The 69,224-nt window shown below is 42.3% G+C and overlaps 8 protein-coding genes and 1 non-coding gene across 16 annotated transcripts in view; 5 read left to right on the top strand and 4 right to left on the bottom strand.

The window, feature by feature from the left end:
• The window catches only part of LOC8073693 (sn1-specific diacylglycerol lipase beta), a 10,086-nt gene extending 3,839 nt beyond the window's left edge, over nt 1–6,247 (bottom strand). The window contains exons 1-10 of the mRNA XM_002446656.2: nt 5,632–6,247; nt 4,565–4,703; nt 3,960–4,179; nt 3,774–3,874; nt 3,057–3,178; nt 2,885–2,976; nt 2,460–2,565; nt 1,605–1,759; nt 372–493; nt 110–240 (exon numbers count right to left, since the gene is read on the bottom strand). Of these exons, the coding sequence (XP_002446701.2) occupies nt 110–240; nt 372–493; nt 1,605–1,759; nt 2,460–2,565; nt 2,885–2,976; nt 3,057–3,178; nt 3,774–3,874; nt 3,960–4,179; nt 4,565–4,703; nt 5,632–6,096 (1,653 nt within the window). The 5' untranslated portion in view covers nt 6,097–6,247. The remainder of the gene's footprint in view (nt 1–109; nt 241–371; nt 494–1,604; nt 1,760–2,459; nt 2,566–2,884; nt 2,977–3,056; nt 3,179–3,773; nt 3,875–3,959; nt 4,180–4,564; nt 4,704–5,631) is intronic.
• LOC8060174 (transcription factor bHLH129) lies at nt 19,031–29,169 on the top strand. 4 transcript variants are annotated; one of them, XM_002448043.2, is made up of 6 exons: nt 19,031–19,837; nt 26,436–26,776; nt 27,542–27,655; nt 27,948–28,013; nt 28,202–28,270; nt 28,675–29,169. In XM_002448043.2, the coding sequence occupies exons 1-6, from the start codon at nt 19,408–19,410 to the stop codon at nt 28,732–28,734; spliced, it is 1,080 nt and encodes a 359-aa protein (XP_002448088.2). In that variant the 5' UTR covers nt 19,031–19,407; the 3' UTR covers nt 28,735–29,169. The 4 variants fall into 4 exon arrangements, with proteins under 4 accessions (XP_002448088.2, XP_021317936.1, XP_021317937.1 ...); XM_021462261.1 differs by having other exon boundaries at nt 28,202–28,276; XM_021462262.1 differs by lacking the exon at nt 28,675–29,169 and having other exon boundaries at nt 28,123–28,264.
• Nucleotides 32,065–32,147, bottom strand: TRNAL-UAA. The gene has a single exon. It is a non-coding gene; the product is annotated as a tRNA-Leu (tRNA).
• Nucleotides 32,359–37,629, top strand: LOC8060173 (U-box domain-containing protein 6). 2 transcript variants are annotated; one of them, XM_021462777.1, is made up of 7 exons: nt 32,359–32,498; nt 32,595–32,654; nt 34,113–34,187; nt 34,464–34,649; nt 34,830–34,937; nt 35,137–36,458; nt 36,564–37,629. In XM_021462777.1, the coding sequence occupies exons 3-7, from the start codon at nt 34,137–34,139 to the stop codon at nt 37,462–37,464; spliced, it is 2,568 nt and encodes an 855-aa protein (XP_021318452.1). In that variant the 5' UTR covers nt 32,359–32,498; nt 32,595–32,654; nt 34,113–34,136; the 3' UTR covers nt 37,465–37,629. The 2 variants fall into 2 exon arrangements, with proteins under 2 accessions (XP_021318452.1, XP_002448087.1); XM_002448042.2 differs by lacking the exon at nt 32,595–32,654.
• Nucleotides 40,877–41,951, top strand: LOC8060172 (probable E3 ubiquitin-protein ligase plr-1). Its single transcript, XM_002448041.2, has one exon. The coding sequence runs from the start codon at nt 40,882–40,884 to the stop codon at nt 41,524–41,526; it is 645 nt and encodes a 214-aa protein (XP_002448086.2). The 5' UTR covers nt 40,877–40,881; the 3' UTR covers nt 41,527–41,951.
• Nucleotides 44,152–45,557, top strand: LOC8073692. The gene has a single exon (XM_002448040.2). It carries the CDS (start codon nt 44,485–44,487, stop codon nt 45,076–45,078), a length of 594 nt encoding a protein of 197 aa, XP_002448085.2. The 5' UTR covers nt 44,152–44,484; the 3' UTR covers nt 45,079–45,557.
• LOC8073691 (signal peptide peptidase-like 2) lies at nt 48,107–58,873 on the bottom strand. 4 transcript variants are annotated; one of them, XR_002454171.1, is made up of 14 exons: nt 58,612–58,873; nt 57,832–57,990; nt 57,583–57,694; nt 57,355–57,474; nt 56,397–56,554; nt 54,783–54,959; nt 54,640–54,674; nt 54,398–54,554; nt 52,730–52,783; nt 52,537–52,629; nt 50,541–50,680; nt 50,001–50,262; nt 48,556–48,639; nt 48,107–48,472 (listed from the first exon to the last, which is right to left on the bottom strand). XR_002454171.1 is itself a non-coding variant. In XM_002446654.2 (14 exons), the coding sequence occupies exons 1-14, from the start codon at nt 58,759–58,761 to the stop codon at nt 48,378–48,380; spliced, it is 1,605 nt and encodes a 534-aa protein (XP_002446699.1). In that variant the 5' UTR covers nt 58,762–58,872; the 3' UTR covers nt 48,124–48,377. The 4 variants fall into 4 exon arrangements, 3 of the variants coding, with proteins under 3 accessions (XP_002446699.1, XP_021318761.1, XP_021318759.1); XM_002446654.2 differs by having other exon boundaries at nt 48,124–48,472; nt 50,001–50,071; nt 58,612–58,872; XM_021463084.1 differs by lacking the exons at nt 48,107–48,472; nt 48,556–48,639 and having other exon boundaries at nt 50,001–50,071; nt 50,202–50,262.
• LOC110436107 (DNA-directed RNA polymerases II and IV subunit 5A-like) lies at nt 59,051–63,224 on the top strand. The gene is made up of 4 exons (XM_021462290.1): nt 59,051–59,450; nt 59,540–59,719; nt 59,832–59,945; nt 62,750–63,224. The coding sequence occupies exons 1-4, from the start codon at nt 59,250–59,252 to the stop codon at nt 62,873–62,875; spliced, it is 621 nt and encodes a 206-aa protein (XP_021317965.1). The 5' UTR covers nt 59,051–59,249; the 3' UTR covers nt 62,876–63,224.
• On the bottom strand, nt 66,238–68,659 carry LOC8060171 (probable inactive receptor kinase At1g27190). The gene has a single exon (XM_002446653.2). The coding sequence runs from the start codon at nt 68,476–68,478 to the stop codon at nt 66,595–66,597; it is 1,884 nt and encodes a 627-aa protein (XP_002446698.1). The 5' UTR covers nt 68,479–68,659; the 3' UTR covers nt 66,238–66,594.

The following is a 69,224-nucleotide window of genomic DNA, read 5'->3' as shown; positions in this document are numbered from 1 at the left end:
ATACACCAAATTTAGGTGAAAAGAGAAACTAAGGTTAATAGAGGTTGCATAAGGATGACAATTAACAAAGAGCATTCTTGAAATAAAACTGAAGGTTCAACATCTTTACCATCATTCCTAGGACTGTAGCAACAGCGCCTCCTAAAGAATGCCCAACAAGACGAACTTTATATCCATGACACTCACTGCCCTCCCCCATCAGTGTAGAAAGGAATCCAAGTCTTCCAGACGATGTGTTTTCTGGGTTGCCATTTCGGAAAGAGAGACCAAATTAGTCATTTTACGTATATATAATCATCAGTGTAATTCATGTGTAGCACCTAATCTTCTAATCTGTGCAGTAGTGGTCGGTATGAAAAAAAAAATCAAACCTCCTGTGCATTCATTTAGTTGCATAAAAAGCTCCCTCGCAGACTCTACAATTCCACCATGCCCATAATGTGGAAATGTTGAAATAACTCTCTCTCTTGTAGTTGCAGGTAATTGTTCACTACTGAAGAAGCAGAACATAGTATAAAAAAACAAGGGTTATGGATAACACATAGCACAATAACATTTAATAAGAAAATACCAGCAAAAATAGAGGATTATTCTGCGAATTGGTATCCTGAAAAATTGGTTGAATTGATCCCCTCAGGTCATTGACTTGGTTAATCATCATTTTTTTTATCAGTTCATCAATTAAAACACACTGTAGTGCGATGGCTGAGCTAAGGATCTCCGGAGTCTACCACATCGGTAACCTAGGGAGCTCTTCATAATTCCTATTTAGGCCATTTTTCATTTTCTCTCTGTTTGCAGCATGTTTGTTTTATAATGTGGTGAGTGGGACAGCGTTATCTGTGGTTTGGTTACTTGTTCTTCTTTAATGATGAAATGGCATGCAGGTCTTGCTTGTTTGAGTTGAAAAACACACTGTATGACAAAAGATCTGATATCATGAGTACGATAAGAATTTTGTTGTCACATAGTTAGTTAATAGTTCAGATGTACTTTCATGTGAACCTTTCAACAATATTTTCACTGTTGTAGTACTCATATTCACAATAAACAGCTTCAACTCCTTGGTTGTTTTGGTGGCATGGTGGATTTTGGAAACATACTAATAGGCATGGCTATATTTTTGAGGGGTTTTCTCCTAGTCTTGCTGCCATCTTGCGGGATATAAGAGATGAGGCAACGTTATGGTTTATGGTGGGAGCCAAAGGGCTCCGAAGCATATGGCCATATTACATTGCAATATCCAAGACCTTCAGTGTGCAAAACACCTTGCCATGAACAAGGTTCTATTGAGGAAGCTGGTAATGATTATAAAAATAAGCAAATCCAATAAGTAAGAATGTTTTTAAGAAAATGTTCAAAAGAACAGAACTTTGAGGGTCATAACAAAAAAGAAATTCAGATCCTATTGTTGAACTATCATTTTCTGAAAGTTCATATATTAATGCTGTTCTAAAGGAATCTAGTAAAGGTAAAACTGAGCTCAGGTGGTCCTAGTGTAAACAATTAATTTCTTCTTTTTTTAATGGGAAAACAAATAATTTCAACCACGCAAAGAGGGAGGATACATAAGAACAGAAGAGGCAGAAATAAGAGGGAGTTACTTTACTAGTCCATCCAAATCTTCCATAGTAAAAGTGCATTCTCTGCATAATCCATCAGTTATGAGATCCTCTGGTGTCTCTGTTCCACGAACCCCAATAACAACAGTTCTTTTTTCATGGAGAACCACAACAAAATAAGCAGCTTCACGCTTGCTCTGCATTGATGGGTAAAACAGATCATCCTAAGTTCAATGTTTACAAAGAAACATCAACAGGCATATGCTCGCTACCAACTTTGGTTTGTCCAATTGTGCAAAAATGCCTTCAATGAACAGAATGCAAGCAAAGTGTGCACACAAAAATAGGGTTCAGCTTAAAGATCACCGTGCCAAAGTCAGGTTCAAAGCTACTCCCTCCATCCTAAATTATAAGACGTTTGACTTTTTTTACCTCAAGTTTGACCACTCGTCTTATTCAAAAAAATTGTGCAAAAATAGTCAAATTTAAGTCTTTCTTGAAGAACTTTCATTAATAAAACAAGCCACGATAAAAGAAGTGATATTTTGCATAAATTTTTGAATAAGACGAGTGGTCAAACTTGGTATTAAAAAAGTCAAACGTCTTATAATTTGGGATGGATTGAGTACTTTAGATTGATCAGTTATATCCATGGAACCCTCAAAAGTATGATGTTCTTTGACCAACACAAAATAATTTACAGAAAAGGCCGTCATTAGGTTATAAGCAGAATCCAGAACCGGAAGTTACTAAGGATCAACTAAATGAAGGGAAACAAATAAAGGACAAAGCAGCTAAATGAACTTTAGATGTTATGTGTAACTGGTTGAAATAACCACATCATCTCACTTAAGTCGGTATTCATAAACCCTGATGGCACTAAGCACATGATATTACCTGACAAACACGCCCTCTCAGAAGTGCTTTAGGTGGTATATTAACAAATCTAAGGAAGGCTGCCGCATGGCCTCGCCACCAATTATCACCATCAAGTGCAGGGCGTCTGCACAAAAAATAATATGTAGTTGTTACATAGCAACACATTAATAAGGTATTCTACTTTTTCTCAGTGCAATGATTTTACTCTGGTCAATGCAGTCAGCATGTCCCGAGGATAGAATAGTTTTAGATTGAAAATATAACAACATCGACTTCACTACAGGGAAGATTAAGCAGAATAATACTGAGGTTAGCTTAATTCATTTATAGCTAGTTTAAAGATAGACGCCAAGCTGAAATGGGCTGAAGGTCTGAACCATAAACATAAACATAAAACTTTCAAAAATTAGCATGCAATAGAAGAATCAAAGCTTATGAGATACCTTCTGCGTGCCCATGGAGTTAACACACCTTGTCTATAAACCCATGCACAGGGAAACAGAATAGGATTTCGTCCAACATCAAGAAGCGGTCCCTGCATTACAACCATGTTAGGTGCGATCACAGTAGGTTAGCAACAGCAGAAATAACGTCCCATCCAACAGGTATCAGTACCGTGTAACATGCTTCTGCAAATGGATGGAGGAAAGCAGCTTCTTGCATAAGCTCATGGGATGCCTCCATAAGGTCAGTCTGCGATTCAGGTAAATTACCATGCTTCTGCAATAGAGCAAGCCCTATGCCATGTATAATAAAGGAGATATTCAGTATCCAAATCGTATGTTTTTTATACATTTACAAAAAAAAAATGTAACTATTATCTAGGTATGGTACCAACTACCACTGCTCCCTTCTTTTAGCAATATTCATACGCACGATCTTCTTTAACTAAAACAACCTGTCTATGCGAAAAGGAACACAACATAATTCCAGTCTCATTGGAGTTAATCATCCATGGATAAAATCAAAGGATCTTGCAAATAGCAGGGGAAAATATATTAGCAAATTAGAAGGCACAAAAGGAGGGTAGGCACATAGATCCAATCAGAGTAGCATTTTAGTCATTGTATTCTTTTTTGGGGGTAGCGATAAACATATCACACACTGGTGAATCCATTATGTGATTTATATGTCGAACACTCAAACTTTAAACCTAATAGAAATTATTTGCTGATATCTGTGAGCATGAAGTCCTCACATAGCTATATACATGCTTTGACAGTTACACAGCAAACTGCAGAATGTTTGTTGACTAATTGCTAGTCAAATGAAAGAAAAATCAGGCATAGCACTGAGATTTGTTATATGAAAGCACAGTGTCAAAGAGGAAACCTGCTAAGAGCTCCAAATGTCCTGTCCCAGAAGCACGATATGCAACCAAATCACCAAGGAGTCTTGCAACAGAATAAACCTCATCTTCTTCCAATACGGTTCTAAATTAGTAAATAAAACAATCAGCTCAACTAACCATACCAAAATTGGAGTTCCAAAGTGTAAAATCACTGGACTGCCACCTACAGATATTTTGCACGTCCTAGGCAGCACAAAGCTTCTCGAATTCCGTGGTCGAACACTTCCCTGTAATGAGCTTTCCATGCCATATCATGTGTTGCATAAAATGATCGCCACCTCAATATATCAGAACCCGTGAAGCATTGAACAATGACCACAACCCAGGAAAGGATCAGAAATAAAGCAATAAGTGCTCGTCCTGAGACCTGATCAGCTTCATCCTGTCCTAGATTATAAACCATGCAAACCAATTATTCAAGCCCAAGTAGATGAGTGGATTAGTACAGCAGAAAATAAAACCTTAGGATAATATAATAAAATCCGCGTACTCTGAAGAATTGCTTCTAGATTCTATTAATTTATTTTTCAGTACATTTATTGGAGGCAAAAGATGCTCAAAGCAAGTGTAGTTATCATGTTTGTGGTACCATTCACTCAAAAAATCCGTATGGAAACTTGAGAAAAATGTGCTCAGAAGTTATTCCCCCTTTGTTTGTGTTGTTGTGTATGCATGAAGCTCATGTGACTGTACTACCAGCAAACCAAAACTTCTTGTAAAGGATTATGTCCAAAGTTAAGAAATAAATGGCTCATAATGGCAACCAACATACCAAAGAAGCAGGAAGTGGATCTTCTTTCTTTCGAGAGATCTCTTACAATGACAAACATGAGATAAGTTGCTGCAATCAACTGCAATGCACCAACTGCCATACCAAATCTGGTCCACCACAACCAGCGTTTGTACCTCACCTGTTCAGCAAGATGAACGAAGCAATGTGATAAGTTAGAAGGAATTCCTAAGAAAAATGAAAGTAAAAATGCAATAACTGCATTTAAAAATATTTCCATTATTATCCCCTTGTTTTATTGTTCAATCCATATTTTTTCGTCTATTACGTTTCCTCTCTTCCTATATTACTACCTTCACAAAATGCAACCATGAATGTTTACTTCTTCAAGGATTCCTTGACATGTCTGAACTCTAAACAGAGTGCTGCTATGTTAGCATTGGTTTTGAATATTTGGGCAGGCATATACATGGTTAAAAATGCAAACACGAATGATGCTCAAAATAGATGGAAAGATAAGGTCAATTCACAGTAAAGCAAGAAGGGATGGAATTGGACTGCATGAACAAGCGGGCAGTAAAATGGAGTGATTCCAAATTATATAGGAAACTACCTCCTAAAGTATACCAACAAAACCAAATCGATGCAAATGGTAGCCATAGACCTATATATAAATATGAAATCAGGTTTCCAGTCATAGCTCGTATACCACACCAAACAAAAGATTCTTTGACCAGAAGAAACTTCCTGCCTTGGGCTCACAGTAAAACCAGACTATGCCATCTCAATAGGCTCATTGTGCTTAACCACATAAGTTCCGCTGTCTGCTAATGTGGATCATATAAGCTCCCAGCTCAACATTTTTTATACACAAACTCATTTTCAATGCTAGGGAAATTTGTTGTAGTCACAACTTAAGCCATAGACACATCAATTACACCGCGCTTGCATCAAATTCACCTGAAACTAAGTTAACACGCATCAACGAGAAAACTTAGACAGCAGCAGCAGCTCGATCTATTGGGACATGAGCTTGTGTAAAACCAGCACAACCTAAGCTAAATCCAGTTGGCCAAATCCTAGACTGAGGCAGAAAGTAGAGCTCTCACCCTAATCTCGTGGCGAGCTACGGCATCAGCTGCGACAGAGGCGTCGCACTCGTGGAGGTGGCGCTTAGCTATGGCGTCCGCCGTGGCGTGCTGCGCGCGCGCGGCGCCGATCATGGCGAGCACGCGGACACCGGCCAGCGCGGGCGCAGCGGCGAAAGCGAGCCCCTCGCCGCACCCCGACGGGAGCACGACGTCGATGAGGTAGAGCCCGAGTAGCAGCACCGCGAGATTAAGCCCGCCTACAAGGAAGGAGACCACCCGCACCATCCCGATACGGAAGGAGGCCGCCGCCGCCGCCGCGGCGGCGGAGTCGCCGGCGCGGGGGGGCATGGCGGCGGTCCTCCGCCGGGCGGGCGGCGGCGGGGGAGAGGAGATCGCGCGGCGGCGGGGGAGGAGGCGGCGGAGGAGGAGGAGCGGGGGAGGGGCGGTGGACCCGCGGGTGGGGAGGAGGGGCTTTCTAGGCATCCGGCCGCGGCGGTGGTGGTTGCGCCCGCGCGGCGGCCATGCCCACGGAAAGCGGGGGGCGCGGGTGGTTGGGGACGGGGACGGAAATAGACACCGGGAGGACGGAGGTCGGAGGGTGGTGCGTCGATGCGGTCGGAGGACGAGCCGCCTGCCTGGACTGCCACTGGGACGTTTCCGAGGTTGAGCTGTTTTGCTGACTGGCAATGGCAGGCTCTGCTGGTTTGAGAATTTCCTTTTCCACTTTTTTTTTGTTTCATCTGCAATTCTTTAGTTCCAAATTTTTTTAGAAATCGACACGGTAGCATTTTTGTTTGTATTTGATAAATATTATCCAATCATGGACTAACTAGGCTCAAAAGATTCATCTAGTCAATTTCAACCAAACTGTGCAATTAGTTTTTATTTTCGTCTATATTTAATACTCTATGCATCTGTCTAAAGATTCGATGTGATGGAGAATCTGAAAAATTTTGTAAAATTTTTTAGGAACTAAACAAAGCCCTTTTAGATCTGAGAGAGGACTGTTGTTGTTGGGTGAGACGAGAACCACCTGCCTTTCATTCAAAGCAAAGAGGATAATAATAATAACTTCATAATTCACCCATCTACTGGCTTCTTCCTCGATGCATAAAATGAAATTGGATATATGTCTATGCGTCGTTTAGGTGTTTTGGCTCCTAAGAAAACTATTTTTTATTGTTTTCTTCCTCCTCTTGACATGCCGCTGCGTCCACTGCTTTGCAATGCAGTAAGGTCTAGAGTTTTTCGGTCGCGGTCGTGGCGGTGGAGCTCCAATGAGAATCTATTGCTTGCGACGACCTCTTTCTTCTCCCTCCACCTCCACCTCCCCCTCCTGCCACCGCGTGGCCATGGACGCCCTCGCCTTAATCTGGTGCGGTCGCTCCCTACGCCGCCAGAGCCCTAACCACCACCGTCCTGCGGTCCCACTGTCTAGCCGCACCACCTTTCCGAGCCCCTTCTAAGGCCGTCGAATTAACAGAAGAAATAAGGGGAGAGGCCAGAGATAGAGATGAGAAAAATGGAGTGTTGGATTGCTCCAAAACACTCGGATGTTCTATAATATTTTTGTAAAAAATTCATATGAAATAGCAAAAAAATCGGTTGAACTACAAGATGTGTAAGGGTTGCACGATTGTTTGTGAATTTATATGGTTGATGATATTCCTTTTGTGAAAAAGTGTGTCCAAAGTGTTACATGACGTAAACATTGCGCTTATATACACTAAAAGATAACTACCATCTTTGTCTTTACTAGTATGTAGTAGTAGTGGTTACAACTAGTTTGAATAGTGATATCCATGCAGTGCAGATTTTACATGTTAACTATAACGTGACAAGATTTTTTTTTAAATCTTAGCCCCTAAGGATTTGTCTCAAAACAATCAAACTTAGGATGTTTGTACTGAAAGTCTGAAACAACCATGCTTTAGTTACCTTATATCGTAATATGATTATGGGTGTTTGTTAAATTGCATGTCCAATCTATTAGACTTGGTTGGAGTGGAATAGACAAGGCTTCAAATGTGTTTTCTAAATGCATAGGTTGTTCAATAAAGGTCCTATATATGGTTGTGTCTCAGTTCTCACAGCCACCTTTGCAGATCTTTTATATCACTAATATATAGCTATAACATGTCAATGTGTAGCATTAAGATTTTTTTCTTGATAAGGGGTCTAAACAGGACTTGTATAATATGATTTTCTATAGCTTTTTTGCTCATGTGTAACTTTTTAAGATATTACGTCAATGGAAATATATAAGTGTTTAGAGTTAGAACATGTAATATGACGCGTTCACTTGTGTCGTCAATTTAAACATAGTCGCAACTACTCATGAAAGAACTTTGATGTATTTTATGTATGAGGAGGAGCTTTCCTAAAGCCCTATAGTTCAAGGAAGGAGGAAGGCCCTTTTTGTTAGGGATTCGGGATTCAAGTAGCTCCAACAGTATTTACGACAGAACTCTCTCTTCCCATGGTGAATTGGGAGGTGATGATGAAGCCAATTTTTTACTAGCTAGGTACAACTCCTTGTGACATTAAAGTACGGAGGTGGATCTGCTTGAAACCTTGTCAAAGAGGGTTGGAGAAACTATCGATCCCTCACAATTTGACAAGTTCATAAATCTCTTGAACTTATATGATGCACCTTTTGTGGACATTAACTAGCTTTGCCACATCATCGTGTCGTTTAACTTTAGAGTTTTAATATATAGCTACCCTAGACTTATGGCATCACACACATATTTTATATTGTTCTATGTGTTAGAGAGAAGTAATGCATGGTACGTCTGCAAATGAAAAGGTTATACACAAAAGAATTATTCGCCACACGTCGATGTGTACCAACAGTCATGTGATCTATGTGTCTATAAGTATAAGTGTTTTATGATAAATTATGAGAGAAAAGTCTTTCATATCACCCATTAACGACATGTTTGGCATAGCTCATAGAGCAGCTTATAGGCTAAATCCTTGTGAACCTTTGCTCAACAATTTTATGCGAGGAAACATGTCGATTTATGTGAAATGATTCTGTGAAATGATCTAGGGGATTGAGATCTGAAAAAAGTAGCTTCTCCTGATTCACTCTACACATAGAGTCATTATATGCATAGAGAATCATATAAAAATATTTTCATTCAGAGAACCATTTCTCTTAAAGAATCAGTTTTCATAGAGAATTTTGAGAAGGATCGGTCTACCCAACAAGCCTTAGAAAGTAGCTTGGCTTCTAGCTTTTGATTCTCACAATTAATGGCTAGACCATGTCTCAAATTGACCAATTATTGATTAATGGATTATTCTCATAAATCATTGTGGGTGGAGGGATTAATTATGTGGTTTGAATTTGAAATCACTAATTGACATGTATTATGTAGGTGAGTTTGTTAGGTGATCATCGTTCACGTAAAGGAAAAATTCTTCATTACCCCACCCCACCTCAAAAAATAAATACTCCCTCCATCCCAAATTATAAGTCATTTCAAGAATCTTGTAGAGTAAAAAGATCTCAAGTTTAACAAAATTTATCTGATAAAATAATAATACTTATGATATCAACTAAATATCATTAGTTTCTTCATTAACTATATTTTTATAGTATACCTATTTGATGTTATAACTCTTTGTAACTTTTTCTATAATTTTGGTCAAACTTAAGATGCTTTGACTCTCCAAATTTCTTGAAATGTCTTTATAATTTAGAATGGAGGGAGTAATACATTTATATAGGGTTAAGAATGAGAATAATTATTAGAAAAACATTGCATATATTGTTGAAGATCATGGATTCATATTTTGTGAATGTATTTTTCGGGGGAGGGGGGATGTTGGTGAAAAGTGAGTACTTACTACATAGTTGTGACCGAATTATTATACGACGTATGCACGGTCGCACACACGATGACATAGGGGGTATTTAGGCCTTGTTTACTTCCCAAAATATTTTACAAAATTTTTCACATTCCTTATCATATCGAATCTTGCGGCACATGTATAAAGCACTAAATATAGATAAAAGAAATAACTAATTATAAAGTTTACATGTAATTTGAGAGATAAATCTTTTGAGCCTAGTTAATCCATGATCGGACAATATTTGTCAAATACAAACGAAAGCGCTATTATTCCTATTTTGCATTTTTTTAAAGTAAAACAAGGCCTTAGTTCTCCATAAAATGCAAAATGCCAACTACTTTAGAATGATGGAATGCAAAATACCAAAATTGTTAAGATTATGTTTAGTTCCATCCAAAACGTAGAATTTATTGCTCTCACAAGGACCTCTTGTGGCTCTTTTGGATTTTTTTACCTCTTCATGCCCAAATCTAAAATAGAGAATAACCGCTTTTTTGCCAAATTTTTTATATGGTGTTTAGTTCCATTATGTAAAATGATGGACCAAAACATAAAATTTTTTGGAATAGAAGGGAAACTAAACACCCTCATATATGGTATATATCCAATCTAGGACACTCCAAGTTAGGCCTTGTTTAGACGCCAAAAGTTTTTGAAATTTAACACTGCAGCACTTTTGTTTGTATTTAACAATTATTGTTCGACCATGGAATAACTAGGCTTAAAAGATCTGTCTATCAAATTACATACAAACTGTGTAATTAATTATTTATTTATCTATAATTAATATTTCATATATACATCTAAAGATTCGATATGCTAGAAAATTTTATAAACTTTTGTAATTTTGAAAGCATTTAAACAAGTCTTGACTCCCCAAAACTCCGAAATTCGAGAAGCTAGCTAGGTAGAGAAAAACAGTCACAACCCACCCTGGTCTCCCGCTTGGCGAAATCGTGCGATGGCCCGTCGCCGCTGCCACCACCACCGCGTTCGGCGTCGGAGGCAACGGCGAGAGCTGTCACCTCCTGCGCGCGCGCCATCCCGACCATGGCCACGATCCTCGCCACGGGCAGCGCGGCCACCGCCGCAACCGCGCACCTCCCCTCCCTTATCCCGCAGCGCATCCACACGCCCGACACCTCAGCCGCGACCCCGACGGCCGCGGTCGCCAGGTTAGCGGCGGCGAGGGCCACGGACCGGCGCCGCAGGGCGCGGAGCACGAGCAGCCGCTCCGGCTCCGTCGGCCGCATGGTGGCACACCTATAGGCGGCCGCGCGCGCGTACGTGAGAGGATGCGGAGGTTGGATGGCGCGCGAGAGGGATCGCTTGGATCCGAGCAGGGGAGAGGCGTGCTGTGCGCCCCTTTCTCGCGCCCGCTCCAACGCCGCGGCCGGCCGGGCTTTAAAACGGCAGTCTTGGGGTGATCAGTGCATGCATGGCGTGCCAGTAGGATGCTTCTTTGCGTGGCGCGCGGCCTAGGCAGAATAGAACCATCACGTGTTGCCTTGCCTTGCCAGTAGGATGCTGTGCTCTCTCTGTCGTCGGTTTGCTTGAGGGGGCATGCAATGCAATGCCCAAGTTGAAAAGGCGAGCACAGAGTGGTGGAGCTAGAATTTAAAACCTGGACATTCCTACTTCCATGTCATAAAAAAAAATTCGAAACTATAAGCTTAAAATATAGCAAATACTACTACAAACCAACAACTTTAAACTAATATTTACTTTCTAAAATCTAGACTATATATATATATATACACACTAAAATAGTTGGATAATTCTATACAGGAATAGTGGGGAATACCTTAGATCCGCCGATGTGAGCAGAGTGCACGCTTTCCGCGGCAAAATACAATGCGTGCAACGTAACGCGAGGGTGCTGCTAGCTTGCTTGCTTGGTTTTAGGTGCTGTTTGGTTTTGGTCCAGCGGCGACGACGGCAACGTTATCACGAAACCGTGCTATCCGTTGCACTGCAATAGAAAACAGTTTTTGTTTGGTTAGCCTTCCGTGATCGCGTCGCGTGACGCCACAAGGCGGGGGTATCGCCGCGCCGAAAGGCTTTTAACTAGCCGCTGACGCTTTCCTCAGTTATCCATTCTCGATTTTAGTAGCAACTAAAATTATTAGTTTAGCTGAAATTTAACTTATACCGGTATTGTTTGCTGATTTGTTATGAAAAAAATATTAAATAATAATTAATAATTAAGTTTAAGCGAACAAGAGACCCGTGATGCAGTGCCAAAGTAATGGCTACAGACATAAATCATCGAACCAAACAGTAGAGATCTTGTGTCGCAGGTGGTCTCATATAGTGATGAGTTGTGTGACAATAACAACAGATCATATAGTGATAAAATAGTTGTCTCGTAGTTTAGCTCACGAGACCTTTTTTTTTCTCCTTTCTCTCTTTTCTCTGCGTCAGCAAAAATCTTAGGTAGCCAGATAGGGTACGAGATAGTGAGCACGGTGCACGGTGGCTGTCCAGCTGACAAGTGGGGAACGCGCGGGAGGACCATTGACAGTCTTGAGAGTTTGTTTAATTTGTCAAGTCTTATCTTGGCCATTAGGCAGCTGGGATGATCAGGTGGGCCGACTGGTAGTAACCCAGTTCCTAAACGAGAGTCAAGGCCCATTAAACTTGGCCCATGGCATACCAATTTGGGCTAAGTGCTCGACACCGGCGCTCATTGTTTTCTTGGATTATTCTGCAAAGGTCATTTGCCCTGTGTTCTCTCCAACGAATGATATCATTTTAGTTTTTCAAAATATCCTGTATTTATTTTCAGAAAAGTGCTATCTTATATTTAGCTAAGTTATCAACACTTGCGTCATATAGAAATATTGTAAGATAAATCAAATTATGCTTTATTAGGTATATATCATGCATAAATATTGGTCCGTTTTAATATAAATTTTGGCCAAATTTGTGACAATAGAATGAAGTTCCTTTTGGAACAAATTTATCCGATCTTATACAAAAAATATATTTCATAAGATCTAATAGTGCCCGTTCAAAATCATGAATATCATTGTTTTCTATCAATTTTTTGGTCAGGTTTAAAATGGTTTCACCAAAGACAAACTTTAAATCCTTGTATTTCATAATAGATGGAGTAATTAACAAATTAAAGTCAACTAAAACTTGACCCCAACATAGTTATTATTAGTTGTCCGGCCCCTCAAAATATATTGTAGCTAGCTGCGTTGTAAAAGCACCGGTGCTTTCACTACTAGTCAAACAGTAGCGGGAAAGTTAAATCTGCCTCGATTCTAAGGACATGTGATCCCATTCTCTGACCGTTGGATGTGCATGGGATGGATGCACATCGAGATTATCTCTGTCCTAATGTGTGCATGATCAATGAGATAGATGAACATCAGTATATTTTTTAAAATTGATTGATAGTTAAAGATACAAATGTTTAATTTAGGACAAAACTAATACAACATGTAAATAAAAACGGAGGGAGTCGTTGTAGAAGAAGTTGGAAGTACCTTTGCTGCCATGCACCAACTCACGACTTTCTTCTTTGGTTTTGTTCATTCATGCACAAATTTTACCTCACAACTCGAAAGCAATGCATTGTGACTTGAGGTTTGTGTGCTAAAATGGTGTTCAGATTTTGTGGCAATTTCCACTCCTAACTGTATAGGACATCCATCTAGTGCACTTGCCCTATTAAAGTAGGAAGACTAGTTGAGTGAATTGACCTAGGCATGCCCGTGTCATGTGCAGCGCGAGGCTCGGCCCGGAATATTTCTGGTCGCTGGCTTTGAACACACAGCATGCATATGCATCTATCTTGGACCGTCCATTTCTCCAAGAGAAAAAAAAGTCTGATGAGGACTTTGAACGAAAGAATGGATCCACACCTATCATCAAACTGCGAATCCATTTTTTCTTTCTCTTCTACGACATGTGGATGGATATATAACTCTGTGGTCATCAGTCAAGGAAAGACCAAGGCAATGGGGAGAATGCAGAATGTCTGTACCATTAGCTAGCACCAAAAGGGTGAATTAGGCCTTGTTTAGTTCACCCAAAAACAAAAAAAATTTCAAGATTTTCCGTCAAATCGAATCTCGGCACATGTATGGAGCATTAAATATATAGATGAAAACAAAAACTAATTATACAGTTTATCTGTAAATCGCGAGACGAATCTTTTAAGTCTAGTTACTCTATGATTGAACAATATTTATCAAATAAAATTTAAAAACTTTTCGAATCTAAACGAGGCCTATTTGACCTACGATCGGCCGCATGTATAGTACTGTATACACATCGGGGGTAGTCAGTAGTGGCCGTCGTTAGGGACACGCGGCTTCGCAGATTGTTTAATAAAGTAATTATAACGTTCTATGTACACTCGTCCATACCTTACACTTTTACATATATATCTCAACTTGCAAATGGATCAAATCCAGTTGCGTCGCTTTCACAATCCCATCAACGACGAATGGGAGCAAGATCATCAACAGGATGGTTAACTAGTTGGCGTCGTCGTCGTCATCCGCGCGCCATCTCTCTCATGGACGATCGACTGTACGTCATACATACGATTTGCAATTGCACAGATTATTTTCAAGACGATGAACTTGTATCTATGATAATTGCTTGGCCTACACACACATGCATGTCGTCGCCATGCATGGCGGTGTCTGGTCCAGGACACCAGCTAGCTAGGGCCTTATTTAGATGTGAAATGTTTTTGGATTTCGCTAGGGTAGCACTTTCGTTTGTTTGTGGTAAATATTATTCAATCATGGACTTATTAGAATTAAAAGATCCGTCTTTTGATTTACAGACAAACTGTGTAATTAATTTTTATTTTTGTCTATATTTAATGCGTCATGTATGTGCTGTAAGATTCGATGTGACTTTTTGGTTTTTGGCGTGGCTCTTCTGCTCGATCATTTTCCTTTCCCAAGGACGGCACGGCAGCCGCTGTGTCTGCGCGGCTGGAAGCTTTAGTTTGCGTAGATTAAGGTTCAAGGATAGCATCTTTCCGCTGCGCATCAGCGTATGCTTACGGCACCGATGGTAGACGCATCATTTCATCCCGCAGGCGCGCCTCTCATATCCTAGGACGATCGAGGATGCCGCCGCCAGCAGATGATGCCCAAAAAGCTACTGTAGCTGCCTGGACCCCTGGACACATGAAACGTGCAAGCAAACAAAGCAGGAGTCGTCTCGTCTTGTCCAGGGAATGAATGTGATATGAGTAGTATGATGATAACCAAACAAGCAGGAGTCGTCTCGTCTCGTCTTGTCCAGGGAATGAATGTGATATGAGTAGTATGATGATAACCAAACAGGGCTGTTTACTTTCCAAAAATTTTGCAAATTCTGTCACATCGAATCTTACAGTAAGTGCATGAAACATTAAATATAGATAAAAAATAACTAATTGTATAATTTATCTGTAATTTGTGAGACGGATCTTTTAAGCATAGTTAGTACATGATTGGACAATATTTGTCAAATACAAACGAAAATACGACATCGTTCATTTTGCAAAAAAAAATTGTAACTAAGCTTTGTTTAGTTGTTGGGGTAAATTTTTTTTGAGTAATGTAACATTTTCGTTTATTTTTTTGATGAAACAATATTTTCGTTTATATTTGGTAATTATTATCTAATGGACTAACTAAGCTCAAAAGATTTGTCTCACATATTACAAGCAAAATAATTAGTTATTATTTCTATCTATATTTCTATCTATATTTAATGTTTACTAAGGCCTGCCTGGATCACTTTTCTCCATAATCATTGCACTGCATGAAGTGCACCCCCTGGTGTTGTCAGCGCGAACAACGGCAGCTAGCTAGCTCCGCAACTACTGTAGATATATTACCGCTGGTTTGTCTGGAGGCAATGCAACTTGCTCCACGTACACTGCATGGGTACTATACTGCTGATGAAACCAATGGATTGCTGCTAGTTCTGATCCGTTGGCCGGAGCAACTTGGAAATGGACAGTGTGTCGCTGTCGAAAAATTAATGTGACATCGTTTTTCAAAGCCAAGGTTGTTAATTTCTTCTCACACGGCGCGTAGCTACTTACTCAATGGTATGTACTGAGCAACGTGAAGTTCTGGACGGTTCCAATCAAAAAAATTTAAATTTTTTTAGCTATTTTGTATGTTTCAAAAAAAACATGTAGAGACTAGAAAACCAATTATGCAAGTAAATCTTAGCTAGTTTGCGCAATATAAATTCGATCTTCTCTAACAATTAATGATACTCTCTAGTCCCATGTTCTGTCATGCCCCTTTCCCCAATAACCCTTGAGACTACACTGATGAGGGTTTTATAACAATTTTTTTTATTTTTTTATAAAAATTAAACATGCCAAAGCCATGGTCGTGAAAAACAATGGCATGCAAACTATCTATTTATGGAAAACCCATGCCCCATTTTTGTGTAGCACGAAGAAGATATGTCCTATGGAGAGAGACCATTAGGAGACTATCTGCTATGTTATCTATAGATGATATGGACAACCTTATTATGGCTACCAAGCCAATCGTTTGGCGGAAATACCTTAAAGAGACAAGATCGTCGTCTACCTACAATATACGCAATTGACTAATTATTCCTTCAGCTGTATTGCCTTTGATTAGTTGTGAACTTGCTATGTCTAGCTTGTTTAAGTTGTTATGGTGGTTTAATGTGTTGTACCAAAATCTAAAGCTTAAACTAATAATAACCTCAGCATTATTATGCTTTCTATATACTATATGGAGCACTTTGCTCTAATATACAACCACTAGAGCATCTGCAGGAATAGTGCAAGTGTGCAACAAATTAAAGCAAAGAGGTCCCAAAGCTTTAGGTGGTTCAACTTCGAGAAAGTGCTTTTGCTGTAAAAAAGAATGCTGACCAAACATGTAGAACTTGAAGCTGCTTTTGCATAGTATAATTTTCGCAACACCTTAGATGTTGCTTTTTTTTCTTCCAACTTTCTGCCTTTCAAATGAGTGGAAATAGAGAGTCATTTTACAACTGTTTGAGAGAGAGAGAGAGAGTATGCTTTATAGTTGTTTCAACCAAATCGCACTTACAATTTTTTCACTGCACATATCTCACATCAACTTTTCCATAGCTCATTAATTATAACTTTTTTTATAGGTCACAACTGAACCAAATATAGACCCTTAATAAGAACTATGTGCGCAAATGAAACCGCATCGAATCTCACCCCATCTATATAGCCAATAGGATATCCTATTCCTACCCTCAAAATGCATCCCACCAGATCGACCCGTCCCGTTGAAGAAACATATGTCTCCCCGACGTATACAACCACCGTCATCATCATATCACAGAGGCTTGTTAATTATTAGTCGCTGGTCATTGCCACGGATCGATGACCACGCCTTCTCCCTGTCACCGGCCGGTTTGGCTGTTTTCTTTTATGCACGCTGCAAATGTTCCGTACGCAATGGCCAGTAAAAGTATCTTCCAAGTTGGCAATAAACAAGCGGCCAGTTGGCCATTTGCGGCCGCTGGGGCATCTTCCAGTTCCAGGGGGGATGAATGCAGGGAGGAGACACCACACCGGGATGGAAGAACGAAGCCAGGCGTGCTTCTCTTTGTCTCGATCGCCTGCTGAAATGGCAGCGCCACGTCCTGTCACACGCTTATCTGTAGCAATAGCCCGGCCTGTCGTCGTCGCTCCGCGCGCCGCAACCTGAATTCCGGCCGGCTGTGTGCGGCACAGGTTTCGGTTTTTGCTTGTGTGTGGTTCGGGGGGGGGGGGGGGGGGGGGGGGGGGGGGGGGGGTGGGGCTTTCAGTACCGTGCATGATTTGCTAGTGGCCGATCATCACTGATGAGAGTATAACACGCTACACTGCCGATCAAGGGGCTTAGTGAATCTCAAACTGTTTGAGCACTGGGGAAGCAAACAATAATAATACTCGTACATGCAACTTCCTGTCGAGTGTCGAGGAAGGATAGCTACACACCGTATAGGCGTATACGTACAGTCATACGTAGTATATATAGCTAGATGTCTCGTCCGGCTTGGAATGAATTTTCATGCCTGCGAGAGTGATACGACGGAAGAAACAGCGAAGAGGTGCTAGGTAGTAGTAGGAGTACTATAAGGTCTTGTTTAGGCCTGCTTGTTTAGTTCCGAAAATTTTTTGGTTTTCGGGACCGTAGCAATTTCGTTTTTATTTGACAAACATTGTTCAATCATAGAATAACTAGGCTTAAAAGATTCATCTCGAGATTTACAGATAAACTGTACAATTAGTTTTTATTTTCATCTATATTTAGTGCTTTATGCATGTGTCACAAGATTCGATGTGACAAAGAATCTTGAAAAATTTTTGGTTTTTGGGTGAACTAAACAAGGCCTTAGTTCTCCAAAAATTTTGCAAAATTTTTCAGATTTTCCGTCACATCGAATCTTTAGACGTATGCATGAAGTATTAAATATAGATGAAAATAAAAACTAATTGTACAGTTTGGTCGAAATTGACGAGACGAATCTTTTGAGCCTAGTTAGTCCATAATTGAACAATATTTGTCAAATACAAACGAAAGTGCTACTATTCCTATTTTGCAAAATTTTTTGGAACAAGAGGCCTAATTACAAGCGCACACGGCACATACTTGGGGCCGGGGTCAACCCCACATTTTTGGTCAAGCTGCCAGAGCCGGCCAGTGCACCCTGCTGGCGCCATCAATCGCACGGCGGAACAATGCAACAAGTTGCCGCCGCCGATTTGCTACGAGAGCGAGCGCCGTGGGAGAACGTACGCACAAGACAAGAGAGAGACCACCACGTACCGACTGCAGAAAATGCACAGCAAGTTGCGCTCGACGCTTGCCATGGATCCCGGCCGCGCGCGTCGTCGTCGCATGTCGTCAGGTGCAGTGAACCCGCCCGCCCGCGCCGCCGCTCTCCCCGCCGCGGACGCAGCGCCTCGGTTTGGCCTTTCCCTTTCGCCGTGGGTTTCCATCCGCGGCAGCGGGGCCCACCCGTCATCGCCTCGGAGGCGGCCCACCTTTCCCTCCTCCCCACGCGCTCCCACTTGCCGCTTTGAGCAAGCCGGACGCGGATAGGCACGACACGGGGGAGCAGCCGCTCGCCGGCCTGCCGCCTGTCTGTCTCGCTCCCTGCCTGCCACACGCGCGCCCACCACACGCCCTGACGCCCCCGCGGCTCGGCGGCCACCACATCAGGGCCTTGCTTACTTCCAAAAATTTTTGTAAAATATAAATAGTAACACTTTCGTTTGTATTTGATAAATATTGTCCAATTATGAACTAACTAGACTTAAAAGATTCGTCTCGTCAATTCCGACCAAACTGTGTAATTAGTTTTTATTTTCATCTATATTTAATACTCTATGTATACGTCTAAAGATTCGATGTGACGAGAAATCTGAAAATTTTTGCAAAATTTTTGAGGAACTAAACAAGGCCCAGACAGGCAGACACCAGATCGAGGCAGTCCAGTCGTCACGAGCGCGAGGCGAGGCGACCGACCCCGCGACCCCGATATATTTTCCCCTCCCGGCCACACGCAACGTCGCGACCCACTCGCATCGCAGCACACCGCGCACCGGCCAATCCGGCCGCTTCCTCGCACGCGGCACGCACACGCCCCCCCAGCCCAGTCCAGTCGCATGTTGTTGGTTGGTTGCACTTGCATTGGTGGCCTTGGAGTGTTGGAGTTGGAGAGCTGCTTTCCGGCTGGTTGCTCTCACATCGCTCGCCTCGGCGGCACGCGGAAAAGCAACCAGCACCTAGCTAGGTAGCCTTGCCTAGCCCCACGAACGCGCGCGACGACCGGAGGGCCGGGGTTCGAAACCACCGGCCGGCTAGCTAGCTGCTGGTAGCTGCCGCGCCCGCGCCGCCCTAGCTAGCTAGCTACGTGCGCTGTGCTGTGGTGAGGGTGGGCGCGCGCATGAACCCGCCGCCGCATGGGCGCGGCGGCCGCTCGCGCTATGGCCCGCCGGCGCAGCAGGCGGGCCAGCAGCAGCAGCAGTACCCGTTCGTCGTTGACCCCACGGAGGTGGCGGGGGCGGCAGTGAGGGCCTTCTTCCCGGCGCCGGGGGCCGGGGAGCCGCCGCCGCCGCCGTCATCGTCCGCCGCGGAGCGGGCGCCGCCGCCGCCGATGAATCAAGGACACCGCCACTACGGCGGCGGGGCCGCCGAGATCTCGCTGGCGGCGGCGCACGGCCACGGCCAGGGCCAGCACGGGTTTCATCATCACCGATACCATCAGTTCGGCGTGGAGGGGAGGCAGGACGGCGGCGGGCCGTCGTCGGCGTCGTCGCTGCCGCGGCACAGCAGCTCGCCGCCGGGCTTCTTCTCCAGCCCCGTCGTGGATAACGGTATGTAAGCCCGCCAATGCTAGCTAGCGCTATATACTCGTCTCCCTCCCTTCTTTAATTGATGCATGTTTCTTCTTCTGACACAAAACTTGTCCAAACTCCATTCCTAACCGCTGCTCTTCAGCTTCACATGATTCTTGTCAACTGAATCAATCATCCCTAGCTGTGTCATTAGTACCGATCGAGCTTCCTTTGAACTAACTAATCTTTGCCTCTCTGGAATTCTCTCCTAGCTAGCTAGATTTCTGTTCGACATATTCTCTTTTCTTTCGTCTGTCTGCCCTTGTTTTTCCTATTCTTTGTTTAGTCTCTGAACACGAGATCTATTTCCTGAGGAATGTTTCTGCCTCTGCAGAGGTAACACGCACGATCGAAACCACAGCATCGATCCGAGCAATGTATGTACTAGCAATCTAGCTAATTAATACATTTAGCTTGCAGCAGCTGCTGCTGCCGATCCTTATTCTCTCTTATTCGATCTTAGTACACCGTGTGTGTTTAGCTAGGCAGAGATCGTATTTGAGCTGCAGTTTTTCTGCTAGTCTTTCGGGTAGAAGTAGCGGCAGCAATTGCAGCAAACACTCTTTAATTCGGGCCGGGCCATAGCATCCTGCTCCGATTTACTAGTGGGCAAAAGAGTGCTGTTAGCGCATGATGGACAGAAAAAGACTTTCTTTGCCCAATTTGGTAAATAAAAAACAAAATTTACTATATATGTACAGACAGGCAACTTGTTGCTTTATTTCAGACTTTTGGTATGCAAATAGGGCATGCATGCCTTACCCTCTCATAATAATTTGAGATAGGTATTTCACTCTATAGATGCTCATTTTAAACCCTCAAATATAGCTATGTTTTTCACAATATCCTTTGTATACCCAATATAAGGGTTTCTTTGGATCCTTTTATTTTGGAAGAATTAAAATCTCACAATGAATTAGGCTATTTGGTTTGGAATTTAGCATTTCACAACCTTTTCGATTTCACATATAAGCCTATCTCAAATTCATAAGCTGACAGATAGAAATTAGTTCTATAGATCACCATGATATATCTCTACTCTATCATTTATAGCACGCTCTTTAACTTACTTCCCCACACTAGAAATGCAACATATATAGGGCCTTGTTTAGTTCCCAAATTTTTTTCTTTGGACGACTGTAGCATTTTCGTTTTTATTTGGCAAATATTGTCTAATCATAGACTAACTAAGCTCAAAAGATTCATCTCGCGATTTACAGGTAAACTGTGCAATTAGTTTTTGTTTTCTTCTATATCCAATGCTCCATGCATGTGCCGTAAGATTTGATGTGACGGGGAATCTTGATTTTTTTTTTTTGGTTTTTTAGGTGAACTAAACAAGACCTAAGTATCTCCCTTGTAATGGATAACAATGGTATACAAACGTATTCAATATATACAACCATATTAGCATAATTAATCTGTGCTTAAATCATAATTATTATAATGAATTTAATTCCAAAGATCCAACGGGGCCTTATATATAGTATTTCAAAATGGAGCTAGTACATATATGTCTTCTTCTGATCCACGTATATATGATGCCAACATTTTCTCACACTTGTCTTAGGCAAACCAAATTTAAGAACCCCGTTTCAATGTACGTAATTAACACTACCAAAATGGTGGAGTTCTCCTAGTGTTTTTAGTTAGTAATAAAACACTACCACTAGTCAAAACATTAGGGAATCCTCACTAGGAGGCATTTACTGGGAAAAGTTCATACTAAATTTTGAATGCTAAAACACTAGGAGAACCCCACATCACTAGGAGAAATTGTAAAATCTGGTCGTGTAAGATTACAGGGGAATTCTGCGGTATTGGAATCTTTGGGGAATTTTCCTCATGTAGTACACTAGAACAAAGGATTGCCCACCCCGCAGTCCTACAAGTAAAATTTCTACATGATGGTTATCATAGGAAGTTTTATTAGTAAATCTAATATTAAGGTCAAACATCTTGTAAAATTTTCTTTGTGTCTACTCCCTCAGTCCCTATTTATGAGTCATTTTGGCTATGGTTCTGGCTGTCCAGATTTAGTGCACCTTTTATGTATCTGGATGTTACCTGTGTCCTGATTATGAGATTCGTTCGTGTATCTAGGCCTTGTTTACCTCCCGAAATGAAAATTTTCGTGACACTGTAGCACTTTCGTTTGTTTGTGGTAATTATTGTCCAACCATAGACTAACTAGGCTCAAAAGATTCGTCTCGTCAATTTCGACCAAACTGTGCAATTAGTTTTTATTTTCATTTATATTTAATACTCCATGCATGTGTCTAAAGATTCGATGTGACAGGGAATCTTGAAAAAATTTTGCGTTTTTGGGTGGAAGTAAACAAGGCCCTAGGAGGAGGTCCAAACGACACATAAATGGGGACGAAAGGAGTATATGTCTTTTGGTTCTTGTTTAATTCATGTTGCATCCAAACACTCAATTAAAAACTTTATGTTCTCTCAACTACAGTAGGGTTTCTTGTTCATATGTTTCAAAAAGGCCCTAAGCCTATAAATATACTGCTATTTTATTATTTTTCTATATTAACAATTTCTATGTAGTAGTTCATCTGAATTTTAGAAGACCTCTTTTTTTAGAAAAAGAATATTAGACGTACAATTGGATACTACCTTCATACATGTGCTAGTTGTGCCAATTTGAAGTGACAACTTGCTGGTTTCACGCATTATATCCGATTCTTCTTTCTTTTTTTTTTGTCATGTAGGGCTTGTTTGGCACAGCTCAACTTCACTAGTAAAGCTGTTTTTTAGAAAATAGCTTCATGAGCTGTTTTGGAGAAAGTGTTTGGCAAAATAGCTTCACCAACTACTTCATGCATAGTTGAGAAAGAGAAATGAGGGAGAAGCTGCAATAAGCTACTTTTTTCCAGCTTCATCCAACTTATGTCTTTGTGAGAGGAGGGAAAAAATAGCTTCACCCATGAAGCTGTTTTGGAAATAAGTGTTTGGCAAAAAAAAACAGCTCACAACAGCTCATGAAGCTGTTGTGAGCTGTACCAAGCCCGTAGTGTCATATTGGTTTGCATGAAACCGGCCAGGGGAAAAACAGGGTGCTGCATGCATGCCATGCATCGTTACCATGGTTTTTCATGGTAGGGCCACATCTTTTTCACATAGAGAACCGTGGCTACATAATGGGTCACGCAACAGCCATCTCATGCGTACGTTTCTCTAAATTCAGATTTGCTTGACCGGCCGGCCGTACCAACTTGATCATATATAACCAAATAATATATATGCATATTTGCTACTTGCACATAGAGGTCGAAGCCCTATGCTTTGTCTAACTCAAGTCGCATCCTTATATATATATATATATATATATATATATAGTAGTGACATGTACTCTAGACCATAATTTATTATAAATATTATAATCGAGTCGTACATACCATATTTCAAAATACTATTTTAAATGATGACTTTGGAAATAGTAATTAATAATCTTTGAATTTTGAATAACCTAACAAACTGCCAAGGTATATTTGTAGTATACCTTGGTTGGTGCCGGCTCTCATTCACATTTGTGAACCTATATATGTTTGCAGATAGAACAGCAGCTGATAGAATAGTAGGAAGACCAGATTTCTAACTCATCCGCAGTAAATAACTGATGCCTTATATAGTTCTTGTTAGGGCCTGTTTAGTTCCTCCAGCTATGCCAAAGCACCAAATATTTTACACTAAGGCCTTGTTTACTTCCACCTCAAAATTCAAAATTTTTCAAGATTCTCCGTCATATCGAATCTTTAGACGTATGCATGGAGTATTAAATATAGACGAAAATAAAAAGTAATTGCACACTTTGGTCGGAATTGATGAGACGAATCTTTTGAGCCTAGTTAGTCCATGGTTGAAAAATAATTACCACAAACAAATGAAAGTGCTACAGTGTCGTGAAATTTTTTCCATGAGGAACTAAACACGGCCTAAAAGTTTTAGCATTGTAAATTTTGAATGAGGTGTTTAGATGTACCAAAAATTTTGGCATTTTGTAGCACCATATCAAAAGGAGAAGAGAGACCGCTCGCGGCCCATGGCAATTTTGCATAGGTTTAGGCCTTAAGAGTCCCAAATGCTAAAACTTTTCAAAACTATGTTTTTGCATTCTTTGACAGTGTTGTTTAGATCTATTTTGTAAAAATTAAGCTAAAACATTAAAACTTTTGATAAAAATAGAGGAACTAAATAAGTTCAACTCTTTTCCTCATCAAAAACACAAAGTAATGACATTACAAGAACGTCGATCACTTTTCCTTAAAATAGGAGAGGTATAATGGTAAATCAGTGGGCAAGCAATTTATACTAGGCCCTACGATATAATTAGAACAAGTGAAGGATTATTGCTTGGGGTTTAAACCCGCACGCTGTCTCAACATAGATGATTCTAAAGAATTGGGACCGTTCAAACCTTGGAATGGACGGTCATGTAAAACAGACAGATTCCTTAAGGCCTCGTTCCTTTCATGTGGAATGAGCACCGAAAAAAATTCATGCTGGAATGCTAGCTAAATTTATATAAACTTCATCACTTGGAATAATTTCGGACTGATTTATTTACTATAACCCAACAGATCCTAAAATTGCTGTAGCATCGAGACCGCCAAAACGGATGGTTGAGAGATCCGGTTCAATTCGGTCGTTAATTTTAGTCAGCCGCAGACACTAAGAATCGACCCAAAACAACTTGCTCAATGGCCGAATGCTACGATTGCACCTAATTGTGCTTAGCTAAAAAGTACTATCACTGATTTGTTAGGAGAGAATAATATTATTACATTCGGGAAAAAAATGGATTTGTTAGGAGATAAAAACACTACTAGATTCGGGCAGTCTTGCGGGGACCAGTATTGCTGATTTGCTGTACGTGATGCTGTCGCATGTCTAGGTTCAGCTAACCTCTCCTTTGCTGACGTTTGCATACCCAAAGCAAATGACCGTCACAGCAGGAACATTTTGACAAAAGTGACGCAATTATATCTGTGTTGCGTGGAGTATATATCTTTGAGGTTGCTCTAGCACTTATCTCTATGCTGCGATGGAGGTAAAAAAAAACCTGTAAAAATACCACCGCGCGCATTTTAGAAGAACCCAAAGCTTTCACGGTACAAATAAAGGTACAATATTTTTTCTCTCTTATAAACATACAATAGTTGAAGCTTCCAAGGACAGAAAAAAGTATTATTTTTGAACAAAAAAATAATATGGAAATAACAATAAATCAGCTGTTGCGTATTATTGAAGCCTTTCATGTAAAAAAACATGTATGGCAGACCCTCCAATTTAAGTTCTAACTAAATTCTGAACCATACGTTAAACTAATTTGCATGTCGCATGATATGATTAGGCTAATTTTAATTTAAAGCTGCATTTAGAAACAAACGGCGGGGTCAGTTTTTTAAAGTGAAATATGCTCAACTTATATATTGAATATGCATGTTCAGGTTAGCACCGTCGGATTTGGTAGTGGTAGATAAATACCACTATGTTGGTAATACAATCCGGAATGATGATCCCTCATCCCTGGACCAAAAAATTCTTTTCAATGCAATTAACTTTGTCTCCCCTTCACATTTGCATCCCTTATCCTTCTCTCTCTCCTCTAACTCTCACTCGAAGCTAAGCCTCCTGTTTATTCTCCTCCCTCCTAACTCTGGCGCGGGTGCGGCCCCAGCAGCGGCTCTTTCGTCTGGGCGTCCCCATTGATAAGTTTTTATCTAAAGACTTTATTTCCTTAAATATTTATTTTAAATTCATATATTTTGAGATTTAAATTTTGAAATTTTAAAACAGTTTTACATGGAGACACATCGTCTTATACCAAAGTTATAGTGCTTGACAAGATTTAAAACTTCGTGGTTGAAACTTTTTTCATTTGAGTTTATTTTGTAGCCAAAATATTCAATATAAAATTATAAAATGTTGAAATGAAAACCTCCAGTATCCTGCTCTTGAATGGCACAAAATGTTAGGATTGGTGGCTATGTTATTTGAACACTTGGCTGGGTAAGTGCTCTAACCTCTAGTTGCATCTCTCTATTGCCCACATGCGGCTCTGGTGAGGAACACCCCCCCCCATCTCCTCAGACCTTTTCAAATGGCTAACTCCGATAAACATCCCCCCACAACATGACAAACACTTTTAACATTGAGTTAGCATTTCCAAATATTTTTAAAAGGTTTTCACTTGATCCACAACGGTGCAACTCTGCTTTGAATCACGAAGATATAGTATAACCTCCATGAAATCACACATGGAGCAATAGTAGTGCATCCATCGAGCACCACCCAACCATTCATCACTAAGTTAAAATAAATGCCTAAATCCTACATGTTCCCTCAAAATGTCTAATTCTTACTACACATTTCATCACCGCATTATATTCATCTAGCATCCATCTATCATTGTGCATTTGTCTAGGACATTTATTTAATTAGCATCAGTTTCTCCATACCCATCCATCAAGCAACAAATCCATTCATTTTACACACATTTCATCGATACAATCCTGGACACAATTAGCAATGATGGATATATTGTGCGTGTTTCTATGGAAAGGTTTTCCAAGTGCAAGGGCTGGTGTTAATGGTGAGGCTCACCATGCAATGAGTGGCTATCAAAAGAAGATGAAGTCCCCCATGAACTTATCCAGACAAGGAGCCCTCTCTCAATTCTCTGAGGATGGAATCCCGAACGATCTCACCAATAATGTGCATGGCATTGGACACTCTGAAGAGAACATCACCGCCAATAATGTGGCACGTTCCTTCTCAACTGGGTTCTCAATTGGATCATGGGAGGACCCAAATTCTATTGTGTTTTCCAACCCGACAAGCAAAGCAGGGATACACAACAATGACGACATCATAGCTAGTATTAGTAACTCGTATGAACTACAGGTATGATACTGGTATTTATTATCATAAAATGGACCTTTCCTTGCCATTTATAATGGGGTTTTTCTCGAAATAAATTGGGATACACATGATCCTATTCCTATCACGATATGTCAACTAAGGTTGTTTGAAATATTAGTTACTCCCTCCGTCTTGAAATACAATGCATTGTGGCTATTCTCAGCCAAAACAAGAGAGAGGGAAATATACACATGTCCTCACTTAACTTCTAAATTTATTGAAATCTTATCCTATTTTGCATGATTAAAAGGTGAATTTGTGTTTTCTTATAGAAAATATGGTAAGCACTGAATTACTTTCATTATTTAAGTAGAAGAGAGAATAAATAAATAGGGAAGCAGCAGATCACGTATTTTTATTTAAGTAAACATTATCTTTTGGTTCCTAAATGCATTATATTTGGGGACACCTCTCAAATACCAGAATGCACTCTATTAATTCCAGGACGGAGGGAGTACAAGGCTATACTAATCTAGAAAGCACCAATCAGACATAAAGGAAATTAATTAGTGTGTGTAATGCATGCCTACATGATTTCATGTGTTAGGCCAGTCTCAGTGAGAGTTTGATGACTCAATTAATTTCCAAAATAATGCAAGAGTTTCATCCCCATGAAACTATCTTTACTCCCATAAAACTCTTATCATTTCTTTCTTTATTAATATAGTGTATCAACATATTTAATATGTATAAAACTTTTATAAAACCTCCATTAAAACTGGCCTTATCAACGATGTGTGGATGCAGTTTGGTGTGGCGAAGGAGACAGCGGGCCTACTGCAGATGCAGCAAGACCAAGTTCCATTCAGAGTACGAGCCAAGCGTGGCTGTGCCACGCATCCAAGGAGCATCGCAGAGCGGGTAAATTCCCACATCATCTTCTTGATGATGCCTGATGGCATGCTGTTCTCTTGTAGTAACAAGTTTTCATGCACTACTGTGACTGTGCTAATAGCCAAATTAAACACTGAAAATCTGCTTCATAATGGAGTAACTCGATCTTAAATTCTTAATGTACATAATATATGTCATAATCGATAGATGATTATATTTTCTGCATCTTGGCACTTGATTGCACCCTTTTTAATTTGATTTGTTTTTGGAGATTATTGAAGATTAATGTCGTCAGGGCATGTGATCAATGATGTTGTAGGAGCGAAGAACGAGGATCAGCGAGAAGCTCAGAAAGTTGCAGGCCCTTGTGCCTAACATGGACAAGGTGTTATACATTATCCGTGATTCCATGCTGCATAATATATGATATCTTTGTTTCTATATATATCAGTGCATATGGTTGCTATTTAATTAGTCTATCTTTTCGCGAACAGGCAACAATCTGCAGGTTTTTACAGGCATGTGCACACAGTTCATTCTCATCCTTCTAATTTGTTCTTTAAAATGTGGCAGCAAACTAGTACAGCGGACATGCTGGACTTAGCAGTTGATCACATCAGAGGACTCCAGAGCGAGCTGCAGGTATATGTACGTATTTATACGTTTTTTTTCCACTTATATACGTTTATGACCAGAAAACGAAGGCTGATTCATGCTGCTTCAGTTTCCAACTTCTGCATTGTTCCATAAAAAACACAAACAACACACACGAAGCAGTCGATCTGAGGTGCACTTCCATACATGCATATGATGATTTCAGCATCACATTTTAGGCCCTCCGATAATCTGGCCAGCTTATCTTCCATCGATCTACCATTAATTATGTTAGTACATCTTTTTGTTTAATCAATGCCTTCATGAATGAACTTATAGAAACGATCAGTATTCTACACAAAATTCTTCTTCGTTTTTTTTAGATCACGCTTAGCGTGTAAAAATTCTTCTTTAATTTCATCCACTACTCTTATATATATATGCACTTGCAGGCTCTCAAGGAAGACAAGGAGAAGTGCACCTGCCGCGGCAATCGTCCATCAGGGAGATAACATTTGCTAAAATTGGGTTCGATCTCAGCAAAATACAGATCGAACGGCATTGCACATTGTCAGACAGCATGAAAAAATCGCTGCTGTAGCATATTGGCTTCAGCAGATTGGGCGAGATATTTGGTATTCATTAAATCTAGTGTTTATTAGCTTCAATGCAAGCTAGCTAGCTAGCTAGAAGTGGATGTTGTGTTCTTCATATTGAAAAGCAGAAGCGTATTTTTATTTCAAGCAGGAGTAAGGGGGGAATGAAAGGCTTAGGCTACTCTAAGTTTTAAGGGCCTATTGCAGTTTCATGAATTTCCCTTGTACTAATAAGCTCTTACTACTTGCTATAGCCAGTACTAGAGCCTCATGAGCTGCCGTAGATGCTAGATATGATATTGAAGGGTTCCCCCCCCTCCGCAAGTCATCGGATCAGGCCTTATTTAGTTCTAAAAAATTTCAGATTCTCCATCACATCGAATCTTGCGGCATATACATGAAACATTAAATATAGATAAAAAAATAACTAATTACATAGTTTGCCTGTAATTTACGAGACGAATATTTTGAGCTTAGTTAGACCATGATTAGATAATATTTATCAAATACAAACGAAAATGCTACAATGTCTATTTTGTCAAATATTTTGAAACTAAACAGGGCCCTACTCAGCTTCACTAAACACCAAGCAGTAGCTTAGGCCTCCACACACCACTGTACCAGGGGCTGGCTCCATAGTTTTAAGGGCCTTAGGGCGAATAATGGGAAGCTAAAGACCCTTTAGATTAAGCATTTTTTTTAAAAAAAATAGTAAGAGTCAACGGCAGCATGTATATAGTTCTTTTTTATTGCATATAGTTCATATAATTCATAAGACCCAGTACCAATATAACAGATCAAGAAACTAAAAAAGTAGTAAAATAAGCACACCTTACGCAGTCCAAGATGTTGTGGTACATCTGTGTACGGCATGCACATTTTGCAAAAAACATAAAAAATTACCTCAAATAAGACAATGACAATGACGATTCACAAATGCTTATTAGGAAACATAATATAGAAAATAAATACTTAGAGAGTACACCCTGCCTTGTCATGTAAACGCCCCTCCTGCTCTCTTGAATTGTAACTCAAAACGCTAATTTGGAGGGCTTTGCCCCTTCCACACCCACCGGCATCACCGGAATCAGTGAAATGAAATTCAGTTGGGGATCGGTTCCATCCTCCCCGTCGTTGACCTAAACAAAACAACCGAATATCTGCTATGCAAATAAGCAAAGCAATGGAATGGAATGGACTACTGTCCAATTATTGACGAATTTACCTCAACAATAACTAATTGCGCGGGGGTGTAATGCCAGATGGAAGTCATCGTCTTGTACTCTTGTCCATTGGCGGCTTGGGCCAGATGGGTTGCAGAATCTAGAGAGGCAAAAAAAGAAAAGAAAAAGAAAAAAAACTGTCAATAAAGAAAAGTTGCAAAATATATTAAGAGGCAAATATATTCCAGAGGAAAAAGAGGAATTTAGTAAAATGCTTGATATAAGACGTTAAAGTTGCAAAATACTAAATGCAGGGAGGGGGAAAAACATGGTATAGGAAGCTAAAGAAAAGTTGCAAAATACAGTGAGGCAAAAAAAAGTCAGTCAAGAAAACTTACAAAATATATTAAGAGACAAAAAATAAAAGTGCTGGCTGTGGTGTTCGGACCTTTAACAAAATGCTTGATAAGAAGCTAAAGTTACAAAATACTAAGAGTATCTTCAACAGTTTGGCAAATGACTTCTCATCCATGTTTTTTTAGAAAAATGAGGAAAAAACCTTCTCCAGCAGTTTGTCATCCCAACTCCCTATATTTTCTAATTAACTTGGTACTTGGCATATTTCTCTTTCTAGCGTGCAAATGTACGCACGGGCTCCGTGTTTGGCATCGCTCTTCTCCTCATGCTTAGCATGGCTCTTCGTTCGCTTAGAGGGGCTCTTCATTTTGTTAGCAGGTTTTTGTGTTTTTGGAAATGAAATTTATCGAACTATTGAAGATGAGATCGTTTTTCCTCCCCATATTATTTTGGAAGCTGGCAAACAACAAGATTTGAGAAACGAACTTTACCAAATGGTTGAAGATGCTCTAAATATAGGGAGGCAAAAAAAACATGGTATAGAAAGCTAAATAAAAGTTGGAAAATATATAGAGGCCAAAAAATATTAAGTCAGAAAACTTGCAGAATATATTAAGAGACAAAGATGCAAGATATAGAGAGGCCAAAAAAATTTGTAAAATATATAAAAAACTCATGCTTAGCATGGCTCTTCGTTCGCTTAGAGGGGCTCTTCATTTTGTTAGCAGGTTTTTGTGTTTTTGGAAATGAAATTTATCGAACTATTGAAGATGAGATCGTTTTTCCTCCCCATATTATTTTGGAAGCTGGCAAACAACAAGATTTGAGAAACGAACTTTACCAAATGGTTGAAGATGCTCTAAATATAGGGAGGCAAAAAAAAACATGGTATAGAAAGCTAAAGAAAAGTTGGAAAATATATAGAGGCCAAAAAATATTAAGTCAGAAAACTTGCAGAATATATTAAGAGACAAAGATGCAAGATATAGAGAGGCCAAAAAAATTTGTAAAATATATAAAAAACTCATGCTTAGCATGGCTCTTCGTTCGCTTAGAGGGGCTCTTCATTTTGTTAGCAGGTTTTTGTGTTTTTGGAAATGAAATTTATCGAACTATTGAAGATGAGATCGTTTTTCCTCCCCATATTATTTTGGAAGCTGGCAAACAACAAGATTTGAGAAACGAACTTTACCAAATGGTTGAAGATGCTCTAAATATAGGGAGGCAAAAAAAAACATGGTATAGAAAGCTAAAGAAAAGTTGGAAAATATATAGAGGCCAAAAAATATTAAGTCAGAAAACTTGCAGAATATATTAAGAGACAAAGATGCAAGATATAGAGAGGCCAAAAAAATTTGTAAAATATATAAAAAACTCATGCTTAGCATGGCTCTTCGTTCGCTTAGAGGGGCTCTTCATTTTGTTAGCAGGTTTTTGTGTTTTTGGAAATGAAATTTATCGAACTATTGAAGATGAGATCGTTTTTTCCTCCCCATATTATTTTGGAAGCTGGCAAACAACAAGATTTGAGAAACGAACTTTACCAAATGGTTGAAGATGCTCTAAATATAGGGAGGCAAAAAAAACATGGTATAGAAAGCTAAAGAAAAGTTGGAAAATATATAGAGGCCAAAAAATATTAAGTCAGAAAACTTGCAGAATATATTAAGAGACAAAGATGCAAGATATAGAGAGGCCAAAAAAATTTGTAAAATATATAAAAAAATGCTGGCTGTGGGGTTCGAACCCACGCGCACTGCAGTGCAGAAGATCTTAAGTCTTCCCCCTTAACCACTCGGGCAAACCAGCTGAAGATGTACAATAATATTTCAATCTCTCCAATATACTTTATGACCACAAAACGTGCTCCAAGCTCCCACAGTGCGAACAGGCATGGCTGACCTGTCTGCGCCATAGCACCCATTGAATCCAAGCAGCCTCTTCCCAAATTTAGCAGGACCAGCGTACGAGACTTTCGGACCCGAGCAACAATGCATGGCAATGGCAGCCTCCCCAACCATCTGGCCGCCATTCGTGGCTCAACGCTGTTTTGCGCCTCTCAAACAGCATGGCAAGGGTAGGCGACGGGCACGGACAAGGAAGCTGCCGTGGTCATGGACAGATTCAAGGTTTGCTCCTTCAGCGCCAGGTTTACCTCGGGTACGATTTCATCTTCATGATTCTTGGACCTTTTTTGATGCATGCATCAATCTTTTTTTCCCCTCTAAAATTCATTGCTTTTTTTTTGGAACGAAGGGCACGAGATTGTGCCAGTTTCATTGATAGAGAAGGGAGCTTTACATCGCAACTAACCAGGTTTAAGAAAGCTACTCCAATGATACACAAATCTTTTGCGCATTCGAGAGAGAAAAAAAGAAGCCTACTGTCGTGCTATTAGAGACGCTAAATGGTTTGCCCCTGCCAAACCCCAGATGGACGACGCCTCCTTGATTTTTCCAACAAACACCGTACCATAGTGCTCTGTTTCTTGTGTTGGTATTTGCTTCTCAATGCTGGCATATTTAATTTCGTGGGTCAGAATGTGGAATTTATTCAGCGTCAAATCATATAGCAAATGCTGCTAAATATCAATTTTTGTGTCATAATGTGTTGGGCTTACCTCTAAATTCGAACATATTCAGTATTGCATATAGTTCTCATCATATCATGCGGTAGCATAACTGTTTGTATACAGTTTCACCTATTTTTTTCTTCAGTATGTGGGTAAACTAAGGCCCCGTTTGGTTCCACGATATAAACTTTAGTCCATATCACATCAAATGTTTAGACACATGCATTAGGTATTAAATATAAACTATTTACGAAACTAATAGAATAATTTGCGAGACGATTTAAGTCTAATTAGTCCATGATTAGACATAAATTGCTATAATTACAAATATGCTACGGTACCTATTAAACTTTAGTTCGTCCAACCAAACACCCCCTAAAATGTCCAAAAGCTAGCCTTTGATTATTTGATTCGGATGTTAAATGGAAAAAAAGGAACAAACCGTTAACTTATAGAACTATTCAAAAAAAGCTTCTGTATGTGTGCTTGTAATAAACAAAAAACTGCTAGGTTCAAGCTGTGTCCTTGTCCTCACATGCCATTGGTGGACTAGAAGTGTGCATTTACTTATTGTTCATCATTAGTAGCTGGCAGTTCTGTTATGCTTCTTTTAGTAGTGGTCACCAATTACCCTGTCTTCACAAGCCATGGATACATTTTGCTTTCTTCTGTCCTGCTAATGCTTCCTATTGGATGGTGGTCGGTTAGTTTGAGCCTTTGGGGCTAATGCTTGAAGCAAGTTGTGTATAACTGCTGATTTGTTCTACTTCCTGGTTATATTGTCAGTTTAATTAATGTAACATTCAAAGCTCTTATGTATCTATCCCCTTTTATAAAAAATCATTTTTATGTCATATCAAGGTTTGCTCTTAGTCATACGAAATGCAAATTTAATGGCCCAAAGCTGAAAGAAAAGAGACACATATCTTCCTTTCATAAGATATGTGTCTCTTTTCTTTCAGCTTTGGGCCATTAAATTTGCATTTCGTATACCAGTATGACTTTGCAGTTTAAAAATTGGCTTTTATAACCAATTTGTACGCACGGTGATTCAAATGGTGCGAAATACAATTCCAAGATATGCGTGAACACTAGTTTTCTTGATTCGACCGCAAAGGGGCACATATCCGCACTGAGCACTAATTTCTCTAGGTGGACTGATATCATATTGTATAATTGGCCCTACCTTTTTCTCTTGCTAGATGAAATTTGACAAATAAGACAGCATGGAGAGAATTGAGGTGGACGGGGACTTCATTGCCGCTGGGAATTGGAAGGTAATCCACTTGACTTCTCGTTTTTATCGAATGCTAGTGATGCTAAAGTGTTGGTAAATTTGGAATTATCTTGTTTCAACTGAAACTTTAAACCCTACCATATTGAATGTTCTTATGAGAATATCAACAGAATGGTAAGTAGGTGAAAAGTAATATGGCGTTAAGATCAGTTTCCTGCTGTTTTCTAGATTAACATTTTGATTATTCAATGATGTAAAGTATCAGGATGCTGGGGGTAGGATCAGTTGGATTATTCAGTTTGCTTCTTTTTCACAGCTACATGGAGCACTATGCAATGAACTTTACACAGTAGTCCGTGAAGTTTTGGATGCCATTCCTCCCTTTGAGACTACAAGGTCAGGATGCAGTCCTGGGCTCCTGGCATTGAGCTCCTTGAGGATATCTGTTGAGAAAGCCAAGGATTTACTACAGTATTGCTCGGAGAGTAGCAAGCTTTACTTGGTATATATATATATTTTTCATATCTGTGAATCTGTTTGATATTTCCTAGTCTAAGTAAAAAAGGACGAATGCATGAACTATTTTTGTACAATCATGTCACCAGTGCTTGGCAGAGAACAACTTCTCATGAACTTTCTTTATTTTCGAATGCAACGAGTTTTACTTTACACTGAATTTCAGGCTGTTACAGCAGAATGCGTTCTAACAAAATTTGAGAATTCAAGGCAAGGACTTCTGGAAAGTCTTCACCAAGTGGAAGAAACGATTCCGGAAGCAGTCGGTTCTAAGGTTGTCCATGATCTTTCAGAAAACGTACAGTAGTTTTGGCATATTTTCAGTTTTTTCGCCCGAAATTTTCAATGAGGAATTTACTTCTGCATGCTGCAGCTATTAACAGTCTCATGCTAATTTGACTTGGACCTTGTTTTCTTGAGGAATTACTTGGATTCCTGGTCCCCTAACAAGTAGTTTCCTTCCTAAATTTCAGATCACTATGATTGCACAAGAACTGGAAAAGGCTGATTTTGCTTTGGATCAGTCTGAAAAGCAACTTGGTGATGAAGTGAATCAACTAATTCAGAATGAACCAAAATCCAATGGGTTCCTTGATGAGAATGAACTTGAATTTCTCCACCAAATTGCTTTCCGTGTTGGTATTACATCATCCGTGGCAGCTCTCACTGAAAGAAGAGCACTTAGGAAGCTTCTTGAGAGAGCCCATGCAGAGGAGGACATAAAAAAGGAATCAATTGCAGCCTACCTGCTCCACCTTATCAGGAAATACTCGAACATATTTAAGAGTGAAACAACTGATACCACCAACTCCCTGTGCTCAAGCCCTTCCTTCTCCTCCAGATCGAATTCTGGCTTGATTGGTCTGCAACATTCACTGTCCAGCTCAACCGATCTCCATGGAAACTGTCAGATTCTTGAGAAGCAACTCCCAAGGGTTGGCTCCTACAACTCGAAGCAGATGAAGGGGTTATCAGGGAGTATGCCCTTGCCACCTGAGGAGCTGAGGTGTCCAATCTCCCTGCAGCTCATGTATGATCCTGTTGTCATTGCATCCGGTCAGACATATGAACGAGCCTGCATCGAGAAGTGGTTCGACAGTGGCAACACAACCTGCCCGAAAACTCGCAAGCAGCTGTCCCAGCGCTTGAGGACACCCAATTACTGCATCAAGGGTCTGATAGCATCTTGGTGTGAACAGAACGGGGTTCCTGTTCCATCTGGACCGCCAGAATCTCCCAAGCTAGAACACCTGAGAATTTCATCCCTGGAAAGCAGCGCATGTTCGGCGACCCATGGCGCTAACGCTGTTTTGTTCGAAGACACAGCTGACAAGGATAATGCCAAGTCGGAGAGTGAAGTTTCCATGGAGATGTTGTCTCGTCAGAACTCCGGAGAGGCCACCTCCAAACTACGTGTACATGAAGAAGTCTCACCGGAGAACTGCTCTCTACAGAGCTCCAAGGAGGTTGCACCTGAGATATGTGGGGTTGAAGACTCTGTGAAGAAGAGTGCTCATCAGAACTCCAAAGATGATGTGCCTGTCAGTGACAGATGTGAACAGTGGCTCCATGTGCTGAACAAGAACGATGCTGAGAGTATGAGTGAGAGACATAAGTTGGTTGAGCAGATCAGGATCCTGCTGAAGAACGACGACGAACTTCGGGACTATGCAGGTGCTAATGGCATTGCCGAGCCACTAATCCATTTTCTGAAGATGGCTATCAGCAGAGGAGATGTGCAGTCTCAGGAGGTTGCTACAATGGCTATGTTCAATCTTGCCGTCAACAATGACCGGTAAATATATACAAATGCTGTTCCGTTTGCTACACCAATTAAGCGTAGTGTCAAAAAAAAAAAGCACTATGATGGATCTCAATTGTTTTCATCATTTGTTATCAGGAACAAGAGACTGCTGCTGTCAGCTGGAGTGATCCCCCTGATCGAGCAGATGATACAGAAACGGGAAACCTGCGAGGCTGCCATCGCAATGTACCTGAACATCTCCTGCATCCCGGAGGCGCAGGCGATCATCGGCTCGAGCATCGCCATCCCTATCCTCGTCAATGGCCTGGGCGAAGATGGGCCCCGGAGCGACACGTGCCGCCTGGACGCGCTGCTCACCCTGTACAACCTCTCGCTGCACGCGCCCAACATCCCGTCCCTCATGGCGTCCGGCATCATGGAGGGCCTCCGCGCCGTGCTGACGCCGTCGTCCCCGTGGACGGACAAGGCCCTGGCGGTGCTGCTGAAACTGGCGCTGACCCGGAGGGGCAAGGAGGAGATCGCGGCCAGCGCGGCCATGGTGGGCGCCATCGTGCTCATCGTGGACAACGGCGAGCCGGGGGAGAAGGAGAAGGCCGTGTCGTGCCTGTACGTGCTCTGCAGCGGCGACGAGGGCAGCAGCCAGACGGTGCTCCAGGAGGGCGTGATCCCGGCGCTGGTGTCCGTGACGGCCAGCGGCACGGCCAGGGCCCGGGACAAGGCGCAGCGGCTGCTGAGGCTGTTTCGGGAGCAGCGGCAGCGGGAGATGGAGCTGGAGGAGACGCAGCCGCGGGTGGAGCTGCACGAGGTGGCGAGCCAGGCGGCCGCGCAGCAACAGCAGGAGGAGATGGAGGAGGAGGAAGAAGAAGAAGAAGAGGAAGAGATGGTGCTGGGCGTGACGACGCCGCCGGCCGCCGCGGCCAGTAAGCCGAGCGGCGGCGGCGGCGGCGGCGGCAAGAAGCCGCGGCTGCGCAGGTCAGGGTCCAGGAGGTTCACCAAGGCCTTCACGTGCCTGCTCAAGAAGTGGAGCCTGCGATGAGCTGGGAAGGATCGGCCAGTCCGGCGGTGTAATGTAACTGAGCTGTGCTCAAACTGTACCGCCGTGATGATCCGTCTTTGACAAGCGCGTTGCGTTCGCCATGCCTGAGCCCATGATTAATGGTTTCTTGAAATGAGATTGATGAGCAAACGCAAGCAAAAAGTAGTACTCCCTCCGTTCCAAATTATAAGTCATTCCAAGAATCTTGGAGAGTCAAAGCATTTTTAAGTTTGACCAAAAATATAGAGAAAAATATAAAGATTTATGTCATAAAATAGGTACACTATGAAAATATAACTAACAAAGAATCTAATGATACTTGGTTGGTACCAAAAATGTTATTATTTTGCTATATAAATTTGGTCAAACTTGAAAAACTTTGACTCTCCAAGATTTTTGGAATGACTTATAATTTGGGACGGAGGGAGTAGTTCCGTTCAAATTAGGACGAATATATCACCAAACGCTCTCGGTGACAAGCACGCGTCCAAGAGCATCCGAGTAGACAACCTAAAACTCAATGGTTATTACCCTGGGGGCCTGAGCACCCGTGCAATAATCTCAGCGAGAAGGAGGCGGGTTCCCGTTGAGTACACAATAAATACAACAACAGGGTTCCCACCTCCATTTCGCATTAAGATTCATGTTAGAGTATTCTAAAATCTGTGCCTTAATATTTTAAAATCAGTGTGGGAGTATTTTTTTTACCTGCACGAATCATAGAACAAAATAAACGGTGGAGGTAAGAGGTGTGCGCCAACCCCACTATGGAAATTACAAGTTGGTACACATCAACAACCCTAGAGCTGGTGGCAACAGCAATAGAGGACTCCAACACAAGTGACAACCATTATATGATTTATTTATTTAAGTATAAAAAATTTGTTGAGGTTAGCACTATTATCCCTATCAAAAATCTCACTTCAAGCTCTATCACTTATGTTAAGCAACATGATGCAAGTTTCAAGTGATTGTTTATGATATTATAGTATCTAAGAACGTACCTAAAATCCTTATTCTAAAAAGGGCAAAAAAAGTTAATGAAACATACAATAAACATAAGAGTTTTAACTTAACTTGAGTTTAAAAATAATTTAGAACATGTTTAGTTCCCCATGGAATGCAAAATGCAAAATATCAACTATTTCGGAGCGATGAAATACAAAATACCAAATTTTTCAGGGTTATATTTAGTTCTATCCAAAGTGCAAAATTTATTGCCCTTATTATGGCCTCCTGAGGCTCTTTTGGGCTTTTTTTAGCCTCTTGAGGCCAAAATTCAAAATGGAGAATGCAACCATTTTACAAAATTTTTGCATAGTGTTTAGTTCCATTATGCAAAATGATGAACCGAAATCTAGAATTTTTTTGGATGAAAGGAGAACTAAACACCCCCTTATAACAGTTAATACGAATAAAATTCGAATTTAAATTCATAACTTTGTAAGATATATGATGCAAAAGAGCTACCATTGTTAAGGTTTCAAAATAATTGCATATTTAAAGTATATAAAGGTGAAGCAAAAATATGAATATAATATCAATGTATAGATCAGCCCTTTCCAAAAAATTTGTTAATAAGTTTATGATGACTAGATATAGATTGTAGTATCTATTATGTCTATTTTGTTAGAAAATAAATAACGAGAAAACATACAATTTAATTAAGTATTTTTTAGTTATATATGTTAAACAATAACTAATATTTATTGGCCTGCTAGGATTCCTTGTCAAGGACTGTGTAACCTAGCCGAGAAAGAAATTGGAGCAGGCGAATATTTTGGTTGCCTAGCTGGGCCTTGTTTACTTCCAAATTTTTTTGAAAAATAGAATCAGCATTGTAGCACTTTCGTTTGTATGTGACAAATATTGTCCAATCATAGACTAACTAGACTCAAAAGTTTTGTCTCTCAAATTATAGGTAAACTGTGTAATTAGTTATTTTTTATCTATATTTAACGTTTCATGCATGTGCCGCAAGATTCGGTGTAATTGGAAATGTTATCCATTTTGTAAAATAGGTGAGGAAGTAAACACGGCCCTGGTTGATCTTGATTCGTGCAAACAAGCTTTTGCTTGTTGGGCGAGGCAAGCCAAAACGGTTCTCTGGCTGGGCGAGACAGAGGCGAGGCTAGCCTCGCTCACAACCAAACACACCTTATTTCTTTAAAAAATTCTAGTCCGTGGGAGATTACGGGTTCATGAACTATTTGTTTCCAATTTCCAGTTGCTATTATGTTTTTTTTTCCAACTCTTTGTAGGAATGGTAGCAGCAGAAATGCTTTACTTAAAAGCTTAGTCCCTGTTTGGATACAAAGTACTAGAAAAATACTATGATTTTCAAAAAACACTTTAGTTTTCAAAAGTTGTTACGTGGTTGGAACACAATAAACTTTGTATTCTTAAAATCATGGTTTTGTTAAAATTGTAGCCTTTTGAAGTTTTAAAAACTCCACTAAAATATCTTTTTCATGATTTTGTCTCTTTTTAGGTTAGGAAACCACAGTTTTGTGATACCATAGTTTCCAAAAGCTGTGGCTAGTCATATACTATTAGTATAAGACAATCAGTTTAAATATGGAGCGCAATGATTTTCGGTGAAAGCAGTGTAATTATCACTAGTGATGTTTCTGGTTCAGTCGGTTAGACCAGATTTTACCGTAAGAGCGACAATGCAATTCAAGGTAGTAGGAGCTTTGGGGGGTGTTGTGATGTTCACTTGTTCAGTTCCCGTTCATTTGGCTAAAAAGTCATGACAGAAAGCATTGTCCGCTGATATTGTGAAAAAAAAAACACTGCTACAGATTCGACAGATAAGCTCAATCATATACGCTTCCCTGTCCAAATCCAAATAGATCCCAACTAAACCATATTTCCAGTTGTGGTTCTCTGATCCCATATATGTGGTTAATTCTCTGATCGGAAAGCATATGGAACAGATAGATTTTGAACTTTGCTGACTCCGATTGTGAGTGCAGTGGCCATAGCTTGGCTCCCGTGTGCGTGAAGCGTGTCGTGTAGTAGGAACGAAGTGCAGTGCGCCTACGCCTGCAGTCACAGGCCCGATGGTCAGAACAAAAACATCATCCATAAGCCCAGCATTCCCTTTCCATCCCCTCCGCCCTCCGCCCTTGCTACTCCAGTTTGAACCGCCGCCGTGGGGAATCTAACCGCGGGTCCCACCTTGTAACAAACTGACCAACCGACTTATCAGCAGTTCCGAGTTGAGCATCCTCCTCCTCCCTACAAATACCTGTGCCGCCTCCCTCGCCAATTTGGCCAGCCTTTCACTTTCAACCACAATCCAAAGAACGACGTGCGAGAGCGAGCGAGCGAGAAAAAACCAGAGCACGCAAGAGCAAGAGAGAGCAGCCCCTCGAGAGGAGAAGGCGAAGGATTCAGGGGAGCCAAGGACCGATGGCCGACCCCGACGACTATTGGACGCGGATGGCCATCGCCGGCCACGCCGTGCTCCGCATCGCCTTTCCCGTCGCCGGCGTGGCCGTGTGCGTCGTCGCCATTGTCATGTGGTGCCCGTGGCGACGGATCCGCCTCTCCACGCTCGGCGGCGTCACCACCCTGACGCGGACGCTCAACTACCCCTGCACCATGTGCCAGGAGAGCATGGAGGCCGGCGAGAAGGTCCGCACGCTCTCCTGCGACCACGCGTTCCACTGCGGCGGCGGCGCCAAGTGCGAGCGCGGCGTCGACCAGTGGCTTCTCACTCAGGCGATGGCGTGCCCGCTCTGCCGCAAGATCCCCCTCCCCGTGCTGCCGGGGAAGCAGCCACCGCCATCGTCGCCAGCACCTTCACCGTCAGCATCGGAGCCAGCTATACAGCAGTTGCCGCGGACGTCGTCGTCGTCGACGCAGGATTTGGAGAAGGCGCTGCTGCTTCCGGCGCACGACGAGACACTAGCGGAGGCGTCGTCATCAGCATCGGCGCCCAGGCCACCGCTAGCGCAGACGCAGTTGCCGCGGACCTCGACGCCGGATGTGGCGGGGGTGTTGCCGCTTCCGGCGAGCGACGAAATACTACCGGACGCGTCGTCATCGCAGTAGACACGCGTGATCAAGCTTGGATGGGACGATGTTGACGCCTCCTGTGGGGCGGTCTGGCGCCGGATCAGCACTTTCAGAGGTTCTTCAAGGATTATTTCGTCGTTCTTTTTCTGCATTCTTGTTCTTGGAACTGATCGAGGGTAGTTCGTCTTTTTTGATGGTCTGGATCAGCTCTTGAAGTACTCGTTAGTTGTTCCCGTTTTTTGCTTTCTTGGAACTGATCAAACTTAGCCGTGTTCCTGTTCTTCTGTTCAGAGCTGCGTCCACCTGTAACGAACCAAATGTCTGAATGCCAAGAAACTATGGTTTGGTATTTCTTGGATCAGTTGTAAGGTTCTGATGGAAGCTATTAGATCTTTGGTTCATTGCTCTGGTACTCTGTTCTATTCCTCGGTACCTTAATGCGAATGTGATTTCAGTATAAACTGTTGGCAGCATTGTTTGCTAATTTCTTGCGATAGTGCTTGACATCAGTTGCTTCATCATCTACTAATCCTTTTCTGGAGAGCCAAAAACCTGTAGGTTTGGTTTCTGAACATATGGTTAATAGTTCTGAATTTCTCATGACCTGCTTGTTTGCTTTATATCGTTTTTCTTGCATTCTAGATACTGCTGGTATTATACCTTTTATGAATGTATGATGGCTGAAGATCACTATACTCTTCAGTTTTTTGGCTGTATGCAACGCCTGATCAATTTGAGACATTAGTTGAATTTCAGGAGGATGTGAGCAGGTTTTGGTTTAAATCTGAATCTCCTATGATATCTTGTGTGTGATGCCATGTTTGTACCTGCATATTGTTCCCAATTTCATGTTGCCATTATGCTTTACTGAAAAGTTTAGTTCTAATCAGACTTGAGTTACTTAACAGCTTGCTGAGCTTGCCTATTTGTTTCTCCACAAAATTTTGCCAGTTGATGAAGTTTCTCATATACTGTTAGCATCAGACATAATCAGTTCGTTTCGTGGCAAATATGGAGCACAATAGTTTTCGGTGACAGCAGTGTAATTACCACTAGTGATGTTTCTTGGTTCAGTCAGGCTTGATATTTCAGTGTAAGAAGGGAGTGCAATTCAGAGTTCATAATATGACAATAAAATTCAGTGTAAGAGAGATGCCAGAGAGAAGTAATTTTGATTAATTGTAGATACTACCTACAAGTTTCTAGTAGTTTGCTTGTTTGGAGTATTTTTTTTAGCTTCTCATTGGAGATGTTTCTTACCGCCAAAAAGCGGTTGAACTGAAGAATACAATTAACAGTTTTCAAGAAAATCTTGCAGTGCGTTTTTTTTTTTTGCTTGCATTCCAGCTTCCAGGTGAATACGGTGCAGCTGCTGCCTGCTAGCCTGCTATTGGTTACATTAAGACTTACGATAGCTGAAGATGCAATGTAATTTGTTTTCAGAAATTACTCAGTTCATGAGATTTGTTTTCAGTGTTTTTGCTGCATACACTGTCCAAATCCAAATAAACATCTAAGTTGTCCAAAGCAACCAGTAGACCCGAATTGGAGTTTGGATTATCCACAATATGCTTTCAGAATGCATGTGGTGCGGCAGAAAATTTTTATCACACGCGGTTGCTTAGACCAAAAGGTTAGATATATTTTTTTTCATTCAAGTTATTTTCAAAACATTTAATTAACAAAGATTATAAAGGAAAAAATGTGAACATTTCCCCAAAGTTCTCTTTGCAGAATGAAACGAGGGCCTTGTTTAGTTTACCCAAAAACCAAAAACTTTTTAAGATTCTCTGTCACATTGAATCTTGCGGCACATCCATTGAACATCAAATATAGACAGAAACAAAAGCTAATTGCACAATTTGCCTGTAAATCGTAAGATGGATATTTCGAACCTAGTCCTATAATTGAACAATAATTATTAAATAAAAATAAAAATGTTACAGTACCCAAAATCAAAAGTTTTTTCGAACTAAACGAGGCCGAGATTAGGAAGCGCTGAGACTAGCCTAGCAATACGTTTTGACTTTTGAGGCAATTTGGCGTCCCCTTCAAATAAAACGGATGAAATTCTTGATCTCTCCGGACTCCAAAAGCGACTGTGCTGCATGTGTTGTCGTCGCTAATGGACCCTATTTGGGTACGAACGAGAGGCTGCGCAAGACCACGAGCTCGGCCCTGTCTGAGCTTCCAGACGGACTGGCCCATCCAGTTCTTCAGTTCAACGCCCCCCCTGCCTTCCACTTCACTCGCAGTCGCAGGCAGGCAGTCGCATCGCGACGAGCCGCTTTCGCCGTTTCGCGTCGCTCCTCTCATGATCTCGTCCCCCAATCGGCGACATTTCCAGCAATTTGGTCGTTTCCCACGCGAGCTGCGCGCAACGCAACGCAACCATCCCACCCACCCCGCTCCCGCCGCAGTTTTCCCACTGCTTCCCGGCCGGGAAATCGATCCACCTCGCCCCGATCCCCGCCACGCCACCAGCGCAGCCGCCGCGACGGGGGCCCGACGCCCGGCCGATCTCCCGCCTCCGCCAGCGCCTCGGTATTTGATTTGGCCTATTATAATATCATGTTCCTGCCGTATTGCTCCCTATATTGCTATTGTGGTTCTCTGATCTGAATTCTGAAACCATATTATTTTCCAGTTTCTTGTTAACGGCGGCGGCGTGCTAAGAATGTCTTGAGCGACACGCAACTACTCACAGCATTCCCCTCGCCGTGCTTGTGCTTCTTCCAGCAGCGTTCCAGCGTCCGGTGTCAGGGATCGAGCGAGACCTGGGGCCCACATGATAACTAACCGGAACCGACTAAGCCAACCCCACCTCCTCCTCCTACAAATACCCACCGCCGGCAATGCCATTGCCACCTTCGGCTTCCAATCCAAACGCGAGCAATCCTAGAGCAACGCGAGCGAACAGAAAGCCAGAGCAAGAGAGAGCGAGAGGAGGTGAGGCAAGACGCAAGGAAGGGGAAGAGGAGGAGCGAAGGCGCCATGGTCGACGACGGCCGCATCGCCGGGATGGCCATCGGCACCGCGGTCGGGGGCGCCTCCATCGCGCTCTTGGCCGGCGCGAGCTGCTGGCTGGGCATGAAGGCCTACCGCGACGGCCGGTTCTCGAGAGGATGGCGGCGGGTGCGCGTCTGGGCGCTCGGCGGCGTCACCACCCTGGGCCACGCGCTGGCCTACGACTGCGCCATGTGCGGCCACAGCCTGGACCAGCGGGAGGCGGTCCGCACGCTCTCCTGCGGCCACGTCTTCCACCTCCGCAAGGGTCCCAAGTGCGGGAGCAACATCGACGACTGGCTCCGCGAGAACCGCATGCGCTGCCCGGCCTGCTGCCAGCCCGTCCACCCCGTGTTGCCGTGGAAGGCGCCGCCGACATCGGCGCCACCGCCCGCGCCCGTGCCACTGCCAGCGCAGTGGGAGCCATCGTCGTCGACTTCGGATTTGGAGGCCCAGGAGCCGCGGCGGATGGCGATGGAGCAGGGGCCACCGCGGCGGCTGGCGTTGGACCAGGGGCGACCACGGTACCCGCCGTCGATGTGGTTCCAGGACGCGCTACTGTATGGGTCGCCGCCGCAGTAAAGACACATCATCGAGCTTGGATGGGACGGTGTTGGAGCGTCTTTTGGGGCCCGTCTGGATCACTTCTTCAAGAGGTTCTTCAACGATTCTTTCGTCGTTTCTGTTTCTGCATTCCTGGAACTGATCAAAGGGTATTGCATGCATCTCGTCTGATGGTCTGGATCGGTTGTCGATGGAGTCCTTCGTTGTTTCTGTCGTTTGCTTCCTTGGAACTGATCGAGTTTAACTTGTGATGAACAAAGCATCTGAAAGTGGCTATGCAACTACGATATGTTAGTTCTTGGCTCAGTTTCAATGATCTGATGAAAGCTAATAGATTCTTGTTAATTGATTAGGCAGTTTGTACCATTTCCTTGTGCCCCACTGTGGAAATTGATACGGCTGAGTGAGCATATTGGGATGAGAATTGAAGGATTTTGGTATAAATTTTTCGCCATAATGTTTTCTAGTTTCTTGCAATAGTGCATCTGTGCATGAAAGCAGTTCCATACTCTGTTACTTGTTTTCTCGAGTGCTAAAATGGCAAAGAAAAAACCTCAAAGTTTTGCTGCTGAACATATGATTAGTTTCTCTGGAAATCTTTTGAACTGACTGACAGTTTTTGTTCTGATAAAACTTCTGTTTGCTTCATAGTACTAATGTACTATCATTTTTCTTGTATTCGAGTTCAGTGATTCGTACAACAGCTATTGCTTGTATCATGCTGTTGTATAACTGAAGACTAGCAAATGTGTGACAGTTGACTCTTCTGCTGTATGGGATGCCTAATCAGGCGATGGTGATCGAGGGTAGTGTGTCTTGTCTGATGATCTAGATCAGTTTTGAAGGATTCCTTCGTTGTTTCTGCCTTTGAATTGGTCGAGCTTAGCTTTGGGTTGTTTTTGTTGTTTTGTTCAAGTCTGAGTCTAGCCATGCAACTAAGATTTGTACGTTCTTGGCTCAGTTCCATTGTTCTGACATAAGCTATTGGATTTGGTAGTCTGTACAATTTCCTTGTGCGGTTGTGCCCCAATGTGAAAACTGATATGGCTGAATGGGCATCCCTGTTCGGTACAATGGTTGCTAATTTCTTGCAATACTGCAAGTCACCATTTATTCTGTTCAGTTACTTTCTTGAGTCGCTAAAACCTTTAGATTACGCTGATGAAAATATGATTAGTTGGTCTGAAAATCTTGTGAACTATGCTTGTTCTGACTGCTTCACAACATTTTTCTTGTTCCATTTCAGTGATGAGTTCAACTGTTTGTATCATACTGTATTACTGTTACTCATTTGTGATAACTGGAGATAATTATACTGCTAAATGTTAGACTCTTCTGCTGTTGAGTTTCAGCTAGATGTAAGATCTGCTGTGCGTTTAACTCTGAGATCTCATTGCCATTTCCTGTGTGTGAGTACTAATTATGTCATACCTGTCCTTGCATATTTGTTTCCAATTCCCTGTTGCCATTATGCTTTTTTTTCCAATTCCATGTGTGCCCCAATGTGAAATTGATATGGCTGAATGTGCAACCCTTATCACCACAATGGTTGCTAATTTCTTGAAAAAGTGCATGCCACCATTTACTTTTCGCCACAATGGTTGCTAATTTCTTGAAAAAGTGCATGCCATCATTTACTTTCTCTGTTGAATCACTTTTTTGAGTGATTAAAACCTTTTGATTTTGCTGTTGAAAATATGATTAGCCGGTCTGGAAATCTTGTGAACTGCTTTGCTTGTTCTGATTGCTTCACACCATTTTTTGTTGCATTCCATTTCAATGATGGGTTCAACTACTGCTTGTATCATACTGTATTACTGTTATTAATTTGTGATAACAAGAAGATAATTATACTGCTAAATCTTAGACTCTTCTGCTGTTGAGTTTCAGCTGGATCTGAGATCTGCTGTGCGTTTAACTTTTGTATCTCATTGTCATTTCCTGTGTGCGAATACTGATTATGCCATGCCTGTCCTTGCATGCTTATTGTTTCCTATTCCCTGTTGTCATTATGTTTTTCCCCGATTCCATGTGTGGTACTAAGTAACATCACAATTTGCTACTGAAAAGCTCTTCTGTCATGCTTGTTTAAGTTGTGTCACTTAACAGCTCAATATGTCACCTATTTGTTTCCCATTATTTTTTCAGTTTAATTAAACAGCTCAATAGTGTAAGTATCACTGACCTTTCTGTTTATACATCCAGAAACTTAAACTTTTCAGTTACTAGTGTGAGTATCACTGGAGATATTTTCTTGCTTTGCTTGAGCCAGTCCTTCCATTTTACGGTGTTTGCAAGTATTCAAACAGGGTTCATAGGTTTGATTGCCAGAGTTTGAACCCTGTTTAGCTTAAGTGCTCACAGTTCAGAGTGCGTGTCAAATGGTTTCAGACTTTCAGAGTTAGTGAGGCTGAATCACTATCACTGCATAAGTTGTGATAGCCTGATAGGTAGAGATAACAGGGACTCCACGAGGTCATTTCCCGAGCGCTGATGTTAACTGCGATGCCTGCTGCAGTGCTGCTTGTGTTTGGTATTTCTTGCGTTGCATCTACATTCAGTCTGACACTGTCTTCAGAGTTGCTGATACTGTCTTTGATTTCATGACTTGGAGCATTCGCCGGCTGCGTTCAGAGTAGTTCAGGCACACGTCGTGCTTTTTAGTCTCCTCACCAATGTATTACGTATGAATGAGTCGAACTTTCATAGATTTTCAAGACAAACCTTTTTGTCGAACCAATTCATAGTTTTGAAGATGTGAAGAGGCATAGCAGCAGTAATACAGGGCCTGCAGAACGGCGTAAGAACTGCAAACCCCCAAGAAACGTGTTCCATACGTGATATGTGATGTGAAGGCTCCAAGAGCTACACCGCTCGCCCTCCAGGCCAGCTTATAGCAGCTACAGTGTTTTTTAGTTCAGCGCAGGACGGGAGGCGGGAAAACCCAGTCGATGGGTCCAGTTTGTCAGTTTTGCAATGGGACACGCTTATATGCCTTTGGTCCGCTATAAGCTGTGGTCCAAAATTCAAGCAACTCAGATCCGAAGCTTGTACAGTACATGATTGCATCTTATATGAATATCATCCTTTTTCTCGAACACATAATATCATTCTTTTTGAATCAATGTGATGAACAATAACATCTTCCAATACACCGTGCCTCCTAATAAACATCCTAAAACTATCTACTACGACGAAGAAAAGAAAATACATCATAAACCATTTGGCCCAGGCAATTGCGTTCGTCAACCCATCGATTTAATTACTTCAATGGATGCTGCATGTGTTCACATACCAATCTTCCCTGGATTTTATTGTCATGGTTCGTTAACCAAATTTTCTGCTCGACTTTTTCCATAGTTCCATAATTCATGAAGCTCGCCTCTTAACCAACCAAGAATAACAATAACCCCTGGCACAAAAAAAAATTGATGCATCAATAAACACAATGTAGAGTTGAATGAAGCTAGGATTGTGGAAACCGTCCATACTTACCCAATGTACATGGCACAAGGTACAACAATGCAGGTTGACCCTGCCCGTCCATCAGGAACAGCGCAAGATATGTTATGAAAAGGCCTGCATGGGGAAAAGGTGTAAATGGTACTATTTCACCATGTACTCTTTGCAATAATACAACTATATATCTATAGTCAAGGAAACAATCAATGACATGGTGATTCAAACACCAAGTGGCTCTGGATCAAATGTTAACCAAAACATTAGGCGGTTCCTGTTGATTCAAGGAGAAAAAATGTTTAACCAGGAGCTCCAAAACATTTAAGGCACTCATAAGTCACCCACATGTCCAGAAACTTGGAAATTTTCAATTTTGTTATCTAATTTCAGTTAAATATTAAAACTTAAGGTTTGACTCAGACTTGCTGACAATATTTTTGGAAGGGCTACCCATAATGTTGGCATTCTTGAATCCTGTTCATCATCGGCGCACGAAGCACATTGAGATTGACATCCATTTTGTCCGTGACAAGGTTGCTCTGGGTCAGGTCCGAGTGCTTTGCGGACATCATGACCAAAGGCTTGCCTGTACAGTTGTTTACTGATTTTAGGTCTAGTCTTTGCGTCCGAGATTCTCCCGCTATGACTAAGGGCGGGTATTAGAGATATACATAGATATATATTAGATATGTATAGCTAACTCAGAGTACGTGTTGTACACGACTTGTAACCCCAAGCCGTCCAGGCTTGTACCCCAAGCCGTCCAGGCTATATAATGAAAGCCCCCCCCCCCCCCCCCCCCCTCCCTTTGGGTATGCGGTGTATTTGCCCTACAATACCTTTCTACAGCGGGTATAAGCGGGGTTTCACGACACCACTGATCACCCACTGGGCTTTGCAGGTCAGCCTGCTCCAAAGTCCAAACAGCAATAGCTAAGCTGGCTGGCTGCATTGCTCAGTAGGTCTGTCTTGTGGGGCAGGCAAAGCGGGCCTGCAGGCCCACACCGCTTGCATCCCTAACTAAATAGTACTAGTATTCTTTTAGATCTGGAGGAGATTATTTGTCCCAATACAAATTAAAGTGAAAAGAGCTACAAATAATATATGGCCTGAACTGATCCTATTCCTACCAACAATATTTTTGAAAGGGGCAAAGGGCTACCAATAATATTGCTATACTTGAACCTAAACAGTAGTATTTCGTTTGAGCAGGAGGTATAGTTTGTTCCACTACTAATTAGAGTAGAAGGTATAGTTTGTTCCAATCTACAAATAATATGGTTTGAACTGATCCTAAAATGGTGTTTTGAGACTTGGCCATTAATCAAAATTCATTCTTTTGCTGGAACCTGAATATAATCCACCATCATGAAGATCATTAAAAAAAATAATTGTTGCAGCAAATTGCATAGTTGAATAAGGAACATAAGCTATACCACAATAGAAAAATAACACAAAGTATCTCAAACACAAGCACATACCAACTGCATATCCCACAATTAGCCACAGAAAATATCCATTCAAGACACCCTTTCTGGTTGCTCTGTCAAATCTGTTCAGCATATATCAAAGGAATGTTAATGATGGAAATAACTACAAATGCCAAAAAGAAAATAAATAAAGGTAGACATTACAAGTTTGGTGAACAATTACTACACTTAAGGCAAAAGTCCAAAACTCACTAATCCATGTCACACGCATAATGACAACTCATTAGAGTAGTATTCCCCACATTTCCTAAAACTGGAAAAGACAAAGCCATATAAGAAAATAAAGAAAATTCATCTACTAATCCTGAAATTAGTTTAGCTATGCTTCCCTTAAAATCCTAGGTGTTGTAACCGATAAATTAATTTGAACGCTCAGCTATGCTTCTTAACATGAACATTGCATTTAGCAGGAAACAATCAGGGTTCAGTTGTGAGACTACTAGCGCTCAACTATATTGTTCTATACGTGCAGCCTTAGTGGAACTAATGGATCACAAGGAAGTAAATAATGTATATGGCAAAATCACATACCTATAGCTGAATGCAACAAGCAATCCAGGGAAGATAATGTCACCAAAGCCTATCATATCATAGCCACCCCATGGATCGAAGAAGCGGGGTATCCTTAGGAGCATAGGAATTGATTCCCCAGTGTTATCACCTCGAGCAACCTGAGTAATTTCCAAAGCAAGCATAAATACAAAAAAAATAACAGAGGATTCAATGGGTAGAAGGTATAGTAAATGTTAGCTGATCACATTCACTGTATAGGTAATTAGGTTGATAATTAGATGAATGGACAGGTGATATCCATGCAATTATATTATGCACACATATAACCAGTCAAAAGCATGCATACTCTAAACCAAAACAGAGCTTTCAAGGATACTGAAATTTCAGGGTGTCGCCTCCACGGGACCGGCCCCACCCGCGCTCGCATTCCTCCTACCAGGATCTGGCGGGCGATGCCAACCAACTCCAGTCCAGTGGCTGCCCCTTGCCACTGACCAACCGGCGACGTCTACCTCCTGCTCAACCATGCTGCCTCTGTGGACGACAATGCACGGCTCGTGCACGGCGCATGGGCTGCCCCAACCCGCGAGGGGCCTTCGCTCTTGCCACCACGCTGCTGCTGAGGGTCAACCAGGGATGGGACTGGTCCATGCAACACGACGCTGATGAGTACCCGCTCGCCACCCCCAATGGATTTTTTGTAAGCAACTTCGCTCTCCTGTCCTACGCCGCTGCTGCTCTCCTTGTCGTGCCCAACCTCTGTGCTCTGCTATTGCCTCGTCCCCCCATCCCTTGTGTTCTTGGATTTCATTCTTGATGAATCGCCGGATTAGCTCCCCCGGTGCTCTTGTGGAACTGGAAGAGGATGTGCACCTTGCCAAGCTGGTCCGTAACTGGGAGTTCTCAGTCGGTAAGCGCTTTGAGGCTGATGTGTTCCGAAAGTTTGCCTCTTCTTGGTGGTCATCATGTCAACATGGATATTTCAGTCAAGAGGATCTTTCAAAATCTCAAAAGAGATCATCTCATTATTAACACCAAGGCTATGAGTATCTCCAGCACGGCGCCACCAACAGTGGCGGAGCTAGAGAAAAATCAAGGGGGGTGCGCTTGCCTTGTAGTTGTAGGTGCGTAGACTTTTATTTTGAAGGTGCGAATATGGTGAAAATTTAGCTATAACCACTGTTTTTCTGTTTTTGCATGGGTGCAGCTGCACCCACTATCTACTATATACATCCGCCCATGGCCACCAGTGTGTTTACTAGGGGGGGGGTCTCAGATCAAAGTGAAAACTTAAACTACCCACCAGACTTTATAGTCATGTCTGTTATAAATGCTTGGGTAATGGCCACGTTAACCGGGATTGCACAAATAAATTGAGATGCTATTACTGTTTTAACTATGACCATCGGCCATCGGGCCAAGTTCTGTGCTAAGCAAAGATTTGACTTGAGACACAAATGGGCTCCAAAGCCCAGTAAATCACCTTTGGTGGAAAAACAACTAGATAAGGCAGTCGGTGCATCTAATGCTGCCACTAAAAGTGTGTCATTGTGGATGTTTTCGCTGAAGTGCAATTTCGCTACATTGTATTAGATCAACTCCCAAATTGTTGACAGATTACATTTTGGACAATGTCCCATGCACACATTTGAAAAACACATTCTCTAATTATATGCTAGTTTAATTCATAAGATATGATTTTGAGGTTGTCTCAAAGATAGGCTTTTTCATAATTGATGTCGAAACTCTAAAACGTTTACTTCAAATTGAGAATAAGGACTTTTGATTGATTGTACATCGCAGTCCATGGACCATGGTGAATATGAACTAACACAGGGACATGATACTTTATCCTTTGGATCAGAGATTAAAAGGAACAGGCCTTCCCATCTTTTTGCAAATTGCAAGACAATTTGATCAATTAACCACGAAAGCTATGTTACATATCAACCTGTGGTACTAAAGAATTACCATTTACAGAAGCTTCATTGAAAGAATTGATCAATACACTTACTGCAATCATGACGCTTTCATTGAATATAAGAGGTGAAATGAACACCCAAAAGACGTCATACACAAATGCGGCACTAAGAAGTGCTGATGCAACCTGCCAAAATACAGTTTGAGATTTTTATGGTGCAGATAAGATTACTAAAATTCTTACTTGATAAAAATCAGCAAACTGCTGCCAAAAGACATGCCAATACCTTGATATTTGGTAAGCGTGCCATCTGAAGCACAGTTATCATCAAGCAGATACCCTGGGAGAAATAAGCAGAAAGCATGACCAATAACATGTAGTTAGTTTTGCAATGGTCAAAGCAGTATGATTTCAAATTGAAATAGCAAGCATTTAATATGAAAATTATTAAACTGGTCCAACCATAGAGGGTAAGCACAAATGAGATCATCCTCTTTAGACAAACTATCCAACAGTTTACAATACTCAAATAACATACTTTTGAGTTTTCACACATGCATTATATCCAGCTTTAAAATACGGTATTACATCCTAATTCAAACAAATGTGGAATTGCTTTGCATCTCCATATCTAACGTACAGATTATATTGGGATTTCTTAGTAAGAGGTTTGCAAATTCCACCAAAGGTGGATCAAGGCAGCAGATTTGAGTTAGAAGCTAGATTTTTGTCTTCAACACAAATACCATGTTTGAAACTCAACATATTCCATGGCAAAAGTACATGTAGACACCCGCAGCGGGCCATTTGAAAGTAAGTTATGTTACACTTACCAACATGCCTAAGCAACCTGTAATCTCTAACTGATTCAATATAGATTCGCATTAGAACTACAACATCATGCTTATGTGTATTGCACATGATAGTTTCATACAGTAGTGACCAATCAGGTAATTTGACCTTTGGGGATAATAGGATTTTGTAGAAAATCCAAACCCATTCTTATATATACGTACGGCAAGGTTCTTTGAACAAAATATTTTGAAAGGGGGCACCTCGTTGGCATGATGAAAATTATACATGAAAACCGCATCATATCATATCTGACTAAACTGGCAATTCAAGAAATGGATTACCATTGGCCTTAGAACTGACAATGCATTATTTACGACTCTGGTGTTTGAGAAAAAACATCTTATATTTCCACCATGTGAACATGAACTTTTGCTTTATGGTACATTGCAGTCCATCACATGCCACCATAGTTATTAAGGCGGTAAGGCAAGTTGTGGTGAGCCACCTCCTTTCAATCGCCTAGGTGGTGATAAGGCGACACCATACCAATTTAACAAATTGCAAAACAACAGGGTGGCTGAGAAAAAAAAAAGGAGTAAGAACGGGCTGCTGGCCCAGCCCATCAGCCTGCCCACGTTACCCTCCCCTCTCATGATATACATGGATACATCAGATACCCTCTGCCTCGTGTGAGTGCTCCCTCCCTCCATTTGTGCAGCGTGCTTCTCTCTCTCATTCTCCAGATACACCGACGCCCAAAACTTCTCCCTCCTGCTTCCTCACTGCTCTACACCCTCAAATCAACCATTTCTGTAGTCCCTTCCAGATCGGCTGTGCTGCAGCTGATGCAGCACATCTGCACGTGCTGCGCTGGCCACCAGCGCTGGAGACAGCGAGGATGGCAGCAGCTGCATGTTCTTGGCCTTGCTTGCCCTCTACCCTCTCGTTCTTCCTCTGTTTTCCCTTCCTCTCTTTTGCTGACTTTTGGTCATGGTGGCAGGGACGCCCAGATTCCCAGCATGCCTTATCGCCTAGGCAACTCCTTAATAACCACGCATACCACCAAAGAGAAGTATGGAAACTATCATGCAGCACCAGGAGAAAAGACTAGAACAAAGGAACAAAACACAAGAATGGTTGTAAGTTAAGATTATCTTACAAGAACATCTTGGCCTATCCAAGCAAATGAAGCATGGCGATACACAGCCCAGAGAATTGCAAACACCACACAAAATGGTACAATTCCAACAGATAAGATCAAGATCTCTCCCAAAAAAGGGAGTTGTACAGTCTTTCGTCCACAGTCATTAAAAATCCTGTTATATAAAGTAAATAGGATGATGGTACAAAATAAAGGGAGCATTGACTGAATTGCTTTATCAAAATTGATATATTTGGTACCTAGCTAGAAGCGTAACCAAGCAAACATGCATACCCTGCAAGAAAATATCAACATTAACCTCAGAATTGAACTCCCCAACAAAAGGGAAAAATACATATCAACATGCACTAGTACAAAGAGGAATTTCTGTGAGAGGGAATACCTCAATACCACCAATGCAGAATAGTACAATTAGCACCCAAACAAACCAAGATGACATGAAGTAGAACAAAAGGAGGAGGAAAACTGAAGCTACTATAATAAAAACAATAGCACCCTTGGCGCTGATCTCGAAGATCTCTTTATCTTCTCTGTAGTTTGTTCCCGTATCAGGTCCATCCTGTTTAATATGAAGGGATAAATTTGTCATGAGAGGGCATGTGCAGTGGTTACACAAGGAGCATTTGTAAGCACAAAAGACACGGTTGAGAACAAGATATGTTTTTTCAGTTTTTGTATATTCACCTGCAAAAATACAGGGGTTTACGAAAAAGTACTAAGTGATTGATGACAAGAATACAATTGGTTCACATCAAAATCCAAAATTCATAACAACGTCGTCTAGAGTCACAATGTTTCATGGTTTCTGGTTTGTATATGTCTTATTTAGCCCATTCCTGTATCTATGCACACAAGATCCATTTGACAAGCAGCACATCAACTATACATGTTGTTGGGTACCCATATCCATATTCAAACCCTTACCCATATCATTTGGGTAGGGTATGAGTAAATATTTTAAATCCAATAGAAAAGGTAAGGTATGGGTCAAGGGGTGTGAATTATCCATGGGTAAGTCTGCTCAAGTAATCATCTATTAGTAGAAATGGGTGGAGCAAATAATACACTGTTTATTTTAGTTTTGAGTTTCTAATGTGGGACCCATTGCTGCATTAATCTGTACAAAACCCCAGACTGCTATATTGAATCATCTGCAACAAATTTTATTTAATCACGCTAAAATTTTAATGTGTGAACACAAAAATTTTAATTCTAGGGCCAAGATTTTGATGTGGGGCCCAATATATATCTAGCCACACATCTGCATGAAGTAGCCACCTGTTATAACAAGTTATCTCCAACAAATTTGAGTCAATTTCATGAAAATTTAAGGTGTAAGCGGGTTGTTTTTTATTTTAGGGTCAAGCTTTTGACCTTGGGCCCACATTTGAATATAGCAGTAGCCTGCTACCATACCAAGGCATCTCAAAAATAAAAACAATCATTTTTAAGTGTGAACATGAGGTTTTTAATTCTAGAATACATGGGTCCCACATAAATCAAATCTTGTAAATCTGCACAAAGTTACAGTATTCAATCAATTTCACTAAAATTTAAGGTGTGAACGTGAGGTTTTCATTCCAAGGATCAGTTTTGACGTGCAGCTCACATGTATATGTATAAACTAGTAATAGAAGCCGGTAGTTCAACTCAAGGCAATGAATATGTATAAGATTGATTATTATCCAATGGGTATGGGTGATATTGGGGAGGGTAAGAATGCATCATGATGATATGGATTTGGACATGGACATGGACAAGCATGGATTTGTCCCTTTGATATTAACTTATGTAATAGTGGTAGGTATAACATTATGTACCTTGCATACAACCCACTCATGCAAGATACTGAATTCAAGCTCCTTCACCTAAGATCGTACTAATGTCCCTTTGATATTAACTTATAAATGTTCAATGGCCTGAAGCATGGGAATGGATGCGTTTGAGTGCATATAAAAATACAGTCCATTCACTTTGGGTAGGCACAAGTCCAAACCTTTCTGGTCAGCTGATTATAACGCTCATCAACCTGCTCACATGTAACAAATTCAGTCCAGAGTGAAGCACAGACTATGGTGCCTACAGCCATTATCCATAAGAAGCATGCTGAAAGGTCCACAGTTGGTCGATTTGGTGAATATAGCTGTACTTCCACTGCGATGATAGAAAACATTTCTCATTATCATGCATACTCTGGTGTAGGATAGTTGAGTCAAAAGGAACATATAACTTAGGCTAGTCACTATTTCTACAGGACCACCTGCCACAAACAGCTGTGTCAATTTTGGAAGTAACAGAAATTACTCGAGAGCCTCATACCTGATATTAATAGTACCAAACTACAGAAGACTATCTTACTTAAAAAGATAAAATAGAAATTTCTTGCAATACTGTACTGTACATGTTAGCATTATCTAATTTTAAGTTGCTGTCTCACTCATCACAAGTACTACCTTATAACATGATTACTAAATCATATCTGAGGTTTGCCTGGCACACAATGAGTTCAAGAAACATTATTTTTTGTTCTGTCAGTTAGCAATACATATCTGATGTAAAAGACAATTACCTATGGAATAACTACAAAAAGCACCTAGCAATTATTTAGATATGAAATTGCTCCCTCCGTCCCAAAAAGGATGCAATTCTAGAGTAGTGTTAAATCAAATGATTGGAAGTTTGATCAAAATTATATAAAAATATACTATATCATACTAAATAAGTATCATTAGTTTCGTCATTAAACATATTTTTATAGTATACCTACTTGGATTTGTACATGTTAATATTTTTTATAAACTTAGTAAAACTAGATAATTTGACATTGACCAGGCCTGCAATTGCATCCTTTTTGGGATGGAGGTAGTACTGAACAACACCACTAGAGTGATATAGAAGGAAAAAATCATGCTACACTTGACAACAAAAGGAACGACAATATAAGAATAACTTGCCACTTGCTCCATGATGCAAGAAGTTCTTCAACATCTTTCCTGCTGACTGTGGTATCATGACAACAGGTATTGTCACGTTAATAGAAGTGTCATTCTCACCGCAAACCATCTTGTAAAGCTCTAGAAACATGATACAGATTACTTTCTGCAAAAAAAACTTGCATGTATATTTGAATATCAAACTATTTGGACAGAAGAATGACAATACATGACACATTCTTGTTATACCTTCATTATCATTGATAACTAATAAACCAGTCGCACCACCAGCCTGAGCAGTATTTGCTTTTTCTGTGAAAGCACATTCCCCACGTGTTGCTAGAGCAACTGAACTTGTTAACTACAGTGACAAGGATTAACTTAGAAAAAACTTTATGGAATACATGCTTCCTTTATTAGGATTATGCTGATAGCACGACCATGGGAAATAAAACAACTTTGTATGTAAGCCTACTACTGATGGTGTTAAAGTGAAACCTTTGATGTCAAGTTGGAGCAACAGTCAATTGGATTTGCGAGGACAGCAAATGATTTTTTTGCTTCATGGATATCTCTTGGCAAGGGAGCTCCAAATTTTGCACTTAGGCCAACAACAGTTGTACCTTCAGTCCCATTCACCCAATTCTTCACCTTAACCTGGAGAAAAGCTGGAACATAAGAACGAGAAAAGGACTACTAGGAACAAGATGGCTATTGAGCAAAGGTTTCAAAAAGCTCTGACAGATGTGATATGTGTTGCGCTATCCTTACTGCAGAAGTGTAGCGTCTTACTAAAGGAGTTGGACCGGCAGCAGGTTTTGCATGTGAAGGATGATATCATGAGCTGGATGAAGAGTTTTAAGCCTGGCTTGTTGGAGTCTACATACATCTTCAAAATTTAGATTCTGTACTAGTCTCAGCACTTTGTTCTTTTGTTACTGCTAAACTTGTATCCCCAGTCTTGTATCTGTTACTATGCTTTCTTAAAAGCAGAGGTAAAAACTCTTTTAAAAAAAATAGCCCACCTATTTGCCTCATATTTGGATGGGCTAGACCTAAAAAATAGCTGGCTAAAAATTAGTCATATGCCTGCAAACAGGCCTTACTAAGGTACATCCACAAATCCCTTCTACACGAACCCATCATCAGCCAGATCTCAGCATCGCACCTCTACCTACCAACTACAGGACTCCGGGAACTCCAAAACCAACTACTACCGGCAGTGAAATGAGGAAGGACCGCGAATCGAGTAAGCAAGGAGCAGGGGCAAGCCATTACCAGCTGGAACTTGTTGGAGCAGCCGGGCGTCCGCGAAGTCCCCGCGTCGTCGCTGCTGGAGGCGTCGTCCGCCGCGGCGCCGCCAGCGAGGAGCAGCACAAGGAGGGCGGCGGCGAAGGGGAGGAGCGAGACGCGGTGGTCGGTCGCCATGGCGACGGCCGACGGGGGTGTCGCCGCGTTCTCCACGGATGGGCGTCCGCCTTTGCGGTGTCCAGACGGATGCCTGATGCGAAGTGTCGTCGTCGTACAAAGGTATCCCTTCGAAGGAGGTGGGCTGCGGAGCGCAGTTTGCACCACCACAGTTGCCACCTCGTCGGCTGCATCGATGTCGATGGCGTCGCAGGCCATGGCACCCTCAGTAATCGGCCCATCCGATGATGGAGGCCCATTTTCAGACACTATGGACGCCAAATCAGACCGCACAGGCCCAGCCAAGAGCGCACGCGACTGATCCACTCCTCGTCACTCGGTGCGGCCGCGTACCCTCTCTTTCTCCTTCCGCTAAACCCCAACAAACCCTACCTGCCGCCGCCCGCGCGCAGCTCCCGCCTTCGTCCGCGCCGGCGCCGCTCCATCGCCCTAAACCCCCCCTTGTAATTCCACCGGGAACTAGCTGAAAGGAGAGGGAGCAGAGGGGCATGGCGTCCTCGGATGACGAGACGAGCCGGCTCTACCGCATCCGTCGCACGGTGCATGAGATGCTGCGCGACCGCGGATACGCGGTCAGCGAGGAAGAAATCAATCTCCCAAGGGACAGGTTCATCGACCGCTTCGGCAACCCCGTCCGCCGCGACGACCTCGCCAGCAGCGCCATGAAGTTGGACGGCTCCTCCGAGCAGGTCCGTCCCCTGTTCCGCTGCTCCCCCATACGCCGCCGCCGCCTCCGCCGCTGCCTCGGCGTAACCCTAGCTGTGCGTTTCACCTGCAGATCTACGTGTTCTTCCCCAATGAGGCCAAGCCCGGGGTGAAGACGATCAGGAACTACGTCGAGAAGATGAAGCAGGAGAACGTCTTCGCCGGCATACTCGTCGTGCAGCAGGCGCTCAGCGCGTTCGCACGCAGCGCCGTTCAGGAGGTCTCCCAGAAGTACCACCTCGAAGTCTTCCAGGTCGACTCTCTAATTTCTCTTCATTACCTCATTGCATTGGTATATCTCTATGTCAGTATGTGCGCTGCTCCTTGCGAAAACTGTGGCTGACGCTTATCGTGATGCTTTCCAGGAAGCTGAGCTTCTTGTCAACATTAAGAACCATGTGCTAGTGCCAGATCACGTGCTCCTGACAGCACAAGAAAAGAAGTCTCTTCTAGAGCGGTACACCGTGAAGGAAACCCAGGTCGAATAATTTTGCCTATTCTTTCCTCAGAGTAGCCTGGCTGTTTGTGTCTATAGGAGCATAATTAATGTAAAATTTATTTTTGTGTTCAATTCTTTGGGTTAAGGTTTGATGTACAGTGACTGCGTGAAACTATGCCTGCATCTGCATATTGGGAACTAATTGCCAGGCAATAAGTTGCTGAGTATTAAGCCATTTTCACCATCTTTACATGCTGTAGCTTGTTAGCATAAATGTCCATTTGATATTAGCTACCTCATTGGGAACTGACAAAATGCATAAATCTCCATTTGATTTTTTTTTAGTTACCTACCTCATTGGGAACTGGTAATCTGAATGTGTTCAGGCCAAATTGACAATCTGCAGTAGTTATCATCTAAACAGCAAAAAGAACATGTCATATGTGTTAATTGGTAAAATATGAGTAGAGAAATTGAAAGCACTGTTCTCTATATAAGTTTGAACGTTTAGTTAGCCTTGTGACATAAGAATAGACCTATGGCATGCATGTTTTTCTATATAAGTTTGAACGTTTAGTTAGCCTTGTGACATAAGAATAGACCTATGACATGCACATTTTTCAGTTTGGCTTCCTATTTGTTAACCCAAATTGTGAAGAGAATAAGTCAGACCATAGATAGCCATATTGGTTTTGTTACTGCAGTTAATTCCATTGCAGATTAGGGCTGTTAACTACTCTATAGCAAGAGTTGTGTATAATTTCAGACTTTAAGTAGAGTGATAAACTATATTATGCAAGATGTTATCTGAAGCACTACAGTGCTAAAAATAGGTGAGAATGGGAGGAACTACTGTGGTAGTAAAAATCTATTGACGCAGAAATATATTTTTAACTCAGTGTTAGTTTAAACAAGTTATGCAAATTTGTAATTGGAAAATTATGCTTTCAGATGTTATTAGTACTAGTTTGACTGATAACTGATTCCACTGCGTATTATTAATTTAGATAATGTTAGGCGGAATAACCACTATTGTCCTTGAAGTTTCACGGGAGTCTCAATTTAGCCTCTGAAAATGAAGTTTCTATTGGTCCACTTCCTTGAGTCGCTCCCTTGAGCTATCTTCTTTCTCTAAAATAATCCCTGTGATGACATGGACACCACATATACAAGACAACTCAGAGTCTAGCCACTAGCCAGATGTGAAATAACCTACTGTTGTGATGTCTGCACACTTAGCAGGTCTATAGAATGTTAATGTCTGACAACCTTCTATGCTATTTAATCATTTGGAAAATAAATATGATAGCCTATCTAATTATGTATAGCTTGGGTAGCGGTATGAACAAGATATGTTTGAACCTGATCAATTTGTATGCTGCACTTATTTGTACAATCGACATCATTATTGTGTCTAGACATCTGTATTCCCGTTTGCTGCTTCAGTCTGCATCTTTTGTCCAACTTTCTAGCTATATAATGGGTGTACAGAGGAGGCCATCAAAACAATGACCTACAGGGTAGGAGCGCGGTGTGCAAGCCTGTCTGGCTCTAGCAGCAGTAGCAGATTAAACTTTTAAAAAGAAAAGAACAGAAGTGTTTTGAGCTTAGTTTTAATTCGCCTGTCTGTAGATTTCATAGGGACATGAGCATTTTGCATACAATTTATGACCGAGTGTTGAGTTATCTGCACACATGGAGCTCCATGTCATCCCAAGCACTATTTTGGACCAATGAAAATCGTTCAGGGATCAGAATGGACAAACCAAAACCTCAGGGACTAGATTGAGCACCCAGTCAAACTTTAGGGACGATAGAGGCTATTCAAGTCTACAGACTGTAGAGCTTGACAGTCAAACTTTAGTTTTTTTTTTTTGACAACAAACAATTTTATTATTAGCAGCACCTAGCTGCAAGGGTTGTTACAGCATTCAAATCTACAGACTGTAGAGCTTGAGAGAGGACAGAGCAGTACATGGTGCTCATGGGAGCAGGAAAGTTCTAAACTGTTACTCTGAGTGGATGGTTGTTGCAGAGCTTGGCGTGCTAGTTCATCTGCTGTTGTGTCAAGTCTCCTGTTGATTTTGAAGATATTGGCCTGTCTGGATCTTGCATGGTTGGAGAATACTTGGGTGCATAACATTGACGATGAAACAGTACTGACCAAGGGTGAAACTAGGGGTGACTTGCAGCAGCAATGGCCCTGCCTCTGCCCTCTCATGGTCCAATGTTTTCGTTACAGACCCTTCTATCAAATAAAATCTTAATCTGTAGCTTAGTTTTTAACCAAAGTGATGTACCTTAATTAGGCCAGTCTCAATGCATGTTTCATGGGAGTGTCATGCACATTAAATAGGGTGCCACATAAGCAAAATTGCTGACTTGGCAGGGTCATTAAATGAAGGAGTTTCATCATATGAGAGAGGAGTTTCATCCCCATGAAACTCTTGTGGCTCTTGTGGCTCGGTTACCTAGTTTATAGTCTTGGTAACTGTGCCATGAAACTATGCATTGAGACTGGCCTTAGCAGCCATTACCTTCTAGCCCTGGTTTTGCTTTTGCTTTTGCCCATGCTACACTGCTACTGATCTCATTTGCTTGGGGATTTTTCTTTTCTCTAGGCAACCGATTTCTAATTTCATGATGTTCAAGGTTGAGTTCGGCAAGTGTCAGACACCCATTTCACCTAGTTGCACTGTCTTACTTTCATCGAGCTTTACATTTCTAATAACAAGGCTCTGCTCTGTGATCAGAAAAAGAATCAGATTCCTTGCTCCATAGATTCATGTTACTATTCCTGCCGATGCTGTGTTCTGATTATATGAAACTATCTATATGATGCAGCTCCCCCGGATTCAGATTACAGACCCGATAGCAAGATACTATGGGATGAAGCGCGGGCAGGTCGTGAAGATCACCCGATCCAGTGAAACTGCTGGAAGATACATCACCTACCGCTACGTTGTCTGAGTTTTGCTACATTCTCATGGCTTGAGCTTCCGCACCAAGTGAAAATACCCCCCTAGTTACCAATCTAGCTATGTACTTTGAAACATTTGTTGCAGCTGAGAATCTGAAGTACCTTCGTAGTGCCCTGATGCTCTCCCTTGAGAACTTGATTGGCGTTGTGGCATTTTGGCAGTAGATATAGGTTGCTGTTCCTGTAGCTGTGTTACATCTATTTTAGTGATTCATTGTGCCATTTTTGACAAGGTTTGACCTGCGCAACTTCCGGTTACCAGGATTATGCTCTGTATTAATTCATGCCTTCTGGAGCTGGTTTTCAATCTGACGGGTGACGAAGATTCTGGTTTTCTAAGATGCAGGCATGCATAGTCCTGAGCTGTCCATTCTTGAATGGTTGAGCGTATCTTGTTTTTGAGGATTCAAATTTTTTAAAGTTTGACTTGATTTATACAAAAATATACTAATATATCTTTTGTACATAATAATTAGAGCATGGTGTATAGTTTTATTATAATAAACTTATTTAAAGATATGATTGTTGATATTATTTTCTATATTCATAGTTGAACTTAAAAAAAGTTTAACTACTCAAGAAGCGAGATGTGTATTAATTTTGGGGAGGGATTTGAGCAGTGTGGCAATGTGCGTTTCCTTGTTCAGCCAAAGTGCCAATTGTTTCTTTTTTATGAAAAGTGCCAATTGTTAGTAGTGCTGCAATGGAACAATGACATGACAGTACTGAGGCTTTGTTTAGTTCCAAAAAAAAATTTATAAAATAGACACTATAGTATTTTTATTTGTATTTGACAAATATTGTTCAATCATACACTAGATTCAATGTGATGGGAAATCTTAATTTTTTTACAAAATTTATTTGGAAACTAAACAAGGCCTGATAAGAGAACAAACAGTTTCCAGTTTTCCATCCTGCTGTTGATTTGGAGAATCTCTGGGTTAATTTGATTTACATTCTTTCTAACTACTCGAACCTTCAAATTCCATACGGTATCGTTCTCTGGTGACAACCTGAGGGGGCTTGTCGACGTTTCTGCTGCCTCGTGCTCTAGGAAAGCGACTTATATATAACACTAGTGCAGTTGCCAGAACCACACGGCAAGGATTGGTTGGATCGATCCGCCTCAAATCAAATGCCTCCCGGAAAGTCGCTGCCGGAGAAAAGAAGCCCTCCTCGCTCAAGTCCGTCAACGACGCGAACGGCGGCGACGGCGATATGCCCCCTCCGGCTGACCGGCTCCCGCGTCCGCGCGCAACCGGCCATGGGCGCGGGCCGCGGTCGATGTGTCGTTCGTCACTCGTATCCATGTGTCCAAAGAATATTCATTCAGATCGCAACAAGGGGTTCCCGCTGTCTGTCCTGCTGCAGACTGCAGAGCCGCAGGGCAAAAGTAGGACCAGACGTGGAAAAAATCTCGAGGACCCCACGTGCTAGCTAACCAGAGAAAAAACGGCAAAGCCTAACGCCTTGCACTTGCACCGCGGTAAAAGAAAAAGAAAAATGTTAACGAAGGGCCGGAGATGAGCCGACACGGAACGCCAACATATCCCTGGTGGTTCAGTGTCATGCCACTATTATCGTGGAGGCCCCCGGGCTCATACCCATCATGTGCATTGCAGGGGTCAGATGTTGTTGTCTAGTAGGCCCAAGGCATGATCATCCCACTGCAACGAGATTACGAGACGATCCACGGATGCCTTGCCAGCTGTTGAGCTCACTCAACAATTCAGAAGCTACAGGCTACACACACCGCCCAGAACCAGATGCTTGCACAGAGCCCTGATTTCGGAGGGAGCTATGCTAAGCAAAGTTCCACAAGAAACCCAACAAGATGATTCCCTGTCACATTAAATCTTTAAAAGTATGCATAGAGTATTAAATATAGACGAAAATAAAAACTAATTGCACAGTTTGGTCGGAATTGACGAGACGAATCTTTTGAGTCTTGTTAGTTCATGATTGAACAATATTTGTCAAATACAAACGAAAGTGCTACTATTTCTATTTTGCAAAATTTTTTGTAACAAAACAAGGCCTTACAACGCTCTGATTTCAGCCTCGACTTGTTCGTTTAGCTAATAAGTCATGGCAGAAAGTATTGTTAGCTGATTTGTTGTGAGAGAAAAATACCGCGGGCTCTTGGGAGGCAACTAAACACTACTGCTGCTCATCTTCTAGCTGGGAAAGCACTGATAAGTGTAATCAGGGAAGTCTTTCAGCTCCTAGCAGCTCGCTGCTGTTAATAAACATCGTTTCTTGTAAAAAAAAATTATTTTTTACCACTACTACCTTTGACCGGAAAAGGTGTTCATTGGAGCTGTTTTGTCTTGAGCGGTAGCCATTCGCTAGGCGCAACATGCTCTTCTCAATGCAAGACAAAACAACTGGTAATAAATACTTGTACTAGTACAGTGACTGGAGCCGCCAGCCAAATCACATGTCTATCTCCTTCGTTTGTCCGACACCGCCCAGGTAAAACCCTCGCGAGAGTAATAGGGCCCTGTGTTTAGATTTTAGATTTGGAGACCGTAGCACTTTCGTTTCTAATATTTAGTAATTATTATTTAATCATAAATTAATTAAATTTAAAGATTTATCTCGTAAATTACAGATAAATTGTATAATTAATTATTTTTAATCTATATTTAATACTATTTGATGTGATAAAAAATATTAAAAAAATTTTAGATTTTGGGTTAAACTAAATAGAGCCTAAAAGGCTAAAGATATTGCGGTGTCACTTCAGTCACATTTCAAATTTTGTCCTGATTTAACTACGCGAGTAGTACTAACAGACTAGTCAAGGGACCGAGTGGCCCTCGCTATCACTGATGAGGTCAAATTTAGGATTTAGCTCTGGAGGATGGCGACAATTATATGTGGAATTGTCATGTGCGCAGGGATTTGATTATTCTTCGTTTTGGCACAGAGAGCTGACTTTCAAATCAAAGAAAGCATAGACCGGTAAAATAAACCAAGACAGACGGCTAGATAAGACTCCGCCGGTACTCCACCAGCTTAGAAAAATAGCTGAAAGAACTTGTACTCCTAGAAAAAAGGTGATGTTGAAAGTTCCATTCCCCATAGCTGATGCTTCCAAATAGAAAACTTAGATATAGCGACCAAGCCACAATTAGATGTTCCAAGGTTCAGATGTGTATGTATAGCACACGGTTAGCTACTTTTGAAGCTCAAACATCTAAACTTAACATTTCTGGCTACAGATTCAAAGCTCATAAATATGCCGCTTATGAACAGTAGTATAAGCTTAAGAGATACTAGAACATTTTTAACTACTCAGGACCCTGCTAACGTTAACCACTAAGTTTCCAAGAAAGACAATGAAACATTGAGTGTCAATCCAATGACTGAACAGCATGCTGGTTGTTCCAAGAAGGAACTTCGAAAGGTTATATCAGGATTTAGGCACATCAAGAATTACAGTTCCATACAGATACTACAAGCACTAGCAGTAACTGAAAAAAGACATACAGAATTGTAAACTGATCTTACAGCTTACATGATTATCGCATCCCCTGTTGATGCAACAATAGAATTGACCACCCAGCATCGGCGCTAGCTTTGGTGCCACAATATTGTTCGATTACAACTCATTATGCCTCTGATCCGTCCATAGCAAGGCTACTATATATCATCAATGAGCATGACGAAACATTTCCACAATCCAATTGGCGATCAGCATCAGCTACATAGTGTCTGAATCATCCTTGTTATAGGCCAGCGGGAACTCATCGAACTGCTCCGTGACATCGCGACCCTCTCCAATGCTCTTCAGAGCGTGGAAAACCCGATACATGGAATGCCTCTCCCTCACACAAGGCTGGGTACAAGCAAAAGCTATCTTCAAGAACTCCTCAATCTCTGCCTCATGGCCTTTCCCACGCAATGGTTTATCAACAACATCACTGATCCGACCAGAAGCCTTGAGCTGATTAACCCAGTCCACCAATGTCCCCTTGAATCCTTCACCCGTCACGTCAGTAACCACAGCAGCAGCCTCCTGCCCACTAACAAGCTCAAACAATATCACCCCAAATGCATATGCATCGCCTTTCATAGTACCAACTGGATTGCTAGCATACTCTGGGGCAACATAGCCAAACTCCCCAAAGTCCCCATTCAGGAAAGGGCTAGTATCACCGCCCTCGCCGGGCGCCATCCGGACCAGCCTCGTGAGCCCAACATCGGTGATCCGAGCCTCATAATCCTCATCAAGAAGCACTGCACTTGAGCTCAAGTTCTGGTGAATCTGCGGAACCTGGAACCCATGGTGCAGCCACGCAAGCCCCCTTGCTGCCCCCACGGCGATCCTAAGTCGCGTTGCCCAATCCAGCGGCGCTTCCCCTGGCTTCTTCATCACCGACGAAAGAGCCCCACTCTCCATATGCTTATACACCAGCAGCCTCTCATCCTCGACAACACAGAAGCCCAGCAGTGGCACGATATTGGGATGCCGCAGCTGCCCAATCCGACCCATCTCAGCCCTGAACGCCTTCTCCGAGAGTGGGCACGAGTGCAGGCGCTTGACCGTCAGCGCAGACCCGTCCCGTAGCACGGCTCGGTAAGCCGTCCCCGCCCGCGAGCTCCCGGCGACCACGATATGGCTGGTGCTGAAGTCCTGCGTGGCGGCCATCAGGTCAGCAAGCTTGACCTTAACGATGGGCTTCTGGAACAGCGAGACCGGGGCCAGGCGGTTGTGCGCCGCCCGCAGCCTCTCGGTCCACCAGCTCCCGTCCTCCCCGCCGCCGGACTCGGTGGCGCCGCGCCTGTGGCGGCGGCGCCCTCCCTTGCCCTTCCCGGTGCACCGCCAGAAGAAGTAGGCGAGGAGCAACGACGCGGCGGCTCCGAAGACTCCCGCGGCGATAACGATGCCAAGGCCGGTGCTCCCCAGCCCGCGGCCGCAGCGCGAGGACACGGGGCGGCCGCAGAGCCCCGAGTTCCCCGAGAAGGAGTCCTTGGAGAAGTTGTCGCCGAGCTGGGACGGGATCTGGCCGTCGAGCCTGTTCCCCGAGAGGTCGAGCGTCTTGAGGCGGTCGAGCCGCGCGAGGGAGGCGGGGATCTGGCCGGAGAGCTGGTTCCCGGAGAGCCTGAGCGTGTTGAGGAAGCGGCAGTTGGCGAGCTCGGCGGGGATCGGGCCGGTGAGCTGGTTGGAGGAGAGGTCGAGGGTGACGAGGAAGGGGAGCCAGTCGCAGAGCGCCGGGAGGATGGTGCCGGCGAGCGCGTTGCTGGAGAGGTCGAGCGTGGTGGCGGCGCGGCAGTACTGGAGCGAGGAGGGGATGGAGCCGACGAGGCCGAACCCGGAGAGCGACAGCGAGAGGACGCGGGACTCCTGCATGTTCCAGCAGCCGATGCCGTTGTAGTTGCAGACGGCGCCCCCCGAGGTGTTCTTGAAGTCCCAGTCATCGAGGCGGCCGTTGGGGTCGGAGAGGTCGTGCTTGACGCCCTTGAGGCAGCGCAGGTCGTCCTCCTGCGGCTCCGCCGCCGGTCCCGGCGCGGGCTGCGGCGCGGCGGGAGGGGCGACGACGACGAGGAGGAGGAGGATCGGGGGCAGGAGGCGGGGAGGAGGCATGGCGGACGGATGCACGCGGATTGGGGGCGCGGTTGTGGTGGGGGAGGGGGGAGGGGAGCGGTTTGACCAGGTGGGAGACTGCGTGCTTGTTGCGGCCGGGGGTGGTGGTGGTGGTGGTGGAGTGGATGGATGGGGAGGGCAGGGGAGCAGGCGGGCAGCGAGGGACGGGGGAGGAGTAGTATACTGGTGCGCCGTGGCGTGGTGCGCTGCGCGCTGGGGGCTCTACTAGTGGGGTTGGTCTGGGGTCGGGTCGTGCGTGGACTGCGCCGTGGGGTCGCCGAGGCCCGAGATGGCGGAGGGAAGCGAGGCGGAGCAGCGGCCAGCGGGGCACGGGGACGGCGCGATGGAAATGAAATGGTTGCCTGATTGGGCTGGGTGAGGGCGTGATGCGCATGGGATCATCGGCTGGGCCGTGCTGGCTGCCAGGCCACTGCTGGCTAGGTCGCCCGAACGAGGCCTTGTTCAGTTAGCAAAATCTTTAGATTTTAGTAGCACTTTTGTTTATTTTTGGTAATTATTAATTAATTATAAATTAACTAGGTTTAAAAGATTCATGTTGCAAATTACAGGTAAACTGTATAATTAGTTTTTATTTTCATCTATATTTAATAATTCATGCATGTGCCGCAAGATTCGATGTGATGGAGAATCTTGAAATTTTTTGGAACTAAACAAGACCCGAGGCAAATAAGGCCATAGGACTCATTTCTTTTTCTGTTTTTTCTACATGGATCCAAGAAATGTTT

Source organism: Sorghum bicolor, chromosome 6 (assembly GCF_000003195.3).
Source record: "Sorghum bicolor cultivar BTx623 chromosome 6, Sorghum_bicolor_NCBIv3, whole genome shotgun sequence".
Lineage (NCBI taxonomy): Eukaryota > Viridiplantae > Streptophyta > Magnoliopsida > Poales > Poaceae > Sorghum > Sorghum bicolor.
The sequence above is the reverse complement of the archived record's forward strand: the minus strand, read 5'-3'. Positions and strand labels throughout refer to the sequence as shown.

Excerpts from the sequence above, each read along its gene's own strand:
- LOC110436107 (XM_021462290.1), top strand. The coding sequence starts at position 59,250 with ATGGCGTCCTCGGATGACGAGACGAGCCGGCTCTACCGCATCCGTCGC. Across the intron at positions 59,451-59,539 it reads TGGACGGCTCCTCCGAGCAG|ATCTACGTGTTCTTCCCCAA; the intron begins GTCCGTCCCCTG and ends TTTCACCTGCAG. Across the intron at positions 59,720-59,831 it reads ACCACCTCGAAGTCTTCCAG|GAAGCTGAGCTTCTTGTCAA; the intron begins GTCGACTCTCTA and ends GATGCTTTCCAG.
- LOC8073692 (XM_002448040.2), top strand. The coding sequence starts at position 44,485 with ATGGTCGACGACGGCCGCATCGCCGGGATGGCCATCGGCACCGCGGTC.
- LOC8060172 (XM_002448041.2), top strand. The coding sequence starts at position 40,882 with ATGGCCGACCCCGACGACTATTGGACGCGGATGGCCATCGCCGGCCAC.
- LOC8060171 (XM_002446653.2), bottom strand. The coding sequence starts at position 68,478 with ATGCCTCCTCCCCGCCTCCTGCCCCCGATCCTCCTCCTCCTCGTCGTC.
- LOC8073691 (XM_002446654.2), bottom strand. The coding sequence starts at position 58,761 with ATGGCGACCGACCACCGCGTCTCGCTCCTCCCCTTCGCCGCCGCCCTC. Across the intron at positions 56,555-57,354 it reads CTTGCATCATGGAGCAAGTG|TGGAAGTACAGCTATATTCA; the intron begins GCAAGTTATTCT and ends CTATCATCGCAG. Across the intron at positions 48,640-50,000 it reads AATTGTGGGATATGCAGTTG|GCCTTTTCATAACATATCTT; the intron begins GTATGTGCTTGT and ends TTCCCCATGCAG.
- LOC8060173 (XM_002448042.2), top strand. The coding sequence starts at position 34,137 with ATGGAGAGAATTGAGGTGGACGGGGACTTCATTGCCGCTGGGAATTGG. Across the intron at positions 34,188-34,463 it reads TTGCCGCTGGGAATTGGAAG|CTACATGGAGCACTATGCAA; the intron begins GTAATCCACTTG and ends TCTTTTTCACAG. Across the intron at positions 34,650-34,829 it reads AGAGTAGCAAGCTTTACTTG|GCTGTTACAGCAGAATGCGT; the intron begins GTATATATATAT and ends ACTGAATTTCAG.
- LOC8060174 (XM_021462261.1), top strand. The coding sequence starts at position 19,408 with ATGAACCCGCCGCCGCATGGGCGCGGCGGCCGCTCGCGCTATGGCCCG. Across the intron at positions 28,014-28,201 it reads TTGTGCCTAACATGGACAAG|CAAACTAGTACAGCGGACAT; the intron begins GTGTTATACATT and ends AAAATGTGGCAG. Across the intron at positions 28,277-28,674 it reads AGAGCGAGCTGCAGGTATAT|GCTCTCAAGGAAGACAAGGA; the intron begins GTACGTATTTAT and ends ATGCACTTGCAG.